Source organism: Hevea brasiliensis, chromosome 8, assembly GCF_030052815.1.
Source record: "Hevea brasiliensis isolate MT/VB/25A 57/8 chromosome 8, ASM3005281v1, whole genome shotgun sequence".
Lineage (NCBI taxonomy): Eukaryota > Viridiplantae > Streptophyta > Magnoliopsida > Malpighiales > Euphorbiaceae > Hevea > Hevea brasiliensis.
Genome location: NC_079500.1, coordinates 101,469,866 through 101,541,954, shown reverse-complemented (window position 1 = coordinate 101,541,954; position 72,089 = coordinate 101,469,866). Strand labels below are relative to the sequence as shown.

The window sequence follows — 72,089 nt, the reverse complement described above, 5'->3', positions numbered from 1 at the left end:
CCCGTTGTCCGCTCAGCATTAAATGCCCATTTCCCCCTATATATACCCCTGTCGACGGAGACATTTTCTTCATCTGACTTTCCTCTCTTCTTTTCTTACTTTCCCTGTTCTAGCTGCTCCGGTGGAAGTTCTGGCTATAACTGTGGCTTTGATCTTTTTCCGATGAACTTCTTTACTTACCGACTGAAAATTCACGATCCCGGTGATCGAATGACCTTTACTGATGATGGTGAGAGGACTGGATTTGATCGATCTGTATTGCGGACTTTGGTTGTACCGATCTCGAGTCGCTCTACTGAGTTCATTCGGCTTCTCATCGCATTGGGTGTTCCGACAGCGTCTTTCCTCCACATTGGGTGTTCCGACAGCGGGTCGGTTTCGAGTGGTAACATCGGTGACGATGTCTCTCCTCTTCATGGGAGTCATAGTCACCCCATCTGAGCTGCACATCTATCCGATGCCAACAGCCGGTCTCCTGGTCAAACACATCTTTTGATTCAGCCACAAGACTAGGCTTTGACATAGGCCTTTTAGATAGGATGTTCCACCGGTCTCTAGAGATCGCCCAAATGATGTAATCCTGAAATGTAATCAGATCTCTAGAGATTGCCCAAATGTTGTAGTTAGACCTTTATTGTAGTCCGATCCCTAGAGATCGCCCAAATGATGTATTTTATTTTCAATGCAATCCGATCTCTAGAGATCACAGAAATGATGTGATCCAATGTTAGTGTAATCCGATCCCTAGAGATCGCCCAAATGATGTAATCCGAACTTTTGAAAATAAAGACTCTATTTTGTCGGTTATCATCTTATTATTTTTGCATTGATTATTTTCCGATCTCTAATGTGGTTATCCGATCTGGTTCTTTACCTGAATGACACTTAACTTATCCTTTATTCAAAATATTTAGCTCATTATGCCGATCTCTAATTAACCGATCTCTGAACATTCAGATATTTGAGAGAAGTGTCAGAACAGCTGTCGAGTTCCACCAATCGATGCGCTGCCTAGAACCTCGCGAGCATTAAATGCTCGGACTAGTATAAATAGGGGTGGGAGGGTTAGCCAGTTGTTCTCTCATTCCATTTTCAATCCTCTGCTCACAACTTCGAAGTTCTCTCATTTTCTCAAGTTCTTCCGACGCCGATCAGACTCCGGTAAGGGCTTTGATCCTCTTTTTAATTTAAATTCTTTGTTTCTTTTGAAAATGAACGGTGCCGAGGGTCAGAGAGCGGCGAGCCCTCCTTCGATTCAGTTCTCGTGGTCATCGTCTGAAGAAGAGGCAGTCGGGCCAAGCGTTCAACAAGAACCTCCCAGGGCCTCCGCTCCAACTCGGGGGCGGGTCATACCATCGAGGCTCGCACCTTCTTCAAGGAGAGAGACCCTTCCTATAGACGAGCTTCCGTCGGTTCTTCGAGAATCCGATCTGCAATCGTTTGTTCAAGAATACAATATTTGTCCTGATTCATATGAGCTGATCAAGTGCCATGGCGATCTTCGTGTCGATCACTCTTTTGAAGAGAATGACATGGTCATGGTGTACGAGGAACAGTTAAAGGCCGGTCTGAGGTTCCCTCTAGCCGATTTCTATAAGGAGGTCCTAAAACTTCACCGAGCATCCATTGTTCAAATCCACCCCAACTCGTGGCGGATCTTGGTAGCTTTCCGAGGTCTATGCCGAGCTAAGGGAATCAGACCTACGGCTAAGGTGTTCGCCGAGCTGCACAGACTAACTCGCCGAAAGGATGACGAACACTGGTTCTTTCAGGCGAAGCCTCATTGCGGACTCTTTTCCGATCTGCCCTCATCCCTTAAGAATTGGAAGAACCAGTTCTTCATTCTGAGGAGTAAAGATCCGAGCTGCTTTGAGGACTTTCCTCGTAGCTGGTGGTACCAGGGGCCCTCGCTCAAGCACATTACCCGAGTCAAGAGGAAAGCTTAATAGTGATGGAGCCAAAAGTCGAGCCGCCACTCTAAAATATTCTGTCCAAATGCGGTGATCGCCGAATCGCACCATTGGACCATGTAATCGATCACCGCCGAGATCGCGAACTTCCGCTCGACCTCGGCATTGGTATTTTCTATATCTCGCTTCGTGACCTTAGCGATCTCACTAACCTCTTTTCTGTGCAGGTATGGCGGGTGGTGAAGGTTCTAGGAAGCGGAAGAAGGAAAGAGAGATCTCCCGGAAGGTAAAGGAGATGAAGCGTTCGGAACGTCTTCAAACACCCGGTCACGAACCTGGGGAAATACAAAGAGACCCGCCTCAACCTTCGGGTCCGCCGACCATTGAAGCTGTCAGATCTCCTCCTAGATCGGAAGAGCAGCCCCCGCCTCTCTCAGTTATTCCAAGCACGGAAATGGAGCCTTCTCAATCTTCTGGGAGGACCTCTTCTCGTGGCGCTCAGATACTGATCGACTGCTTGAAGAATAACCGGACTGTTAAGGAGAACTCCGATTTTGCCAAAGTCCTGGGATCTACCATCTTCTTTCAAGAGGATCGGGACAGGCTATCCCGGAACGGTCTCGATGATATCTTGACTCGAACCATGAGCTTGAATGTGGAGTGTCTGGTGAACCAGACCATGGTTCGGGAAAAGATTCAACGTCTGGGTAAGGAGGTCGGGAAGAAAAATCAGGAATTGGCTTCCCTCCGATCCCAACTCTCATCCGCTCGGGATTATATATCTCAAGTCGAGGGACGGGCGAAGTACCATGAAGACCAACTGGCCGAAAAGTCTCGTGACCTGGCTGAAAGAGAGCGGGCTCGGAGAAGTCCAGCACTTCGTGCCAACGGCCGCTGTGTCGCTCAACTTATAGAGGAGCTTAACGCGAAGGATAAGGAGCTTACAGAGAAAGACAAAGAGCTTAAGGAAAAAGATGAAGAGATGGTGTCAGGAATAGCCGGAGCCTATGTGAATGCTCATAAGGATCTCTTGGCCGAACTCCAAAAGCGCTACCCTGAAGAGGACTTCTCCTGGATGGATGACCTGGCTCCCGAGGGCGACGGCGAAGATAGTGAGGAGGAACCCGAAGGTGAGGGAGAGAGGGAGAGTGATCCAAATAGATCAGCCGGGGTGATCCCCACCAATAACTTGTACTGATTATGACATGAAATGAAATGCCTCTTTGTTCAATGAATGATTGTGATCGGAAAATTTTAAACCATTGTTTGTCCGAGTATTTGATTGTATGAGCACAAAGAAAAAAACTAAATGTGATTATTAATCTAAGTATGAGAGATCGGAAAGCACTTTAAGCATGAGATCGGTAGGGAAGAAATGCTGAACGGAACTTGATTGAAAATTTAACTCGAACACTTAAGATCGGAATCCTCATTAAATCGAACTAAAACTTTAGCTCTTAAACCTTCGGAAAGGAGGTCGGCAATAAAACTGGTAGGAAAAGATCTAGTGCCAGTTCATTTTATTTATCAACAGAGATCAGGAATATACTTGACAGGTCCGGAAGTTCGACAACGGGTTTGAGAGGTCGGTAAATGATTTGAGAGATCGGCAAGACTTTAATGAATATGAGGACTTAGCATTGATTCAATCCTTTGTGAGGAGAGATCGGAAATGTGACCGCCTATCAAAGAGGGATCGGAAACGTGATTAGCTGTTCAAAGAAGAATTTTTATTGATTCTAGGGGTCGGCCAAAATATGGTGTCGACAATACCAGGTAAAATTTCGAGACGAAATTTATTTTAAGGGGGGGAGAATTGTAACACCCCTAATTGCATAGCCTGGTATATTTCACTGTTCCGGTGACCGGTGTCGGTCCGGACAATTAAGAGAATTAAAACCACACTTAAGACAACTAGAAAAGTCATAAACACAAATAATTAGTAATGTTCAATTAGTTGAGTGTAAATAAGAAAAACAGAACATAAGAAGTTAAACGAGCCGAGAGTCACAGTGATGGGTGACCTTCTCGAGAAGGACTGCGAAGTCATTTTAAACTCAAATTTCGAACCGTAAAATGTGACACCGCGGTCCTTAGGACCCTTATGAACACAGTGGAAAAGAGAAAATCACGAAAAAGAACTGTTAAGCCACTCAAATAATTAGGTTAGGGAGACGAAAGAAATATTGGATTATTTGCAAACCAGGATGAACCGACGTGGGGCAATTTGGTCAATTGACCCTGAGAGCTGACTCCTGACCTAACTGTCAAATAAAATCAGAGAAAAGAAAATTTCAGAATCGAGAATTAAATTAAAGAACTAATAGAAAAAAAAAAGAGAATGGCAAAGTTAAAAGGTGATGACATCATGCATGACCTCATGCATGATGCCATAAACAATATAATTAATTTATTTATTTATTTGGATTTTTGGTCTTCCTAAAGAGATAAAAGACAAAAGAAAAGAAAACAAAAAAAAAAAAATTAAAAGCCTCATCTTCCTCAAAGTGGACGTCTCCATCCTTCTCCCTCCCTCACCATAGCAAATCTCATTTTAAGCTTGCTTCAAGCTTTGAAACCCTTACCAAATCCCAACTTCTTCTATAATCACTCCATAAAACCTTATTCCCTTCCCTTGAGAAAGAAATTTAACAAGAAAGAAAGAAGAAAAGAGGAGGAAAATTGAAGATTGGATATCAAAGTTGAGGTAAATACATCAATTTGAAAGTTTGAGATTATTTGTTGTGTTTTTAGCTTGAATTACTTGTAAATAAACTTAAAATAAAAAAACATATGGGTGAGGGACTAAACTGAAATTCGTCCAGTAGGGATGGGAGAGTGATTTGCATGAGTTTGATTGAGTTAAACATGTTAAGATGCTTGAATGAGTTGAAAGATTGTGTTTATATACTTTGAATTAGTTAATTGCAATGGATTAGAGTGTTTAGGGTTTGAGACCTAGGGTTTTAAGGCAAAAATTTGGAGAAATTTGTAAATGGTGTCTTTGACCTAATTTGAAGTGAAAAATGGTCATTTGTGACCAAATGAGGTGTGTTAGAAGTATTGGAATTAAAAGCCAATTCGGATTGGATAAGGTCATGTGCTGGCAGAATGACCAAAATCTCCTTTGAGGGACCAAAATGAAATTTTACAAGTCCAATGGATATGAGACCAATTGGGGATGAAAATAGGCACTAAATGACACAATTTTCATTTAGGAAGCATGCTCAAAAAGTGACTAAAACCTAGTGAACAAATTGACCAAAGTTGAGAAATCACAGTCTGCCTCTGCACAACCTGACCAAATGAACAGTATTTGTTCATTTGGTCATAACTCGAGCTAGGTAAGTCAAAATGACCTAAAATTTTACCAGTGGTTAGATGAGATATAGATCTAAAACTTTTATGAAGAACACAAACCCAAATTATGCCATTAACCAATTCAAATTACTGAGCAAAGTTGGGTCACTGAATCAGCAAACTGCAGATTTGACATTTGAACAGTAAAGTTTCAATGGCTATAAATCTCTCTAGAAAACTCCGATTTAGGTGATTCTTGAACCGATGGAAACTTAAGGCATAGTAGAACATTTCATATAAAGAAAGTTAAACCAAATTATGGACCTAACTTGATCAAATTGCTGAACAAAGTTGGAATTAATAATCTGCCAGAACAAAATTCTGCAGCATGAATAGTAAACGTAATTTGCTTATAACTTGAGCTACAAAACTCTAATTGGGGTGATTCAAAAAGGAGAATAAACTTAAGACAATAAGGAACATTTTCTATGAATAAAGTTTTGGCAAATTTCAACAGTAAACTGACCAATGAAACAGTACAATTAGGGACACCAAAACTGAAAATTTTGGCCATTTTGCCTAAAAGACCTAAGTTTTGAGAAAATGACCAAAACCAACAAGTTTTGTGACCAAAATGTGGTATGTGGGTGAAGTTGGAGTTTCCATACCTATTGAGCCTTAGAAAGTCAATAATTTGACTTGAATAGTATAGTGAATAGTAACTCGAAACACAAAATTTCGAGAACGTCGAGTTTAGCACGTTAGAGCTAGGTAAAAATAAGGATAAATTTATTTTTGTATTTATGTTAAATTATGGTACTGAAACATTGTAAAATTGTGCGTTTCAGTTGAAAAGAATACCGGGAAAGAACCCGAAGAACAGAGTCGAGGCGAAGAGGCAACTCGCTTGAGGTTTGTGCACAGCGTATACTTTTTATAATCATCTTTTGCATACTGTTTTGAATAATGTGAAATATTGGATTATGGCATTCTTATGATGTTTGATCTAAATTGTTGAAATGTTATTATGTATATTTGAAATGATAATGTTTAGCAAATTGTTAAGATAAGTTTTGAAACCACAGTGTCATGACCATATATTTGAACACCTCACTAGCACGACTAGTGTGGGTAATTAGTTTCGAATTTTAATTCCTTCTCTGAAGAAGTGTTGAGGTGTGCCAGTAGAAGAGGATGTGAATGGATATCCATATATTTGAGCTAGCTAGCCTTGTGATGTGATTTCTCTTTAGCCTCTGGCTATTGATATTCTATTTGTTTCGAATGGCATGATCTAACTGTGGGTTTTATGAAATGTGTTTTGATACTTTGAAATGAACTTGGTTTGCATTAAATTTTCTTAATTCATGTTTTGTGTTTAATGCTCATGTTTAGTCAAATTTTTGAATAAATGTGATTTAAGTTCTGCATAAAGATTATTTTAGTATGTTGTGCACCACTGAGTCTTAGTACTCAGCGATAGCTTCTATTGCTGTCACAGATACAGAGATTAGAGGAGCAGCAGACTGAGCTGCTGAGGTGTGAGGAGCTAACAGCTTGAAGTTATCGGGTATAATTTATACCCTAATTGTAAATATTTCTTTTGATGTATGTATTACATATAAATGTATGGACATATAAATGGGTCTTGAGCAGCTTGTATAAAATTTGTTTGAAGTTTGTAATAAAGTTTAATTTGAATTTCCTTTGATGTAAGTTTTGTAATGATGTATATATAAAAATTGTTTTGTCTCTAATAAAATATGAGTGGAACTATTTTATTTAATTTGAATGAAATGTATTGTTAGTATTTTGAGGATTATTGAATTTTGAACTTGAGAAATTGATTGAAATGATTGTGGAGTTGTTGAAATGGATTGAGATTGAGTATGAAATTGAAGCAGTTGTTGAGAAAAATTTTTAGAAGTGCTTTTTATAGGTATTTGAAGAAACTGTTTTCTCAAAATACAGAGGGAACTCTGTCAAAATTTTTATAAAATTTGCGTAAAAATAAAATGGGCCAAAAATATTAACTAGTTTTAATTTTAACTAAATGTTTTAAATACTTATCAGAAAATGCTCACCACTTATCAAAAATAAGAAAATTGTTTTAAAATCCCTTGTAGGGTACTTAATGAGTTATCGATAGTTGAAGTTCGGTAGTTAGGTATTCTACGGGATCATGTTATGCCTTACAAAGGGGTAAGGTGTGACAATTAGTATCCGTGAAGACTTCTGCTCAGATTGGAACTTGTTTCACCTATTGTGATAATCGTAGGTTTTTCTCGTCATTATCATAATGGTGAAATGAGGCTCTACTGTTTATAATAGGGACAATTTGGGGACCTGTGGCTTTAGAAAATTAGACCTTGAGCTAAACCGTCACATTAGTTAGAGCCTATGATAAGCCATCCTTGAAGGTAGGACCATCCAATTAAATAGTACCTACCCGGTGCCATGGTTACCCTATTTTAGGAAAAAAGGGACATACTTGCTTTCACCTTACTCTATTTATATTTTTAAACTTTTCTTAAATAACATGAAGGTAATTTTGAATCATACAACTAGGATGATCTAAACGCCTTCCTACATTGATAAGTGTATAGATATTGCCATGCAAGCAGTATAATTCAAAATTACCTGAATTTTGTAACATTCTCACTTTAGCTAGTCCATACAGTCTACTGTTCCGGTGATCAATGTCGGTCCGGGCAGCTAGAATATTTGAAATTTTAAATAGACTAGAGTGAGGAGTTATAAAGAACTAAATAATGCTCATAATAATCAAGGAAAATTTATAGGAACGAAATACACTAAGGTTAAACAAGCCGAAACATCAGGGATGAGTAACCCGAAAGGGAAGTGACGGTGAAGCCGTTAGCAACCCTAGACCCAGGAGAAAAATTATAAAATAATTATTGGGACTCCAAAGAAGGGTCATTGAGGTTCTTATGGCATTAGAATTCCAAGGAAATGCTTAGAAAAATTTTTCTATCGGTACACACAATTTTGGCTCGTTAAGCCAAATGGAGGGCATTTTGGTCATTTCGTCTTCAGAGATGATTTTTGGTCAACTCGTCCAGTTAAATAAATAATTTATATGACATTAAATATGAATAAATATTGTTAAAAATTTAATTGAAATTAAATAGACAAGAAAAGGATAAAAAATAAAAGAAATTAGAATTTTGACATTGTAATGATGTCATTAAAATTCTCCCAATCAATCCAATGTTGACACATAGCATAAGTTTATTTAAAAAGACTAAATGGGCAGAAAAATGAAGAAAAAAAAATCAGAACTCTCTCTACCTTTCTTCCTTGCCGTCACCCTTCCCTCCATGGCCACCATTAGCAAGCTTTTTAAAGCTTGATTTTCATGGCTTTTACCCAACTAAACCCTATATTCCCAATGCAAAAAAGTGTTCTTATATCTTGGTGAGTCTTTTTGGAGCAAAAAGAAAAGAAAAAGAAGAACCCTAGCAAGTTGGAAATTTCACTCCATTAGAGGTTTGTGACCTAACCTTGATTTTCACTTTAAATTCATGTTAAAGGACTATGAATGAGTGCAAATTACAAAGAAATTTATTAAATACCATTTGTATGTCATCCCATAATTTCAGCAGCCTTGGCTAGGGTAAGATTGTGATGATTTTTATAGAGTTAAAATAGTAGTATGGTTGCCCTCAATATGCATCTCTTAAGTGGAGTGATGAAATGCAAATGATAATGCATGGTTTGTGATGTTTGAGTTAGGGTTTGGGATGAAAATGAGACTTTGATCATGTGATGATGAAAGTAGGTTTTAATGGTCAATTAATGACCATTTGGTTTTGTTTGAATTAAAAATGAAGTGGGTTGTGTAGTGGGATTTGTGTTTGGTGTGGCTGCCCTTGGTGACCTGTAGGACTGGGCATGAGTCCAGCAAGTTTGGGCAGCAATAACTGGAGTTGTAGAGGTTCAATTGGTGCAAGACCAATTGTAAATGAAACTAGACACATAATGGCACAACTTTGGTGAAGAAACCATGCGCAGAAAACCAAACCAAGTTGACCAAAAGATTGCCCTAATCTGGGTGACCTGCATTCTGCTTGGGAAAAATGACCAAATGAACAGTGTTTAGTCATTTGGCCATAACTCAGTGTAAAAAGGTCCAATTATGACCATAACATATTCAAAAAGTGACCTGAAGTCACTACTCCTAATATTGTAGATTTGGTCAGTCCAGAAATTCTGAAAAAATTATAATCCGGCCAGTTGTGGTTTTTGATCCATAACTTGAGCTACAAAACTCCAAATGAAGTGATTCAAAAAAGGAAATGTAACTAGACAAAATAAGGAACAACTTTCATGTTGATCATTTTCCAAATTCTCACTGCAAAAATGACTAATGGAATAGTAAACACAAAGCTTAAAAACTGAAAATTTTGCACAATTAACATTAAGCTTAGAAATGGTATTGGCAACCAATACCAACAATTTTAAAATGCAAAATATGGAATGTTGGGAGTATTAAAAGCAATGTACCTATTGTCTAGGTAAAAGTCAACATTTTGTTGACTAATGAATTGAATAGTAATACTAAAACTTGAATTTCAAGAATTCTGAAACTTAAAAGTGTAATATGCCCTAGTATACCTAGCAAGATTAGTTTGGATAGGCTGGCATGCCAATAGGGTTCTGTTAGCAGTACTGCATATGGCTTCATGCCATTCTGTGTTTAATGGCCTCCCATGCCATCTGTGATAAAATAGCCTTTGGCTATGGTAATTGAGTTATTATACTTGAATTATATCCTTGATGATTATTACAGTTTATTAGCTGTTCTGTTGCACACCGGGAGACACAATGTGACTGATGGTGTGATGGTCTGAGGTACTTAGTACCCAGTGCCAGTTTACCCATTTATCCAGTCCAGTCGACTAGTATGGGTTACTCGGACAATGATAATGAATCTTACAAATTTTTAATCAAATTATATTGCAATAAATACTAGGAATTAAGTCTACAAAAAATAATGTAAACATACATTCTGCATATTTACTTTATTTTAGTTATTTTATTATATTTTATATTATCACTACTAAGCAGAATTGCTTAGCGCGTCGCTTTTTCCACGCGCAGGTACTGGAGACATAGCTGGGGAGCCCAGTAGACATCAGACCGGGTGAACTTTCAGAGCTGCATACTGAGTCCAGAGTCACCTCACATCTACAGTACACTTGGTAGGACATTAGGACTTTGGGTGGCATTTTGTATTTTGCATTTTGTATTAGTTTTGGATTGTAATTACAAACTCCTGAACTTATGTGATAATATAAAGATATGAAATTTCATGTTATTGAAATTTTCTGTATATTATATTGAAAAATGAAATGTTAAGAAATATTTATGAATGTGTTTCAAGTGATGATGTGAACAAAAAAAAAATTCTGAAATTAGTATTGAGATTTTGAGATTGAGTTGAGATGTGTGTATAATGGAGTTCTAGATTTGGAAATTATATTGGAAGTGTCTTTTAAATAGGTTCAGAAGAATTGTTTTTCCAATTTATAGCCAGCACTCTGCCTAATTTTCTATAAAAATTGCGAAAAAATTCAGATTTATCAAAAATTGTAAATAAATGAATTAAAAGGGATAAATTGTAATGGAAATATGAATTGGTGCTTTGGCACACTGAGTGGCATATCTTGCTCGGCTACACTATAGACCGATAAGGGGTGTCACATTTAGTGGTATCAGAGCATCGATTTAGGCGTTTCTGGGCTTAGATAGAGTGCATACCATTGCATTGCATTTGTAAGTGTTGAGGTGACACTAATGCAGATCTGTTTGTTTTCTTATTTTGATTAGGATATGGATCCTTCTTCTCAAAGAGCAGTTGATGAAGAGATGGAGAGTCGGGCTCTACCAAGGGCTGAATCTGGGGGCAGTGAGAATCTGCTCCACCAGCAGCTGAGGCACCTGCCTAACCTTAGTTTGCACTATTTCAGCAAATGACCGAATTCTACTGGAAAATGATGGGGGCAATTCCACCACTACAACCACAGCCACAACCTCCACCAGCACCACAGAAGTCCCATTTGGAGAAACTGCGAAAACATGGGGCTGTGGATTTCTTTGGAAAGAGGGAGGATGATCCCATGACAGCAGAAAACTAGTTAGATAGAACAATCAGAGTGCTGAAACAGCTAAATTGCACCCCCGAGCAGAACCTGGAGGGTGTTGTGTCCCTACTTCAGGATGATGCATATCAGTGGTGGAACACAGTAACCAGTGAGGTACAACAGGAATGGATCACTTGGGAATTCTCCCTCACAGAGTTTAGGAAGAAATATGTTAGCAAAGTGTATTTAGAAGAGTGAAGAAGAGAATTTATCAGTCTGAGATAGAGGCAATTATCAGTGGTAGAATATGAGCGTGAGTTTGTCAGACTAAGCCAGTATGGGAGGGAGATGGTCCCTACAGAGGCAGAGAGGTGCAGAAGGTTTGAAGAAGGACTCAATGACAATATCAAAGTTATGATAACAGCATTGGAGATCATAGATTTTGCGAAATTAGTAGATGCTGCATCAAAAGTAGAAAGAGTCCAAATAAATGAGCAAACTAGAAGGGAAAGACAGTAGAAGAGGGGTCCAGGTCAGTCCAGTACATTTTCTACTCCTAGTAAGAAGAGTAAAGGTCCTCCTGCTCAGGGTTCAGGACAACCACAGGGTCAGGGTCAGTCTCAGGGGCCCAGATCACAGTTCACACCTAAGAGAGGCCAGTCCACACCATCAGTGGGCAACTCTCCAGGGATGGTGTTTAGGGGACCAGCCTCAGTATCTTCTGCCTGTCAGTACTGCCAAAAGTGGCATAAGGGAGACTGTTGGCGAGTGACCGTTGCATGCTTACGGTGTGGATCTACAGAACATCAGATCAAGAATTGTCCGAAGAGGACTACTACAGTTGCTCCAACACAAGCTGACAGACCTGCTCCTGCACCACAAAGGGGTAGAAAACCTGGTAAATCTGAGGCAGCTGGTCCATCACTGAGGCCTGCATCCGAGTCAGCTAAGAGGCCAGAGACTAGAGTACCTGCCAGGCCTTGTGCCATCAGAGATCAGGAGGAGCAAGATGCCCCGGATGTTATCAGGGGTATGTTTTCCCTCTACAATACTTTTGTGCATGCATTAGTGGATCCAGGATCCACTCATTCCTACATTTGCATCAAACTATCCATAGAGAGGGGAATTCCAATAGAAGAGAGTGATCAAGACATTTTGGTCACAAATCCACTAGGTCACAATGTGGTAGTGAATAAGGTATATAAAGGTTGCCCATTGAGGATTCAAGGGTATGAATTCTCGACAGACCTAACTGAATTGCCCTTTCACGAGTTTGACGTGATTTTGGAAATGGACTAGTTATCACATCATCAGGCAATAGTTGATTGTAAATTGAAGAGGATTTCTCTTAAAACTTCTGAGGGTAATGAGATTATTGTTGTGGGTGAAAGGACAGATTTCCTGTCCAATGTTATTTCAGCCACAGTTGCAAGAAGATTGATGAGAAAAGGCTGTGAAGCTTACCTAGCACACATGGTTGATACTAGGCAGGCTAAGCCAAACCTGTGTGATATACCCACAGTAAGAGACTTCCTAGAAGTATTTCCTGAAGAGTTGCCTGGTTTACCACCAAAAAGGGAAGTCGAGTTTACTATTGAGGTAATGCCAGGTACAATACCAATTTCTATTGCCCCTTATAGGATGGCACCCACTGAATTGAAGGAGTTGAAAATTCAGTTGCAGGAGTTACTCAATAAGGGGTTCATACGCCCCAGTGTGTCACCATGGGGAGCTCCGATGCTATTTGTGAAGAAGAAGGATGAAACTTTGAGATTGTGTATTGATTACCGGCAGTTGAACAAAGTAACTGTGAAGAATAAATATCTATTGCCCAGAATTGACGATCTGTTTGATCAGTTGAAGGGAGCCTGTGTATTTTCAAAAATTGATCTCAAATCAGGGTATCATCAGTTGAGGGTAAAGGATGCAGATGTGTTAAAAACTGCATTTAGAACCCGGTATGGGTATTATGAATTTTTAGTGATGCCATTTGGGTTAACAAACGCACCAACAACATTTATGGACCTTATGAACCGTATCTTTCATCCGTATTTAGATCGGCTTGTATTGATCTTTATTGATGATATTCTGGTGTATTCCAAGACCAGGGAAGAACATGATGAACATTTGATGATTGTTCTGCAAATCCTGCGAGAAAAGAAGCTGTATGCTAAATTGTCCAAGTGTGACTTCTGGATGAGTGAAATCTCTTTCCTTAGACACATAGTATCAGTTGAGGGGATTAGAGTGGATCCCAAAAAGATAGAAGCAATGATGGAATGGAAGCCTCCTAGAAATACAACTGAGGTCAGAAGTTTCTTGGGGTTAGCTGGGTATTACAGAAGATTTGTGAAGGGGTTCTCTCTTATAGCTGCTCCAATGACCAAGTTGTTGCACAGAATGTAAAATTTGGCTGGAACGACAAGTGCCAAGCCAGTTTTGAGAGGCTAAAGGCTATGTTGACAGAAGCACCAGTGTTAACACAGCCAGTGTTAGGGAAAGACTTTGTGATCTACAGTGATGCCTCGCATAATTGGCTAGGGTGTGTATTAATACAAGAGGGGAAAGTGGTCGCCTATGCTTCCAGGCAGTTAAGGCCACATGAACAGAACTACCCTACTCATGACCTGGAGTTCGCAGCAATTATCTTCGCACTGAAGATATGGAGGCATTATTTATATGGTGAAAAATGTTACATCTATATAGACTACAAGAGTCTAAAATATTTGCCAACTCGGAAGAAGCTTAATCTTAGACAGAGGCGATGGATTGAGTTCCTAAAGGACTATGATTGTGTGATAGATTATCATCCTGAGAAGGCAAATGTAGTTGCTGATGCTTTGAGCAGAAAATCCATCATAGCTTTAAGATCGCTAAATACCTGTCTGTCCTTAGCTCAAGATGGAGCTATTTTGGCTGAGTTACAAGTGAGGCCAAACCTGCTACAACAGATACAAGATGGGCAGAAGGCAGATGAAAAATTAATGGCCATTGTAGGTAAAATTCCAGAGAGAAAGGAAACTGATTATGAGGTGAAAGTAGATGGGTGTCTGTATTACAGAGGAAGAGTGTGTGTACCAGATGATGGGGAACTGAAGGCTAGTATTCTGAAAGAAGCACACACTAGTTTTTATGCTATGCACCCGAGAAGCACAAAAATGTATAATGATTTGAAGCCTCATTATTGGTGGCCTAGTATGAAAAATGATATAGCTGACTATGTGACTAAGTGTTTGACATGTCAGTAAGTTAAAGTAGAATATCAAGTTCCATCAGGATTGCTACAGCCTATAAGCATACCTGAATGGAAATGGGACCAGGTCACTATGGATTTTGTTAGTGGTCTACCTCTCACCCAGAAGAAGCATGATGTAGTATAGGTGATAGTGGATAGATTGACGAAGTCAGCACATTTTCTGCTAGTTAGGACTGACTACTCACTGGAGAAGTTAACAGAATTGTGTATCAGTGAGATAGTTAGACTGCATGGAATCCCACTTTCCATCATATCTGATCGAGACCCAAGATTTACATCGAGATTCTGGAAAAAGTTGTAAGAAGCCTTGGGCACACAACTCCGTTTTAGCACGGCTTTTCATCCTCAGACGGATGGACAGTCAGAACGAGTAATCCAGGTAAACCTAAGAACTAATTGAATTTTCATAGTTAATAAATTGAAATGATAGTAACAATGTGAATTATGCGATAGATCCTGCAGGATATGCTAAGGAGTTGTTTCATTGAGTTTGAGGGGAGTTGGGATAGATTCCTCCCACTGGCAGAATTCACATATAACAATAGCTACCAAGCTAGCATTCAAATGGCTCTGTATGAAGCACTGTATGGGAGGAAATGTAGAACCCCAATGTGTTGGATTGAATTGGGGGAAGATAAGCTGGTAGGACCAGACCTGGTGAAACAGACTGAGGAGAAAGTGAAGATAATCAAAGCTAACCTGAAAGTTGCCTCAGATAGACAGAAATCTTATGCCGACTTAAAGAGAAAAGAAATAGAGTATGCAGTTGGCGATAAAGTGTTTCTCAAAGTCACACCGTGGAAGAAATTATTGAGGTTTGGAAGAAAGAGTAAGTTAAGCCCTAAGTTCATTGGCTCATACGAAGTCATTGAACGTGTGGGACTAGTGGCTTATCGGCTAGCTTTACCACCAAAACTGGATAAAATCCATAATGTATTCCATGTTTCTATGCTGAGAAGATATCGCTCAGACCCTTCACATGTCATTTCCATGGAAGAGATTGAAATCCAACTGGACTTGACATATACAGAAGAACCTATACAGATCCTAGCTCGGGAAGTGAAGGAACTAAGAAATAAACAAATTCTACTGGTGAAAGTGCTTTGGAGGCACCACAACACTGAAGAGGCAACTTGGGAAAGTGAAGAGATAATGAGGCAACATTTTCCTCAACTGTTTGCATTAGGTAAATTTCGAGGACGAAATTTTTTTTAGAGGGGAAGAGTTGTAACATCCTCACTTTAGCTAGTCCGTACAATCTACTGTTCCGGTGACCAATGTCGGTCCAGGCAGCTAGAATGTTTGAAATTTTAAATAGACTAGAGTGAGGAGTTATAAAGAAACTAAATAATACTCATAACAATCAAGGAAAATTTATAGGAACGAAATACACTAAGGTTAAACGAGCCGAAACATCAGGGATGAGTAACCCGAAAGGGAAGTGACGGTGAAGGCTGTTAGCAACCCTAGACCCAGGGGAAAAATTATAAAATAATTATTGGGACTCCAAAGAAGGGTCATTGAGGTTCTTATGGCATTAGAATGCCAAGGAAATGCTTAGAAAAATTTTTCTATCGGTACACACAATTTTGGCTCGTTAAGCCAAACGGAGGGCATTTTGATCATTTCGTCTTCAGAGATGATTTTTGGCTAACTCGTCCAGTTAAATAAATAATTTATATGACATTAAATATGAATAAATATTGTTAAAAATTTAATTGAAATTAAATAGACAAGAAAAGGATAAAAAATGAAAGAAATTGGAATTTCGACATCATAATGATATCATTAAAATTCTCCCAACCAATTCAATGTTGACACATGGCATAAGTTTATTTAAAAAGACTAAATGGGCAGAAAAAAGAAGAAAAAAAATCAGAACTCTCTCTACCCTTCTTCCTTGCCGTCACCCTTCCCTCTATGGCCACCATTAGCAAGCTTTTTAAAGCTTGATTTTCATGGCTTTTACCCAACTAAACCCTATATTCCCAATACAAAAAAGTATTCTTACATCTTGGTGAGTCTTTTGGGAGCAAAAAGAAAATAAAAAGAAGAACCCTAGCAAGTTAGAAATTTCACTCCATTAGAGGTTTGTGACCTAACCTTAATTTTCACTTTAAATTCATGTTAAAGGACTAGGAATGAGTGCAAATTACAAAGAAATTTATTAAATACCATTTGTATGCCATCCCATAATTTTGGCATCCTTGGTTGGGGTAAGATTGTGATGATTTTTATGGAGTTAAAATGGTAGTATGGCTGCCCTCAATATGCACCTCTTAAGTGGAGTGATGAAATACAAATGATAATGCATGGTTTGTGATGTTTGAGTTAGGGTTTGGGATGAAAAAGAGACTTTGATCATGTGATGATGAAAGTAGGTTTTAATGGTCAATTAGGACCATTTGGTTTTGTTTGAATCAAAGATGAAGTGGGTTGTGCAGTGGGATTTGAGTTTGGTGTGGCTGCCCTTGGTGACCTACAGGACTGGGCATGAGTCCAGCAGGTTTAGGTAGCAATAACTGGAGTTGTAGAGGTTCAATTAGTGCAAAGCCAATTGGACATGAAACAAGACACATAATGGCACAACTTTGGTGAAGAAACCATGCCCAGAAAACCAAACCAAGTTGACCAAAAGATTGCCCTAATCCGGGTGACCTGCATTCTACTTGGGACAAATGACCAAATGAATAGTGTTTAGTCATTTGGCCATAACTCAATGTAGAAAGGTCCAATTGACCTGACATTTTACCAACAACAAGCTGAGATATATACCTACAACTTTCATGAAGAAACCTAACCCAAATTATGACACTGCTCCTAATACTATAGATTTGGTCAGTCTAGAAATTCTGAAAAAATTATAATCCAGCCAGTTGTGGTTTTTGGGCCATAACTTGAGTTACAAAACTCCAAATGGAGTGATTTAAAAACAGAAATGTAACTAGACAAAATAAGAAACAACTTTTATGTTGATCATTTTTCCAAATTCACACTACAAAAATGACTAATGGAACAGTAAACACAAAGCTTGAAAACTGAAAATTTTGTACAATTAACATTAAGCTTAGAAATGGTATTGGCAACCAAATCTATTGGCATTTCTTCAATTCATCAAAACTCTGTTGGCATTTATCCATCCATTGAAATTTTACATCTTTTCGAAGTAACTTAATCATTGGAGATGCCAACAAGGAGAATCCCTTCACAAATCGATGGTAGTATCCAGCTAAACCCAGAAAACTGCGAATATCTATGATATTTCTGGGTGGCCTCCAATTAAGGACAGCTTGTCACACCTTACCCCTCTGTAAGGCATAACATGATCTCGTAGAATACCTAATGAACTACCGAACTTCATCTACCGATAACTCATTAAGTACTCTACAAGGAATTTTAAATAATTTTTTTACTTTTGACAAGTAGTGAGCATTTTTTAATAGGTATTTAAAACATATGATTAAAAGTAAATCTAGTTAATATTTTTGGTCCATTTTATTTTTCCGCAAATTTTATAAAAATTTTGATAGATTTCTGTCTGTATTTTGAGAAACCAGTTCTTCAAATACCTGTAAAAAAATACTTCTAAAAATTTTTCTCAACAACTACTTCAATTTCACAATCAAACTTAATCCATTTCAACAACTCCATAATCATTTCAATCAATTTCTCAAGTTCAAAATTCAATAATCCTCAAAATACTAACAATACATTTCATTCAAATTAAATAAAATAGTTTCACTCATATTTCATTAGAGACAAAATAATTTATATACATCCTTATAAAATTTACATCAATAGAAATATAAACTAAACTTTATTACAAACTTCATACAAATTTTGTACAAGCTGCTCAAGACCCATTACATGTCCATACATTTATATGCAATACATACATCAAAAAAAATATTTACAATTAGGGTATAAATTATACCCGATAACTTCAAGCTGAATGATCTTTAATCCTTAGCAGCTCAGTTTGTTGCTCTTCTAGTCTCTGTATCTGCGACAGCAATAGAAGCTATCGCTGAGTACTAGGACTCAGTGGTGCATAACATATTAAAATAGTCTTTATGCAAAATATAAATCACATTTATACAAAAATTTGACTAAACATGAGCATTAAACACAAAACCTAAATTATGAGATTTTAATGCAAACCAAGTTCATTTCAAAGTATCAAAACACATTTCATAAAACTCACAATTAGATCATGCCATTCGAAACAAATAGAATCTCAATAGCCAGAGGCTAAAGAGAAATCACATCACAAAGCTAGCTAGCTCAAATATATGGATATCCATTCACATCCTCTTCTACTAGCACACCTCAACACTTCTCCAGAGAAGGAATCAAAATTCGAAACTAATTATCCCCACTAGTCGTGCTAGTGAGGTGTTCAAATATATGGTTATGACACTGTGGTTTCAAAACTTATCTTAACAATTTGCTAAACATTGTCATTTCAAATATACAGAATAACTTTCACAATTTAAATCAAACATCATAAGAATTCTATAATTCAATATTTCACATTATTCAAAATAGTATGCAGAAGATAATTATAAAAAGTATACGTTGTGCACAAACCTCAAGCGAGTCGCCTCTTGGCCTTGAATCGGTTCCTCGGGTTCTTTCCCGGTATTCTTTTCAAATGAAACACACAATTTCACAGTATTTCAGTACTATAACTTAGCATAAATCCAAAAATAAATTTAACTTCACTTTTACTTAGCTCTAACGTGCTAAATTCGACGTTCTTGAAATTTTATGTTTTGGGTTACTATTCACTGCACTATTCAAGTCCAATTATTGACTTTCTAAGACTTAATAGGTATGGGAATTCCAACTTTACCCACATACCACATTTTGATCACCAAACTTGTTGGTTTTGGTCATTTTCTCAAAACTTAGGTCTTTTAGGCAAAATTGCCAAATTTTCAGTTTTGGTGTCCCTAATTGTACTATTTCATTGGTCAGTTTACTGTTAGAATTTGGGAAAACTTTCTTCATAGAAAATGTACCCTATTGTCTTAAGTTTATTCTCCTTTTTGAATCACCCCAATTGGAGTTTTGTAGCTCAAGTTATAAGCAAATTACATTTACTGTTCATGCTGCAGAATTTTGGTTCTGCAGATTTGTTGATCCAACTTCGTTCAGCAATTTGATCAAGTTAAGTCCATAATTTGGTCTAATTTTCTTCATATGAAATGTTCTACTATGTCTTAGTTTCCATCGGTTCAAGAATCTCCTAAATCGGAGTTTTCTAGAGAGAGTTATAGCCATTGAAACATTACTGTTCAAATGGCAAATCTGCAGTCTGCAGATTCAGTGACCCAACTTGGCTCAGTAATTTGATTGGGTTAATGGCATAATTTGGGTTGGTGTTCTTCATGAAAGTTTTAGGTCTATATCTCATCTAACCACTAGTAAAATTTCAGGTCATTTTGACCTGCCTAGCTCGAGTTGTGCAGGGCAGCCTGCAATTTCTCAACTTCGGTCACTTTGTTCACTAGGTTTTAGTCACTTTTTGGGTAGGCTTCCTAAATGAAAATTGTGTCATTTAGTGCCTATTTTCATCCCCAATTGGTTCCATATCCATTGGAATTGTAAAATTTCATTTTTGGTCCCTCAAAGGAAATTTTGGTCATGTTGCCAGCATATGACCTTATCCAAACCGAATTGGCTTTTAATTCCAACACTTCTAACACACCTCATTTGGTCACAAATGACCATTTTTCACTTCACATTAGGTCAAATATATCATTTACCAATTTCTCACAATTTTGCCTCCCAAACCCTAGGTCCAAACCCTAACTTTCATATCTTACTCACTTGTTGAATTCTAAATGCATTTTTAGTACTCATACCCTCACTTACACTTAACAACTTCATTATTTGTATCAAAATTACCCATTTCAACATTAGTTTGCTGCTGGCCAAAATTCCTAGGGTTCTAGATAGGCATGATTTTGCATGTTTTCATGTATTTCTAACCACTTTCATCTTACTTCTATACTTATAATTCAATCAAAATTAAGGAAGAGAGCTTACCTCAAATTGAGCTTTCCAACTTCTTGATTTTTCAAGCTTCTTTCAATTTTTCTCTTTCCAATCTTCTTAACAAGACTCAACTACAAGTTTTAATTAAGAAACTTATAAATTTTATGGCTCAAATCTTGGGTTTAAGAAGCTTTTTAGTGAGCTTCAATGGAGGAGGTTAAGAAAATGAGAGAGATGAGAGAGGAGATGAGAGTTGACGGAAATGAAAAAAAAGAAACCAATTTTTTTTCTTTTTATTTTGTCTTTTAATTATTAAGATTTATCTCCAAATTTTTAATTATTTAAATATTAGGTTTATTGCATCATGCATGATGTCATGCATGATGTAATAACCTTTTTCCAACCCTATTTTTTTCTTTCTTCTTTTTTTTTTATTTTTTTCCTATTAGTTCTTTAATTTAATTCTCGATTCCGAAATTTTCTTTTCTCCGATTTTATTTGACAGTTAGGTCAGGAGTCAGCTCTCGAGGTCAATTGACCAAATTGTCCTTCGCCGGTTCAACCCGGTTTGCAAATAATTCCATATTTCTTCTGGCTCCCTGACCTAATTATTTGACTGGCTTAACAGTTCTTTTTCGTGATTTTCTCTTTTCCACTATGTTTATAAGGGTCCTAAGGACCGCAACGTCACATTTTATGGTTCGAAATTTGAGTTTAAAATGGCTTCGCAATCGTTCCCGAGACGATCACCCATCGCTGTGACTCTCGGCTCATTTAACTTCTTATGTTCTGTTTTTCTTATTTATACTTAACTAATTGGCAATTACTAATTATTTGTGTTTAAGGCTTATCTAGTTGTCTTAAGTATGGTTCTAATCCCCTTAATTTCCTGGACCGACACCGGTCACCGGAATAGTGAAATATACCAGGTTATGCAAACGGGGGTGTTACACAGCTTCTATCTTACTTGGATCTACCTTGATGCCCTCTACTGATACTACATGCCCCAAGAAAGATATTTTCTTTAGCCGAAATTCACACTTCGATAATTTGGCGTATAGCTATTTCTCCCTCAAAGTCTGTAGTACAATCCGCAGATGTCTATCATGCTCTTCTACACTCCTCGAATAGACCAATATCATCTATGAATACCACAACAAACTGGTCGAGGTATGGTCTGAATATAGTGTTCATCAGATACATAAAAGCAGTCGGAGCATTAGTTAACCCGAATGGCATGACCAAGAACTCATAGTGGCCATAACGGGTTCTGAAGGCAGTTTTAGGAATACTCTGCTCATGTATTTCTAGCTGATAATAACCTGATCTCAGGTCAATTTTGGAGAACACAGCTGCACCCCTCAACTGATCAAACAAGTTATCAATGCGGGGCAATAGATATCTATTCTTTATTGTCACCTTATTCAACTGCCGATAGTCAATACATAAGCAGAGAGTGCCATCCTTCTTCTTAACAAACAACACTGGCGCTCCCCAAGGTGATACACTAGGGTGGATAAAGCCCTTGTCAAGCAACTCTTGCAACTGCACTTTCAACTCCTTCAATTCTACAAGTGCCATTCTGTATGGTGTTATGGAGATTGGGTCCACACCAGGCATAATATCAATCTCAAACTGCACCTCTCTTTCTGGAGGTAATCCTGGCAATTCATCAGGAAATACATCCGAAAAGTCACATACTGTAGGGATGTCCCTGAGTGCTGGGCTCCCCACTTGGGTGTCTATCACATGTGCCAAGTATACTTCACACCCTTTTCTAATTATTCTTCTAGCTAATGCAGTCGAAATGATGTTTGATGGCAGCATGTATTACCACATCACCATACAGAGGGAGACCAAAAGTGACTATCTTCAGTCTACAGTCAATCATGGCGTGATGCCTGGCTAACCAATCCATGCCCAAGATAATATCATAATCTCTGAAGGGCATTTCAATCAAATCTGATAGAAAAATATGTCCTTGGATCACCAAAGGACAGTCTCTATAGATTATGTTGACCTGAACCTCTTGTCCTAATGGACTAGTTACTAGCACTTCAAAACCCATTTTAACACACGAAACAGCAAGTGAACTGACTATTCTAGCACTAACATACGAGTGGGTTGAACCTGGATTAAACAATACAAATACTTCTTGATCAGAGATAGAAAATGCACCAGCTACAACATCAGAAGTCTCAGCCTCTTCTCACTGTCTCAACGTATAGACTCTGGCTGAAGCACTTCCTTGTGCTGATTGACCAACAGTACCTTGACTGCCAGAAGCAGTGCCTCTACCTCTGCCTCTTCCTCTACCAATCGGTTGTGAACCTCTAGGAGCAGGACTCTGAATAGATCCTTCTGTAGTGGTAGGAGCAGGACCGAATCTAGGAGCACTAGTGCAATCTTTTGCAATATGACCCTTGCCTCCACAGTTAAAACAGGCTCTTGTTTCCCAATAACATTCTCCCCCATGAATCTTGCCACAAGTCTCACAGGGGCGGGGAGGTTATGAACCCCTGCTTGACTGCTGACCAGACCTAGGGGGTCTCTATCCAGAGAATTTGCCCTTTCCAAACCTTCCACCTCGACCTCTGCTAGGTCCACCAAATTTCTTCCTCTTCCCAGAAGTACTACTAGGACTTGGCTCTACTGACTTTTCACCTTATCTTTCTTTGTTTTCTTAGTCTTCTCTGATTTTTCTTTTACAGGTGTTGCTTCTGATTCAATCCTTTTTAGCTCAAGTGCTTGAGAGATGAGCTCAGAGAAGTTGCTGTGTCTGAATCCCACTACTTGCATCCTCAAACTAGGCTTCAAACCAGTCTCAAATCTCTTACACCTTTCCTTGCTGGTAGAAAGGAGACTCCCAGCATAGTGGCTTAAGCGGGAGAACTCCCTCTCATATTCTGCCACTGTTCTGTTACCTTGTTTCAAACTCAAAAATTCTTGCAGTTTCTGATCCACATATGCATCTGAGACGTATTTCTGTCTGAACTCTCTAATGAAGTCATCCCAGGTCAGTACTAGTGGTTCAGCCAAACTGTGTGGGATGGTCTTCCACCAATCATACGCATCCCCTTGCAGTAGTGACACAGAGTATTCAAATTTCAACTCATCTGGGCAGTGCAGCTTCTTGAACACTCTGTCTATTCTTTCCAGCCATTGCTCTGCCTCTAAAGGGTCTACTATACCCTTGAATTCCGTGGCCCCATACTTCAACAGCTTGTCATACTGTCTGGCTGGAGGCTATGGTTGTATCATAGGTGTCTGGGGTAGAGCTTGAATAGGCATACCCCCAGCCATTTGTTGGAACATTACAGCCATCTGCTGTGCGAACTGTGTAGGAAATTGCGGCATTTGTGGAGCTGGTGCCACTGACCCACTGACATTCTGTAGAGCTGGGGCTTCCCCTTGTGCCTCAGCTTCAACATATTGCTCAACTAAGTGATCCCCTTCTTCCATTTCAGTCTGAAGTTAGGGTATCTCTAAACAAATAACACAAGGAGATTTTCCTCCGTTAGTTCATATTTATGATGTAATGCACTATATGTAACAAATAAGGACATTGAGCAGTTGTACTTAGCAAAGAAAAGACACAAATTCATAAGTTAAAACATACTTCAAAAATTTGCTCTGATACCACTAAAACATGTCACACCTTACCCCTCTGTAATGCATAACATGATCCCATAGAATACCTAATGAACTACCGAACTTCACCTACCGATAACTCATTAAGTACCTTAGAAGGGATTTTAAAATAATTTTCTTACTTTTATAAGTGGTGAGCATTTTCTAATAGGTATTAAAATCATTTATTTGAAGATTTAAAACTAGTAAATATTTTTGTCTCATTTTATTTTTTCACAAATTTTATAAAAATTTCGACAGAGTGCCTTCTATATTTTGAGAAAACAGTTCTTCAAATACCTGTAAAAAGCACTTCCAATTATTTATCAATTCCACAACAATCCTCCCAACCAATTTCTACATCATTTCTCAATTTCCAAAAATTCAAATCCACAATTTCCAATTCAAATATCATCCAAAATATTACTAATTACTTTCATTCAAATTAAAATAAAATACTTCCATTCATATATAATTAAATGTAAAACAATTTATATACATTATACTAAAAATTTACGTTAGAAAAATCCAAACTAAAATTTATTACAAACTTTATACAAACTGCTCAAGACCAGTTTTATATGTCCATACCTTTACATACATTACATACATCAAAATAAATTTTTACAGTCAGGGTATAAAATATAGCCGATAACTTCAAAGCAGGCAGCTCCTCTAGTCTCTAAATCTGCAATAGCAATAACAGCCATCGTTGAGTACTAGGACTCAGTGGTGCAAAATATACTAAAATAAACTTTATGCGGAATTTAAATCACATTTATTCAAAATTTAATTTGAACATGAGCAATACATTCAAAACATGACTTATGAAATTTTAATCCAAACAATTTCATTTCAAAAGTCTCAAAACACATTTCATAAAAACACACAGTTATATCATGCTATTCGAAACAAATATAATCTCAATAGCCAGAGGCTAAGCAGAAGTCACATCACAAGGCTAGCTAGCTCAAATATATGGATATCCATTCAATTTCTTCTTCTACTGGCACACACCTCAACATTTAAGCCAGAGAAGGAATCAAAATTCGAAACTGATTACCCTCACTAGTCATGCTAGTGAGGTGTTCAAATATATGGTCATGACACTGTGATTTCAAAACTTATCTTAACAATTTACTAAAAATTTATGCCATCTCAAATATACACAAATAACTTTCAATAATTTAAATCAAAAGTATAATAAATATTTCATCACAATGATGTCACAATTCAATATTTCAAATTATTCAAAACAATATGCAGAAGAAAATTTATAGAAATTCTACGTTGTGCACAAACCTTAAGCGAGTCGTCTCTTGGCCTTGACTCGATTCCTCGGGTTCTTTCCCGGTGTTCTTTTCAACTGAAACACACAGTTTCACAGTGTTTCAGTATCATAACTTATCAGAAATCCAAAATAAATTCAAATTCACTTATACCTAGCTTTAATATGCTAAAATTAACGTTCTTTAAAATTTGTGTTTCGGGGTTACTATTCATGATACTATTCAAGTCAATTTATTGACTTTCTAAGGCTTAATAGGTATGAAAATTCCAACTTCACCCACATATCACATTTTGGTTACTAAATTTGTTGGTTTTGGTTGTTTACTCAAATTCTAAGTCTTTTAGGCAAATTTGCAAATTTTCAATTTTTGTATCTTAAGTTGCACTGTTTCATTGGTCATTTTTCTGTTAGAATTTGATAAAACTTTCTTCATATAAAATGTTCCCTATTATCTTAAATTTATTTTCCTTTTTGAATCACTCCATTTGGATTTTTGTAGCTCAAGTTATAGCCATTTGAATCATGGCTGACGAATTGGACTTAACCCAGATTTTCTGGGCAAATTCTGATTCTGGCAGTTTTAGGTCACCAACTTTGGGTGGCTAAATGACTTGGTTAAGGGCATAATTTGGGTTTATATTCTTCATGAAAGTTTTAGGTCTATATCTCAGCTTTCCACTGGTAAAATTTTAGGTCATTTAGACTTGCCCAGCCCAAGTTATGGCCAAATGAACAAACACTGTTCATTTGGTCATTTTTGTATAGGGCAGAACACTCACATCCAGATTTGGCCAATTTGTTCACTATGCTATGGTCACTTTTTGGGCATGATTCCTAAATGAAAAATGTGTCATTTTGTGTCTATTTTCATTCCCAATTAACCTCACACCAATTGGGCTTGTAAATTTTCAGTTTTGGTCTCCGAAAGGGACCTTAGTCATGCTGCCTGTAGCATGACCCTAATCACTCCGAATTTAAACTTAATTATAACAATTCCAACATACCTCAATTGGTCACAAATGACCATCTCTCAACTCCAACAAGGTCAAATACATCATTTAACAAATTCTCACATTTTTTGCTTCCAAAACCCTAGGTGTCAAAACCCTAATTTATAAAATTCAAACCTAATGCATTCTAAACACCTATCCATAGTTTACATACCTAATTCAACCTAAGCAACCATTCAAATATATCAAATTCACCCATTTCAAACCCTAACTAAGGCTGGCTGAAATTTTTGTTTGGTCCTTCAACCATGTTTTCTTTTGATTTTAAAGTTGAAATCTAAGTTAATTTAACTCATAACATGTATTTTAAACTAAAAATGTCAATTTAATTCCTTACCTCAACTTTGGAGTTCAATTTTCAATTTTTCTCCCTTTTTCCTTTTCTAGTTGAGATTGTAAGGTTTATAGGGGAAATTTTTGAGAATTAGGGTTAATTGATGGGAGTAAAAAGCTTGCTCTAGCTTTAATGGAGGAGTAAAAATAAAAATGGAGGTGAGTGAGAGAGAAAGAGTTGGCCGAAAATGGTGAGGGAAAAAGAGTGAACTTCTTTTAAATTTTTTTTTGTATTTTATGTGTTTAATAATTATATTTGACTTGGTCAATTATTGGGGGAAAATTAAAATGAATTTTGACATCATCCATGATGTTATATGTGTGATGTAATAATTCAACTTTTAATTCTTTTTCTTTTTCCTTTATTTTTCCTTTAGTTCTTTAATTTAATTTCTGATTCTAAAATTTTCTTTTATCGAATTTTATTTGACAATTAGGTCAGGAGTCAGCTCTAGGGGTCAATTAACCAAATTGCCCCTCGCCGGTTCGACCCGGTTTGTAAATAATTCAATATTTCTTTCGAACCCCTGACCTCATTATTTAATTGGCTTAACAATTCTTTTTCGTGATTTTCTCTTTTTCACTGTGTTCATAATAGTCCTAAGAACCGCGGCGTCAAATTTTACAGTTTGAAATTCGAGTTTAAATCGACCTCACAATCCTTCCCGAGGAGGTCACCCATCGCTATGACTCTCGACTCGTTTAACTTCTTATGTTTTATTTTTCTCATTTATACTTAACTGACTGACAATTACTAATTATTTATGTTCAGGGCTTATCTAGTTATCTTAAGTGTGGTTCTAATCCCCTTAATTATCCGAACCGACACCGGTCACCGAAACAGTAAAATTTACCAGGCTATGCAAATAGGGGTGTTACATTCCGGATAAGACGCCTACTCAGGGATCAGATATTTGACAAACCTCTCGAAATAAGGAAAAGTGTCCCTAAAATCTCAGACGTTTTCACTAGACCAATCATTGAGAACTTAGAAGAAGAGGATAGAGAATCTCCCTCAGAGTCATCCATCAATGTCTTGCACCTGGATTCCATGTCCGGGATACTGATCTCACCAACCACTGAGGAACAAGATCTTGACAATTGGGAAGCTGAAGATATCCCTATGCTTTATTTCAAGTAAAGAAGGGAAAGAATCACCAAGCAACTGGTGCATCTAAGAGGCGAAAACCTACAAGGGCGCTTCCTGCAAATCGAAAAAAAAAAAAAAAAAAAAAGGTAGAAGAGAAAACCCGAAATGGCGCTCCTAGCAAAATGAGAAAAAGAAGGTGAAAACCCGAAAGGGCACTTTCTGCAAAATGAGTAAGGGGTAAAAATTAGAAAGGACGCCCCGGAAAAGAGAGTAAAAAAAAAAGACTAGTAGTGAAAACCCAAAAGGGAACTTCTAGTCAGAAATGGTGAGGAAAGAGCCAAAAGGGTGTTGAAGAAAATCATGGGCCAAGCCTCGAAACTCGTTTTGGCCTTTTCCATCAGTCGTTTATCTTCAGGATCTTATTAAGTAAACTTTGTTTGGAATAACACCCTGCATCAGATTTGCTTTGCGAACATTTGAGGTATATACACAAAACTTATCTACGATAGTTAGCTAAGTCAGCTCCAAGTTAATTTTTATTTCTTGTTATCAACCTTTGGATTCAAGATCCAAGTTGATTTTAATTTCCTGTTATCAACCTCTGGATTCAAGATCCAAGTTGACTTTAAATTTTCAACACTTTAATTTCCTGTTATCAACCTCTGGATTCAAGATCCAAGTTGACTTTAATTTTTAGCACTTTAATTTCTTATTATCAACCTCTAGGTCTAAGATCCAAGTTAATTTTAATTTTAAGCATTTACTTCTTGTTATCAACCTCTGGATTCAAGATCCAAGTTGATTTTAATTTTTAGCATTTACTTCTTGTTATCAACCTATGGGTTCAAGATCCAAGTTGATTTTAATTTTCAGCATTTTAATTTCCTGTTATCAACCTTTGGGTTTAAGATCCAAGTTGATTTTAATTCTCAGCATTTACTTCTTGTTATCAACCTCTAGGTTCAAGATCCAAGTTGATTTTAATTTTCAGCACTTTAATTTCCTGTTATCAACTTCTGGGTTCAAGATCCAAGTTGATTTTAATTTTTAGTATTTACTTCTTGTTATCAACCTCTGGATCCAAGATCCAAGTTGATATTAATTTTCAGCACTTTAATTTCTTGTTATCAATCTCTGGGTCCAAGATCCAAGTTGATTTTAATTTTCAGCACTTTAACTTCTTGTTATCAACCTCTGGGTTCTAGATCTAAGTTGATTTTCATTTCCTATTATCAATCTCTGGATTCAAGATCCAAGTTAACTTTAATTTTCAGCACTTTAATTTCTTGTTATCAACCTCTGGATTCAAGACCCAAGTTTATTTTAATTTTCAAAATTAATTCTTGTTATCAACCTCTAGATTTAAGATCCAAGTTGATTTTAATTTTCAGCATTTATTTCTTGTTATCAACATCTGGATTCAAGATCCAAGTTGATTTTAATTTCCTGTTATCAACTTCTCGGCTCAAGATCCAAGTTAATTTTAATTTCCTATTATCGACATCTAGATTCAAGATCTAAGAGTTTTTTTTTTAATTTTCAGCATTAATTTCTCTATTATCAACCTCTAAATCCAAGACTCAAATTGATTTGAATTCCCAACGCTATAATTTGTAGCATTTTATTTCAAAAATTTAATCCGCCCAAAATATGGTTCTAAATCTTTAAATGATTCCTATACAAGAGAATTTCATTCTCTTCAATAGAAATTTTGTAAAAAAGGGTAGCTGTAGACACTATATTTTGGTTGACCCTTAAATGCAATGTTCTTTTAAAATTGAAATTTCATTATGTTATCCGTTCTCAACTGATGACTCGATCACAGGTTACTATTCTGAACTCACCAATGGCTTGCATTCTGAATAACATGATCTCACAATCAAGTTAGATTGCTTTCCGATCTCTTCGCCTTTATCCGATGTGTTCAGATTGATATTGGATCTCCAGACCATTCAATCTTACATGCTATTGTTTTTCGATCTCTATGTTCAAATACCTCAAAATTCCAAATCTACGTATAGTGTTGTGATCAGGTATCTCGCTCGAATTATTCAAACATTCCTTCAAACAAAGCTAAGGTTTTATCCAATCTCTAAATAATGATTCTGACCCTAATAAGCTCAAGTCATTTTCAAATCTTTACAATTCTACCAAATCACTCTTCAAATGTTTCAAGGTTTCAGTCGATATTCGGTCACAGTACCATCCGATCTCATGTTCATGTGTAATGGTTTTCCGATCTCTTGAAGTGGCTTAATGTTTTATGATTAATAACCGATCTCAGGTTTAATGTTCAACTGTATTTAATTGATTAAGTACTCAGACAATTTGATTTGGATGTTTTCTAATCTCATCAAGAAAATTGAGCATGAAAAAGACTTAGATTCATTTCAAAATATAAAAAATATACAAGTTATTTGGCAGGAGGGTCTCCCCTAACCTGCTCTTCAGGTACATTTTCAGTTTCGTCATTCTCTCTCTCTCTCTCAGGCTCCTCCTCGCTGTTTTCTTTAGCTCTTAGGACGAGATCCACCATCCAGGAGAAGTTTTCCTCATAATGGCACTTCGCAAGCTCGGCCAGAAGATCACCATGTGCATTCACATAAGCACCAACCTCTCTCGCCAGAGCCTCTTCTTCTTTTGCCTTGATCTCTTCGGTAAGTCAAGCAACATCGGCAGATCGACAGGCCCAAGCATCTTCAAGTTCCCGCTCCAGCCAGCTATCCTTTCCTCATAAGATTTTGCCCAACCTTCTATCTCGGCAATGTAGTCCTGGGCAGTGGAGAGTTGGGCCTTGGCGGAAGATGCATCCTGGACCGCCTTCAGAACCTCCTGTCTCAAGAGATGAGCCTTTTCTCTAATCAAATGTTGGTTCGCAACAGCCTCCAAACTTAGGCTCATCGTCTGAGCTAGGAGTTCGTCGATGCTATCCTGGGCCAATCTATTCCGATCTTCTTGAACACAGATGGTAGCGCCCAGGACCTTGGCTAGGTCAGGATTACCCCGAACAAAATAGTTCCTTTCCAGAGAATGGATAATGACCTGAGCACCTTGAGAAAGAGTCCTTACTGCCGGTCAGGAAGGCCCCCCTTCTGTACTTGAAAAGACCCGCGGAGGTGGAGGTTTGGCCTGCTGAGGTGGAGAAAGAACCACGTTTACCTTTGAGACTGGCTGCTCTGGAGGTCAGAACGAAGAGCTCGGTACTTCTGTTAAGTCCCGCCTCGGTGTCTGAGTGGCAGCAGCAACAGTAACCTTCATCTCCCGCACTTTCTGGGTGAGCTCCCTCTTTTGCTTGTGGCTCTCCTTTGCACTTTCGCCTCCCGCTATACCTACACAGAGAACAAGTTAGTGAGATCACCAAAGTAAGGAGATCGAAGATTTAGATTATACCGATCCCGGGGTTGAGGTCAGAGAGTTGCGGCTCATAGTTCTCATGGGCGATCACTTGCATCAACCATCATTTCAGTTCGGCCAAAACCGCATCTAGACATGAGTACTTGTGAGTGGCCGCCTGATCCTTCAACTCCTTCACCATGGCATCCTTATCTTTATTTAGGGCGATCTTCTTTGGAATTGAAGGGACCAAATACTGCCAACTACGTGGAATGCCCTCAAAGCCATTCAAGTCCTTGCTCCTTAGTATGAAAAAATGATTCTTCTAGTTCTTTAACGAGGAAGGGAGATCAGTGAAAAGCCCGCAGTTCAGCTTAGCTTGGAAAAACCATAACTCATCGTCTTTTCACTGAGCGAGCCTATGCAACTCGACAAAAACCTTCGCCGTAGGCTCGAGCTTTTTAGCTCGGCATAAACCTCTAAAAGCCATCAGAGTCTGCCAGGAGGTCGGATGCAACTGGGCTACATAGACATGATGAAACTTCAGAATGACTCTATAGAATTTTTCAGGGAGAACCAAAGCCCAGGTTTTAATTATTCTTCATATACCATAATCAAGTCTGTTTCTTCAAAGAAATGATCGTCTAGAAGATCGCCATGACATCTGATAAGTTTAAAGGAGTCAGTCAGAAGGTTGTACTCTTAGCTAATGGACTGGAGATCAATCTCCTTGGGAACCAATGGCAACTCATCCATGGGTAAGTTCTCTTTCCTTAAAGACGATGCTTGTTTTAACTTGGTTGATCGACCATAGATCAGGACAGTGATTGTAGAAGGTTCAGATTGCTAACTCGGTCTGGTCACTTCACCTTCGTTTGATGTCCACGAGATGTGAATAGAAGGAGGACTAGCAGCTCTCTGATCGTTGGTACCACTCATTTTTAGAGAATAAAAATGAAATTGATAGGAAAAAGATTAAAGCTCTTGCCAGAGTATAAATCAGAGCCGAAAAACTCTAGAAAACAAGGGATAATGTCAAAGTCATTAAAAGAATGGCTATTTATACCCGCCTGAGCATTAAATGCTCACATAGCCCCAAGGGACGCATCGGTTAGCAGGATCGGGCCGTTTTAATGACACATCAAAAGAAGATTCTAGAAATATAGTAAAAGGTTGGACAAATAAGATTGGTTAACAAAGATCATCAGATAGAACAGGGTTCCAAACCAACAGATCGGGCAGAATGGCGATTCATTTAGGGATCAGATCGGGGACATTTATCAGAGATTGGAATAATAACCAATGCAATAATAAAAACAGAATAAGTAGATCCGAGTTTCAATAATAGATTTCATTTCATTTCTAAAAGGTTAGATTACATCATTTGGGCGATCTCTCAAGATCAGCAATTACAAATGTCCTTACACTACATTCTACCTAACTTGGACTACTCCCGAACCCAAAGTGTCGCACAGTAGGCCTATGTCAAAGCCTTGTCTTATGGCTGAATGAAAAGATGTGTTTGATCAGAAAGCTAGCAATAAATACTGGATAGATGTACAACTCAGATGGGGTAACTATGACTCTCATGATATTGAGCGTTGTCATTGTCGATATCATCGACTAGAACAGAGCTGCAATTGGGACCCCCGAGATGGTGAGGAGCCAAATGTACTTCAAGAGGCGGTCACCGGTATTAAGATTGAAATTAGCGGTCCTCTTGTCAAAGATCGGTCTGCAAGCCATACCGATGAGCCGATCCGAGATCGGCGCAGTAGTCAGTTTTGACCTTGATCGGTCAATTAGTCCTGTTATATCACTGTCATTAGACGATGACCTCATAAACCTTTGATCACCGGAATTGCTCATTTTCAGGAGATGAACAAAGAAAACATGCGGAAAAGATTAAAGTGGTTGTCGTGAGAAGGATTCTTGTCGGAAAAGCCAAGAACGGGAAAATAAAACATTGAAGATTCACCAGAGAAGGAAGGTTGTGAGTATGCAAAGGACAAAATTCGTCAGCATATATATAGGGCCTTGGCATTTATTGCATGCAGAACTCTAAGCGGCTCATCTGCAATCGAAAAATTTATTGCTTTCACCAACATAGAGAAAGGATGAGAAGGAGGTCGGAGAACAGGAAGAGATCATGAAGTAAAAAGGGCCAGATGCAAAAGAAAATAGAGATCCAAATAATAATCCTAAGATCGGTCAGTCACAATGAGAAGATTAGAAAAGGGAAGGATGACCTATAGAGATCGAAGAACTCAGGGAGTTGAATAGCTTCTAATCATGACCTTTAATTTATAAAAACTAGCTCCTTCCACCATTAGATCCGAGTCCGTTAAAGCATTGCAGGCATGATCCAATCTTCACTACACATCTCATTTGTAAGGACGCACTCCTAGCCGTCGAATTCCAAACGGTTAAAGCAGCCCAGTACATCTCGATTTATATCGTTGATTATAATTGTAAGGATGGATTTGGAGCCTTCGGATCAAAAATAAATGACAGATTCAGTGCTTTTTGTTCCCAGCCCTTGGATCCATTTTGTAAGGCAAGGCCCTTGACCGTTGGATCAGGGGGCAAAAGGACAGAAATTTCAAATGGAATCCCAACCCTCAATTTTGATTCTCTTTAAATTCCAAGACGTCGGATTATGTCCTTTTGAATCTCGGCCTTCTGTCTCCTCCTGCTAGAATCCTAGCCCTCTGTTTTCAGTACCCATCTCCTCTAAATACCTGCATGCAACGCTATGGAAAAGGGGGGGGGGGGGGGGGAGGGTGATTATTAAGGAAAAACCCTAGAATTTTGCTGTAACTTTATTTTTAATAAAAAACTCTCAAAGTTCCTAGAGACTTTAGAAACAAGTTTTCTGAAGGATCTTACCACGAATATTATAGAGCTTGCAATCCATACCTTGGATAACCTCGCAGAGCCTTGGGAACTCAATCACTGTTTCTCAAGAAGATCTCACTTTAATCATTTACAACTCCTCAAAACCACCTTACTGTCTCAGTGTTAGTGGCGTCGGATAGACGAAGACATCGGTACCAGCTTATTCGTTGTTTCAACCTTTTCTACAGGTAAGTGATCGACTTATCATTCTCAAATGTTCATGGCATAGTTTGTCGCAACAAATCTTCAGAATAAGTTTACGTTGAAACTGGACTTATTCCACCTTTTGTGACGTCCACGAGCTCTACCTTTTATTTTTACGTTGTCTTTAATTTCGTTATATTATTTCATGTAAAAAAGAGGATAATTCATGATACTGACATTCTGAAAGTACCGTAAGGAGTATGGATGGGAGAAAACAATATGGAGATTCCCGATTAAGGTAAAAATGATTAGGAATAGTATGGATGAATTGGGAGGTTAGTAACTCAGTTTAGCTCTAAAAAAAAACAGAAATGAGATCAGGATTCGGGATTAAGTTCGGATGGGGAACCTCCGAAATGAGATGTCTAGAAGACTCAAAATGAGGAGTCGTAATAAGTTGAGGAAAGTTCAGAAAATAAATCATGAGAGCGGAAATAATAGTCTGGGATAATATGAAAAGTGGGAGGCGATGTGAGCAATGTTCTCATATCTAATAGGATCAAACGAGTTCGGTCTCACGACCGTGACATTTCAAAACTCATTTTTAACAAATTAGAAGAGATCAGGAGAGAGTCTTTACCCAAGTCCTCTTAAAGAAAATTCTAATATACACATTTTAAGAGATCGGGAGAGAGTCCTTACCCCAATCCTCTTAACAAAAATTCTAATATACACATTTTAAGAGATCGGGAGAGAGTCCTTACCCGAATTCTCTTATCTAAAATTCTAATAAAAACGTTTTAAGAGATCGGGAGAGAGTCCTTATCCGAATTCTCTTAGCCAAAATTCTAATAAGAATATTTTAAGAAATTGGGAGAGAGTGCTTTCCCGAAATCTTTTCAATCAAAATTTTAATACTTAAATACCGAGATACCTAATATGTGAGCCGAGAACCTTTCTCATTCATTACGGATCTTTAGGGACTCAAATAGCATCTTTTTCAAATTAGAATCCCAAATTCAAAGCTGAAAAATTAGGTAAGATATATAACAAATCAAATAAACAAGACACCAATTCACCATGGGGTCATCTTATATACCCGTGTTCTTAGAAAACCCAAAATGGTGAGATATTGAACGCTCCTTTTGTCAACAAAAAGGACCGACATTATGACTCCAAAACCTCCAAATTATTAATCGTAAGTAATTAAGAGCACATCGTTGAATTTGCTGACCCTCATTAAAAGACGAGGTGGGGTGCCTGACACCTTCTCCACCCATGAATGGACTCTGAACCTAGAATCTCTGTTTCAGAAGTGGTTTTTATTTTCAGCAATGGTTTTCTTTAATTTTCCTTAAAATTAAAGTGGTGACTCCTCACTTTTTCCACTTCAATGAGAATCGTCCGGCAACCGCAAAGTCCTTGCGATAGTCGCCTTTTAGAATAGGTACCCTTTTATCAATTTTTTGTAGGATTTTGGCCATTTTAGTGCCTATTTGATCGATTTATTGTCAAAAATTTAGCATGTGAACATTTTAGGGTGGAAAAATTACTTCTATAATTTTATTTGATGAATGTCCTAGAGCCTGGCATCGCCTCTTAGAAGTGGTACCCCTTTATCGAATTTTTGCAGGATTTTTGCCATTTGTGTGCTTATTTGAATGCATTATTTAAGAAAAATTGGCATGTGACCATTTTGCAATGGAAGAATTACTTTTACGCTTTTCTTTGATGAATGTTTCTCGGGACTCCAATGTTGTCTTTCTAGAGTGGTACCCCTTTATCAAATTTTTATGAGATTTTGGCCATTTGCATGCCTGTTTGATTGTATTATTGGCAAAAATTTTCCATATGACAATCTTGGGATGGAAAAATTGCTTTTATGCATTTAGTTGATGAACGTTTCCTGGGACCCCAATGTTGCCTCTTAGAAGTTGTACCCCTTTATCAAAATTTTGTAGGATTTTGGTCATTTACGTGCTTGTTTGATTGTATTAATGGAGAAAAATTGGCATGCGACCATTTTAGGGTCTAAGAATTACTTCTATGATGTCAGATGATGAATGTTTCTCATGGCCCCGACACTACCTTTTAGAAGTGCCCTTTATTAAATTTTTGTAGGATTTTGGCAATTTACCCACCTATTTGATCATATTATTGACAAAAAATTAGTGTGTAATCATTTTGGGATGAAAGAATTATTTCTATAGATTCAGTTGAAGAACTTTTCCCGAGACCCTATCGTCGCCTTTTAAAAGTGGTACCTTTTTATCAAATTTTTGTAGGATTTGGCCATTTTGGTACCCATTTGATCGATTTATTAGCAAAAATTTGGCATGTGACCATTTTGAGGTGCAAGAATTACTTTTATGCTTTTCAATTGATGAATATTTCTCAGGACCCGACATTGCCTCTCAGAAGTGGTACGCCTTTATCGAATTTTTGTAGGATTTTGGCCATTTATGTGCCTATTTAACTGTATTATTAGAGAAAAATTGGCATGCGGCCATTTTACGATGGAAGAATTATTTTTACGTTTTCATTTGACAAATGTTTCCCGGGGCCTCAATGTTGTCTTTCTAAAATGACACCCCTTTTATCGAATTTTTGTAAGATTTTGGCCATTTGCGTGTCTATATAACTATATTATTAGCAAAAATTTGGTTTATGACCATCTTGGGGTGGAAGAACTGCTTTTATGCATTTAGTTGATGAACATTTCTTAGGGCCTTAGCATCCCCTCTTAAAAGTGGTACCCTTTATCAAATTTTTGTAGGATTTTGGCTATTTGCATGCCTGTTTGACCATATTGATGGCAAAAAATTAGCGTGTAACCATTTTGGGGTCAAAGAATTACTTTTATGATGTCTGGTGACAAACGTTTCTCATGGCCCTGGTGTTGCCTTTTAGAAATACCCTTTATCGAATTTTTTTAGGATTTTAGCAATTTGCTTGCTTGTTTGATCTTATTATTGGTAAAAAATTAGTGTGTGACCATTTTCGGATGAAAGAATTACTTCTATGCTTTTAGTTGACAAATTTTTCCTAAAGCCCTGACATCGCCTTTTAGAAACCCCTTTATTGAATTTTTACGGGATTTTACTATTTGCTTATCTGTTTGACTGTATTATTGGCAAAAAATTGGTGTGTGAAAATTTTAGGATGGTAGTATTACTTCTATGCATTCAATTGACGAATGTTTCTTGGGACCCTAGCATCCCTTTTTAGAAGTGGTACCTTTTAACAAATTTTTGCAAGATTTTGGCCATTTGCATGCTTGTTTGATTATATTATTGGTGGAATATTGGCGTCTAACCTTTTCGGGGTAGAAGAATTACTTCTACAGCTTTAATTGACAAACGTTTCCTGAGGCCCCAGCATTGCCTTTCAGATGTGGTACCCTTTTATCCAATTTTTATAGGATTTTGGCCATTTATGTGCCTTTTTTACTATATTATTAGAGAGAAATTGGCATTTGACGATTTTGGGATGGAAGAATTACTTCTATGCTTTCATTTGATGAGTGTTTCCAGGGTCCCAACATTGCCTTTCTTAAGTGGTACCCTTTATCAAATTTTTGCAGGATTTTGGCCATTTGCGTGCCTGTTTAACCATATTATTGGCAAAAAATTACCTTGTGACCATTTTGCAGTGCTAGAATTACTTTTATGCTTTTAGTTGACAAATATTTATAGGGGCCCTGACATTGCCTTTTAGAAGTGTGTCACGACCCAAAATTCTGTATCGCGACCGGCGCATAATTTAAGTATTCTTAAATCATGCAAGCCTTATCAGAGTATCTTGAATAAATATATTATCACTTACTAATAAAAAAATAAATAAAATCTAAATAACAAAATACTGAATGAACATCATAAATATCCCATAAGTAAACTACGGAGTCTCAACAGATTTCCAATAAAAACTTAAACTGTTCAATAAACTAAACTAATTATCAGCCCGAGGAAATATAAATTCGGGCATACCATGAGAACAAATTAAAGATTGTCCCTCTCCAAAAACTAGACTGAATATTTGGATCAGCTGCAGAATTCTACTGATCTGAAACAGATAACAGACAGAGAAAATGTGGTTTGAGCTAATGCTCAGTGAATGATAATTATAGCACACAACAGAACAGGAACAACCAGACGCTTGATTAATTTCGCAATAAATTTTCTATCCAATAAAATCATACTCATGCTATCAAAATCATTAATAAAATAATTTTATAAAATATATAAATAAAAGAAATTCATTCAATAAAATTTTATGGTACAGTACACCAGGGTGATGATACCCCACATCACCAAAGGCCAGATGGTAAGTGTGCTACCAGATATTAGATACCTTCCTCCTCCTTCACAGATATCAATGCATATAGTACTAATGCAAACCAAAAATTGCAATGATGCATGACTCAACAATACAACCTAATACTATGATAATCCACACAATGGGGCCAGATAACAGATACAGATATTGGGCACAGGTATCAATTCAAAAAAAGAAAATCTATTTGTACAAATCAATTAAAATCAACAAAAAAAAATTTCAGATAGCAAATAATAACTGATAGTGCAATTTCAAAAGTTTATTTCAATAATTTCAGAGAGTCAATAAGATCAAATCAATTTTAAATAAATTCAGTGTAACACGTCGACAAATTTATAGTCAGATATCAATCATATAAAGACATTAAAGGCCTGTTCCCACATCGGCAAAACACGGGAGAGATGCTGGGTTTATAAGTTGGTGGTTCGTAATCCATAGTGACGCGTTTTAAAACCGTGAGGGCTTCGGCTCAGAGTGGATAATATCACTAGTGGGCCGGGCCGTTACATTTGTGGTATCAGAGCCGCTCCGCGTGCAACCTTGAGCGATGGTGGGGCAAACCTCAGCAAGGACACTGAGTCCCATAAGGGGGGTGGATTGTAACACCCTAGGCAAATCCCACATCGGCAAAACATGGGAGAGATGCTGGGTTTATAAGTTGGTGGTTCGTAATCCATAGTGACGCGTTTTAAAACCGTGAGGGCTTCGGCTCAGAGCGGACAATATCACTAATGGCTCGGCCCACTAGTGATATTGTCCGCTCTGAGCCGAAGCCCTCACGGTTTTAAAACTCGTCACTATGGATTACGAACCACCAACTTATAAACCCAGCATCTCTCCCGTGTTTTGCCGATGTGGGATTTGCCTAGGGTGTTACATCCCAAAATCATCAATCATATAAAGACATTAAAGGCCTGTTCCCGGAATCCTAGTGGCTTTAATGCAGTGATAATTGATAAAATCAATTATTTAATCAAAATCGAAATAAAATTCAATAATAAAATAAAACTCTAGAAAGTCACATATAAAATAATTGTTAAAATATTGATTTAAAATTTCATTTAATAACAAGTTTAATGCTAAGAAATTTTAAAAGGAACTAAAACAATGTCATGTACTATAACTACCACTCACCTGAAACCTCCAAGACAATAGTTATATTCAATGAAAGAGAGATAATTTCAGCTGACAGATTGAATATTCGAATCTCCTTGAAAATAGAATTCAAGATGATGAATAGAGAAGTAAGAATTTATAGATTCTCTTCGCACATCAGATTATAAATCGTAAATTTATATATATATATATATATATATATACACACACACATATAACAATAATGAAAGATAATGAAAATACCTGTTGAGAATATTTGATAGAAAAAGGAGATGATAAACAGGCTTTGAGAGCAAAGTTTAGCAGAAAGAGTTGATTATGGTATATATATTTCAAGAGTTCTATTAGATATAGAATGGGATAAGAGTTATTATTGAACTGGATTGTTCATATTACAGATATATCTTTAATTTCAAAAATAATATATATATAAAAATAAATAAGCAGACCATCCAATAAAATATTCTTTTTTTTAGATAAATTTATTAAATTATTGTTAGCTAATTAAAATAAATAAATAATAAATAGATAAAATATTGGGTTTCCACAAAGTGGTACCCCTTTATCGAATTTTTATAGTATTTTGGCTATTTGCGTACCTATTTGACTGTATTATTGCTGAAATTTTAGTGACCATTTTGGAGTGGAAGAATTACTTCTACGCTTTCAGTTGACAAACATTTCCTAGGGTCTCGGTGTTGCCTTTTTGAAGTGGTACCTTTTATCGAATTTTTGTAGAATTTTGGCCATTTTCATGTCTATTTAACTGTATTATTGGCAAAAAATTAACGTGTGACTATTTTGGGATGATAAAATTACTTCTGCATTTTCAATTGATCGTTTTTAGGGGTCCTAGCATCACCTTTTAGAAGTAGTATCCCTTTATCGAATTTTTGCAGGGTTTTGGCCATTTGCGTGCTTGATTGATTATATTGTTGGTTAAAAATTGACATAGGACTATTTTGGGTAGAAGAATTACTTCTATACTTTCAGTTAATAAATGTTTCTTGAGGTTGCGGCATCACCTTTTTATAAGTGGCACCTCATTATCGAATTTTTGTAAGATTTTGGCCATTTGCGTGCCTATTTAATTGTATTATTAGCAAAAAATTAGCGTGTGAATATTTTGGAGTGGAATAATTACTTCTACACTTTCAACTAACGAACATTTTCAGGGTCCTAGCGTCGCCTTTTGGAAATGAACCGCTTTTATTGAATTTTTATAAGAGTATGGCCATTTATGTGCTTTTTTTTACCGCATTATTAGCGAAAAATTGGTGTGTGACAATTTTAGGGTGGAAGAATTACTTCATCTTCAGTTGATGAACATTACCCGGAGCCCTGGTGTCGCATTTTAGAAGTGGCACTCGTTTATCAAATTTTTATAGAATTTTAACCATTTGCGCGCCTGTTTGATCATATTGTTGACAAAAAAAATTAGTATGTGACCATTTTGGAGTGGTAGAATTACTTATAAGCTTTCAATTGACGAACATTTTCAGGGGCCCTAGTGACGTCTTTTAGAAATGGTACCCTTTTATCAAATTTTTGTAAGATATTTGCCATTTGCGTACTTGTTTGATCGTATTATTAGTGAAAAATTGGCGTGTCACCATTTTGGGGTAGAAAAATTATTTATACTTAACAAACGTTTCTCAAGGACCCAGCATCGACTTTTAGGAGTGGTATCCTTTTATCAAATTTTCACAAGATTTTAGCCATTTGAGTACCTGTTTAATCATATTATTGACAAAAAAAATTGCAATGTGAATATTTTAGAGTGAAAGAATTGCTTATCTCGATGGGCATGAAATTTGAATTTTTCTATTTGCTTGGTGTAAAGGGGCTCACTAATCTTCTTTAGTTTTCTTACCCCTACTTCAATAATTTTCCTCATACTTTTCATGATTTCTTGTCATACACAGATTCTTGCCCATCTGTAATGCACTTTTGTAGGAGAGAGAGGTGGTGGCATCATGTTATCCCATAATTGTGCTTAGGTGCAAGAATTTGCTCTCCATAAAAGTAAAGTAGCCTTATGGATAACGCCAAATAGTTTTAACTTTCCATTCCAACTTTGTCAAGAAAATCCTTACACAGGACAGGTTCCCTAACCATCTCCTAATTTTCAGCTGTTTAGTATGGGCAAAATTTGGGTTGAAGTTTGCTTCATATCTGCTCGTGGGCTCCGACATACTTCCTCCCTCTGGAAACTTCAGTGGTTTGCCGTTGGTTGGATTGATCCTAACAACAAATATTGCACCAAGATCGATGCCTCTGGGAACGCAAATCCCATATGGAAAACCAAGTTTGCTACCTTGGTTGATGATGCAAACTTTCAAGATATGGCACTACATGTTGAGGTATACAGCAGAGAGCCCATTTTCCTCAGAGAAAGACTTCAAGGCACTGCAACTGTCCTCCTGAAAGAATTCTTGGCCAAGTATAGCAAAAGCTCAGAGGCCTCAAGGCCAGGAAAAGAAGAAGTGGGGAGCTACCAACTGCGCAAAAGAAATTCCGGCAAACCACAAGGGTTTATAGATATTTCTATTCGTGTCTCAGAGGACAGGGGAGAGCCAAGTTCATACGCAGGTATTTATGGGACGGATCTTTAACTTGCCCAACTGAATTTTCATCAGCATATTTTATTGAATATTTTCCGTGTAGTTAAGTTTCCTTCCCCTTTTTTTAATTTGACATTATTATAGACAACCAATATGGACCATGGATCACCTTCTATTAGTCGACTTAAAATTTAATATTTTTGCTTTTATAGGCAATGAAGGAGGGATTGTGCTGATGGATAATGGTGGCAACATTGCACTGTCTTCTGAAGAAAATCAATCATCAAATTTTTCATATGCTCATCCATCGCCTTATCGTGCAAATTATTCCAATCCATCCATGGGTGGACCAAGTTACCCCCCAGCAGCTGGACCCAGCTATCATCCACCACGCACGCCTCCTCCACCACCACCACCGCCTTCTAACGTTGGCTATGTACCCACTTTTCTTCCAAATTCAGACTACATTAATATGCCATCATCTGCAGCAGCACCTGGACTGGGTGCCAGACCTGGTTTAGCAATGGGAGTTGGTGCTGGGGCTCTGGCTGCAGGTGCTGTGATTTTTGGCGATGACTTCATGTCAGGATTTGATATTCCGGCAAGCTTACCAGATCCTAGTCTTACAATATCAACAGACCCTCCTTTTTGATACAAGTGAGGTACAATTACATTTAGTATGTTGAAATGCTCAAGACATTTGATTTGATTATCCCATAATTTCCACCATCACGGATGAGAATCAAGCCAAGCAAATAAAATACTAGGATTGAACACCATGTTTAATGCGCACATATAATTGATCAATTTCAGTGCTCTAAAAGGAAAGAAAAGAAATCTGAAAAATACTGTATATAAGCCAAGTCTTAGCTAGTATGTGGTGAAAAACATTGTGTTCATTTTCAATATATTTTGTATTAGATGTGGGTTCTTTAACAAAATCTGAGTTTTCGCCGTCGCTTTTATGTCGTTTCTTCTTCCTATGGTGAAATTCATTCTTGCTCTTTCTGGGATGGCTTTACAAGATCCAAGCAAGGAAGTTAGAAGATGCTTCAGCTCACTAACTACTCTTTTAGAGGCTTTTAGGGTTGGAGATTTGGAATCATGGAAGAGATCTTTTCCTCCTCTCAATTTCTTGATTTGTTGGAGCAACCGCTCTGTTCATGATCTGGGAGTATAAAAATGATGTTTGTGAGCAATGCTGGACTCTTATTGTAGACTTATCTTCAGTATACTAGATAGGGTTAACGCATGAATTTTTTTTAGAGAATATGAATTTTTCTTATTGTTTTATTGCTAAGAAATGCAGCTTATTGCCGTTTTCACATAAATAAAATAAACATACAATCACTATAAAGCAACAATAATCAAAGCATTCGGCTGTTATATGTACAAGCATTACTCTTCAATGAATGGGCTTTTAAATCACGGCTTGCAAAGATGGTTCCTCAAAATCACCAAAAGCTCTTTTCAGAAACATCTCAACAACTGAAACAAACTCTTCCACCTTCTCTTCATGAGGCAGATGGCCACAATGCTTAATTACTTGGAGGCAAGATCCAGGTATAGCTTGTGCAAGTCTCTTAGCATTCCAAGAGGGAACAATTCGATCACTATCACCAGTGACAATCAGAACTGGGATGAGATCAAGAAATGACAAGGATCACCATTACATTCTTCTAGCAGTTAAAACTCAATATAAGGACAGACGTCCGATACTAGGATTCAGGAATTAAATACTGATGCCAGAAAACTGAACTGATTAGCAATCAATTAGGAAAGTTGAACTTAGAAATTTCTCCAGGTTGAGAAATTCCTATTCAAAGGCATTCTCTTATGGTCCTATTAATGTACTTCCCACCCCATCTCCAGTCATCCAGGCAGCCTTTAAAGTTTACACAATCCTGATTAGAGGCCAGGCTACCTTATCCATTGGAACCTTAAATAGTGCCAATCCATCTAAAAAACCTTTAACTCACCGACTGCATTTTTGGCTCTGACTTAGCAATAGAAGACTTCAAAAGTAGGCAATTATCCAAATGTTAATTTTAAGTGGGCACAAAATAGTATTACCAGGACATGAGATTTCGTGAAGTCTTTTTGACAGTTGCGGCTTTGAACCAGACTCTGAGTATGCAAGTGTTGCTGCAGTGAATTCTGCAAGAGCCTTGTCCCATCCCTTAGCCCTCAATGGCTGCATTTATATAGGTAATGTCCAAGTAAACAATATGCAGGTAAACGACAAATGATTTCCATTTACGCTGTCACATGATTCAGTATTTCGTTCTACATTTTGAAAGACAATAAGAACAAGGAAAGCCAAACTAGAGTACCTTTGTATAACCATCTAGAACATGTTCACTGACTTGCTTTGAGTCGTACCAAGCAAACCTTACTGCCGCTGTACCAAATTTATCAATTAACATCCTTATCTGATAATCACATAGGCAAGTCATCATTAAATAGATATTGAAGATAATCAAAGCATGTCCTATATACAAGGACAAATATAGTTTAAAATTGGCATTATTAGCTATATTCTGTTCCAATAAAACATATATATTGAGCAGTGGTCGCATATAAAAGGAGGACGCTAACAGCAATCACATTTGTCCTTATAGATGGCCTCACCCCTACAAATAAATTTATGTTAATGAACATAACTCGTGAACTTGGCGTGAGAAATCCCCATTTTGAAGATAACAGCTTAGAGAAGATGAACAACAATGGTTAAGGATGCCTAACCACAAACGCTGAATTAAAATTTTCAAGGATAATCAATATTTTGATATTTCAACTTCATAAGCCTAAAGGATGAACTGAATCAGCCAAGTTTAGAAATAATGTAAATCAAATAGCAAGAGATCTTTGGCAAAGAAATTCAGTACCAGCATTACGCCGAAATCAGAGCGCAAAATGGCTGACAACACTTTCTTATACAAAGAATTAAGCATATCCGCCATTCCCTTAAGCATTTGCGTTATTGCCTGAATAATGCATGTTGTTAACTTCAATAAAATCACAGAAAGCTTGATAAATTGTTTTTTGAAACCATTTGAATTTGATCCATCCCCTTCAGTCTGGGTATCTCTTCCTCCCTCATTTCCTTCAGCAACCCTATAAAAAGGTCGAGGGGCAAATATTGCAGGGGCAACAAGGATTAGAGCTGCAATTCGTTCTGGAGCCTCAAAATATGATTCAACAGCTACAAGAGAACCAGCCGAATGCCTAGCATGTCAAGTTTTTAATATATTCAGAGAGAGAAGTTTCCACAAAGTAACTATAGAGTAGAGCTCAATTATCAATAAACAAGTAAAACTAATAAATTGAAAATGATATAGCAGGACTAATTTCAATTATTAAATCAAAAAACTGAAAGAAAAAAGCAATTAGACTGTCCCTAGGCAGGACAGCAATAGGCTTTATTTCTCAAGTGAAGAAGTGTTGGAGAAAGAGCAAAAATTTACAAGAGAGAGGGAGAGATAACTTAGCAATTATACAAGAAAATGGAGAGCAAATTCATCTGTTACTTATTTGAAGAATATTTATACATGGATATTACTTAAATTTATTAACCAAACTCCCATAAATTAAGGAAGTTTGTCATCCAAACTAAAGCCCCAAAATAAGCTTCTCCATTCCTTTACAACCACTCCACCTAATAAAAGATTTGTTGAATAACAAAATGCAACAAAATATCTAAACATCATCTAGCAATATATTTTCAGACAGCAACATCATTTGCATCAGTAAAACTAGTCAAAAAGAAATCCAGCAACAAAACTTGCATCAACTTTAATAAAACAGAGACAGCAGCAGCTTCAACACTCCTCCTTGATACAAGTGTTGGAGTACACACCAAGCCGAAGCCTAAGGAATTCAAACCTCAACTTCTACAATGCTTTGGTGAAAATATCAGTTGTTTGATCTTCAGAATTGCAGTGGATAATCAGTACTTCATTTTCTTTCTCTGCCTCACGAATTGCATGATATTTGATCTTGATATGTTTGGTTTTGCCATGGAAGACTGGATTCTTTACCATGGCAACCGCTGATTTGCTGTCACAAAGTATCTCAGTTGGACTATTTTGATGAAAATTCAGATCAGCTAAAATCTTCCTCAACCAAATTGCTTGGTTAACAACAGCAGATGCTGTAACATACTCTGTCTCGGCAGTTAATTGAGCAACTGAAGCTTGCTTTCTCATTCCCCAGCAGATGACAGCAGAACCAATTGAGAAACAAAAACCAGTTGTACTCTTCACATCTTCTAGTGAACCAGCCCAATCACTATCAAAGAAACCCAATAACTTTACATTGGTGGACCTCCTGTAAAACAAACCAAAGCCAACAGTCCCTTGCACATATCTTATGACTCGTTTGGCTACTACAAGATGGTTCTCAGTTAGTGAATTCATGAACCTCGACAATAAACTGGTGGCAAACATAATATCTAGCTTGGTGACCAATATACACTTCCTCCGTCAAAGAACCATTCAAGAAAGCAGATTTCACATCTAATTGAAAGACATCCCAACCTTCACTTGCTGCTAAAACAAGAATCAATCCGATAGTGTCAAAACATGCAACTGGTGCAAAAGTTTCAGTGAAATCGATCCCTTGCTGCTGAGCATAGCCTTTGACAACATACTTGCTTTGTGCTTATTGATGGAGCCATCAGAATTCAATTTCAATTTGAAGACCCACTCAGTTCCTATTACATGTTTGCTTGCTGGTCTAGGAACTAAAATCCAATTGTCATTTTTCATAATCATCCTCAACTCCTCCTCCATGGCAGCTCTCCACTCAGGAATTTTCAAGGCTTCATCCACCTGAGTTGGTTCAAGTGAGACAACATTATATTTGTTGTAAATTTTCTCTAGTGATCTAGTTCCTTGAACTGTATGATCATCTTCATCAGATTCATCATCATATGTAGCTGGAAGATCATACTCTTGCTAAAATTGATCTTGATTAAAGACTAGTTGAGAATTTTCTGGCTTCATTTTACTCCAATCCCACTTACCATTCTCATGAAATTTGATACTCCTGCTGACATATACTTGCTTAGTGACAGGATTCAAAATTTTATAGGCTTTGGATTCATTGCTATAACTGAGTAAAATTCCTTTCTCAGCTCGTTCATCCAGCTTGCCCCTTTTTGCTTTAGGAATGAAGGAATAACATATGCTACCAAAAACCTTGAGGTGGGCAACTGAAGGTTTGACTCCAAACCAAGTTTGAAAGGAGTTTTCTCATCAATACCTTTGGTTGGAAGCCTATTTTGTAGATATATAGCAGTATTCACCGCTTCTGCCCAAAGAATTTTTGGCAATTTTTTCTCAAATAAAAGACATCTAGCCATATATATCACTGATCAATTCTTGCTTTCGCTCACACCATTTTGTTGAGGTGTGTAGGCTACCGTCAACTAATGATGAATGCCAACTTCTTGTAGATATTGTTTGAATTGATTGGAAGCAAATACGGTCCCATTATCAGATCTTAGAGTCTTGGTCAGGGAACCAGATTGGTTCTCTACCATTGACTTGAATTTCAAAAACATATTAAACACTTCAAATTTAAATTGAAGGAAATAAACCTAGCAAAATCTGGTATAGTCATCGATGAACAACAGAAAATACTTATTGCCATTGTAAGAGGAGACACTCATAGAACCACACACATCAATGTGGATTAATTCAAGTTTTGTAGAAGCTCTCCATGCTTGATCAACAGGGATGGTGTCTGGCTGAGTTTGCCTAACTAACAGGCTTCACACATGCTTGTATTTTCAACTACAGATGGCAAACCAACAACCAAGCTCTTGGATTGAAGCAATCTCAATGATTTGAGATTGGTGTGGCCCAATCGCTTATGCCATAAATCAGAATCCTCTCTAAGACTCAAGCATGACTCTACTTTAGTTTTCTTAAAGTTTAGTGGAAAGCTTCTTTGATGCATTTCAACAGTGAATAACTTTATACCAGAAGGATCAATAATTTTACAAGTTCAATCCTTAAATACCAACGTATAGTTCTTATCTAACAACTGACCAACAGAAAGCAGGCTTTGATTTAATTCAGGACCATAAAGGACTTCAGAAATAACCTTTGTACTTGAAGGAGTTTGCACAATCACATCTCCCTTGCCTTTAACATCAACACGCCTTCCATCCCCAAGTCTGACATTTGAGGAGTAATTTGAATCCAAGCATATTGAAACTTTTCAAGTTTGCTGTCATGTGTTGTGTGCAACCACTGTCAACAAGCCACACTTCCTTTCCTTCAATTGAGACACCAAATTCTTTAATCTCTGCAACAGCAAACATCTTCTCTTCTTGAATTTCAGAATTTTCAATGGCTTGTGCAGAGTGAGCCTGTGTTTGTTGATTCTAGCTTGTTGAACAAACCTTCTCAATGTGACCAAATTGCCTGCAGATATTACACTGAGCTCCAGGTCTGAACCAGCAATAATTCTCAGTATGGTTGGTCTTTTTACAATGTGGACAAGGTGGAAATCTATCCTTCCTCCCCTATTTCTTGAAATTTCTCTTATTCTTCCCCTTTTTATCGGTTTGCTGGCTTTTTGAACCTCCTTCTTGCATTTTTACTTTCTGAGTTGCTATAAGAGCCTTCTCCCCAACACTTTCTTCTTTTCTAAATGCTCTTCTCTGCTCAACAGCTTGCAGAGCATTTGAAAGCTCAATTAAAGAGATCTGAGACATGTCCCAACTGTCTTCAAGAGAAGAAAGTTTTACTTCATATTTTTTAGGGAGAGTCAGCGTAACCTTCTCCACAATCCTCTTCTCTTCTAACTCTTCTCCTGACAACCTAAATTGGTTTACTATCTTCATAACTCTGTCGATATAATTCTTCACCTTCTCAGTGTCCTTCATCGTCAATAGCTCAAACTCTTTTCTCAAATTAAACACTTGCATCTGCCTTTTTTTGTCAAATCCTTGAAACTCTATCTTCAACTTCTCCCATGCTTCATGTGCTGTCTCACGTGCCATGATCCTGGTGAAGATAGGATCTATAACATCAGCATGAATATAGGACATGGCCTTTGGAGCTTTAGCAACTTCTTCTTCATGTTGCCTTATTTGATTCAAAGTTGAATTCTGTCGTAGTGGAGGAGGTGCTCTATTTTCCTCTAAATACTGCCATAGTCCAAGACGAAAGTAGGCTCTCATTTTCACAGCCCATACATGGTAATTTTCACCATTGCAGTGAGGTGGTGATAGAGAAGTACTGCCAGAAGCCATTGAAAGTGAAGCACTCAAACACGAACTAAGTGTTTTGTGGTTAGTTTGGTGGTTTTCTCACTGGTTTTCTCCCAAACACATAGTCCCTCAAGATCAAGACTGCTCTGATACCATTTGTTGGAGAAAAGGCAAAAATTTACAAGAGAGAGGGAGAGATAACTTAGCAATTATACAAGAAAATAGAGAGGAAATTCATCTGTTACTGATTTTGAAAAATATTTATTCATGGATATTACTAAAGTTTGTTAACCAAACTCCCATAAGTTAAGAAGTTTGTCATCCAAACTAAGCCCCAAAATAAGCTTCTCCATTCCTTTACAACCACTCTACCTAATACAAGATTTGGTGAATAACAAAATGCAACAAAATATCTAAACATCATCTGGCGATATATTTTCAGACAGCAACATCATTTGCATCAATAAAACTAGTCAAAAAGAAATCCAGCAACAACACTTGCATCAACTTTAATAAAACAGAGACAGCAGCAGCTTCAACAAGAAGGCAAAAACTGAAGTAACAGTCTAAAATGGAAAAGAAGAACTTACCCCACCAGAATTGCTTTCTCAGCTTCCAATAAATCAATGAATTGCAAGGTAGCAAGCACAGAAAATGCCATGGAGTATAGATTCAATGGTTTTGTGTCCTCGGTACCAAGGGATGAATGCATGAAAGAATCAACCCTAGACGTCAATCCAAAGGCAGGTCTGTCAAAGGCAAGAACTTTGGAAGCGGTGACCTCTGCCAAGCGCTTCATAACTCGGCTCCACGAGAAAACAGAGGCTCCAAAGCCATGTAATAAGATGATAGGAAGGCCAATCTTGTGAGAAGTAGAGTAAGGAAGTTGAGAAAGAGCGTTCATTTGTGATTCTGCAGTGTACACCTTGTGGTGTATGTGTACCCCTTCAAACTCACAAAAACAACTGTCTGGATCGGCTAAAAGTTTAGGGTCCAATAATTCATCTTGATCAACACCAGCTATTTTCTTCTTTCTCTGCTGTGTTTTTGGTTCCAACCATGGATCTGGAGATTACACAGGAGAAACTAAGTACTCTTACAAGTAGCAGTGAGTAAGAGAGAGTAGTAGAGATTAGAAAAGATTAGAATTGATACCACAGCCGCTGCCTGGTGCAGCAGAAGAAGAAGCAGCAGCGGCGGCACGAGAATGAGGAAGAAATCTGTTAGACGAAACTTTTGGATAACGTAAGGAAAATCCACCCAGCCAATCAGGAAAGCTGAGGGTGTTGCCATTGTTTCTCGATATCTTACCATCACTGACATTGTAGTAGTGGGATAGGAAGGCAGGCTGCTGAAACACTATCCCTTTCATGGTGTAGGTATTTTGATTAATTTTAAGAAAAGATTAGCAGATCAAAGTAACCATACCAGAACCAGAAAAAGGGGTGTTGTTTGAAGCCAACCGATAAAAGAACCAGAGAGAGAGACTGTGTCTCCGTGAGAGACTAGAGAAATATTGCGGACAAAATGAAGAAGAACAGGCATTTGTGTTCCTAAAATAAGGCTACAGTAAACAGCACGGTATGTCGTATAAGTGATCCTCTTTGTACGAACATATATAAAACCCATTTCTTGCTGGAGTTGGCGTCATCTATCGGATGTATCATCTCCATCTAGACACCAGGAGAGAGTGAAAAATGGAGGCTTTGGTGTGTCAGAAATTGGGGGATCCAGTTGGAAAGATGGAGGAGAATTCCCCGATAGTACTAAGCAAAAGGCACCCAATCCCACAATTGGACTCCACAACCGCAGTCAGAGTGAGAGTGAAAGCCACGAGCTTGAACTATGCCAATTGCCTACAGATTTTGGGCAAATACCAAGAGAAGCCTCCCCTGCCTTTCATCCCTGGCTCCGATTACTCTGGTGTAGTCGATGCGGTAGGTACTAATGTCTCCAATTTCAAGGGCGACCACGTCTGTTCCTTCGCTTCCCCTTGTTTTCTTCGCTCAATTCATCTCATCGATCAATCCCAACTGTAAATTTATTCCTTTCTTTTGTTTGCTTGTTTTTTCACTTTGCTGCTGTTGACCCATTTCGATTTTCTTCTTTTTGATCCAAGAAAGTTTCGAGTGCCAGAGGGGTGTGATCTGGTCGCTGCTGCTGCACTGCCTGTCGCTTTTGGAACCTCCCATGTCGCTCTTGTTCGCAGAGCTCACTTGACCTCTTTTCAGGTACCTCATCATCAATATCATTAATCATTTCTCAGAAGGGAATGGAGGAAAACTTGTCTTTTTTATAAAAATTACTTGTAGCCTACATCATTTCTCCTGCTTATATTTCTCTACTATTCCAATAATCTATTCAAACATAAATTAGATGTCTTTTCTTTTCTCTTCATTTCCCTTGCTCAAATTATCTTAATTTCCCTGCACAATTCCAAACAAAGGGAGACGGTTAACCTTGGCATGTCAATGCTATGAATTCTTCTAGGTGCTGCTGGTTCTTGGCGCGGCTGGAGGTGTTGGCTTTTCTGCTGTGCAAATTGGCAAGGTGTATTATTCTCTGTATTATTCTCAGTTCTTCCTCCTTCAAAATAAAAGGGGAAGATGCTTTACCACTAAACTTCTTAATTGCATTTTAACTAGGATCAGGGGATATGAAAGGTAGAGTTTTTGAAGTCATTGGGAGTTGATCATGTGGTGGACTCCAGCAAAGAAGACGTCACTGTGAGTGTCAAAGGTGTCGATGTTTTATATGATAGTGGGGAAATACCTGCCATCCCTGCAAATACCTGCCTCTTTTTAAGGTACTTAGATTCTACTGGTCCATTTACCCACTCATTGGACTCCCAATAATAAATATTTCCTGCAAACCATATGTAACAGCACATTAGATAAATGATTTAATTTACTAAATTCTGAATTTAATATAAAAGAAAAACACAAGTAATAGAGTTGTATAACAATAGTATAACTAGAAGTTGGTAGCATCACCAGATATAACAATGAAGATAAAGCCCCTACGCACTTGCTAACAAGCATGGGGCTTCAATTCCATATAGTTCAGGCGAAATTGCCTTGACCACAAGTCACAAGCTTCGCTACTTATTCTCTTACTGTAGAACCTTTTGAATCAGGAGATGTCAATATAGATTCAAGTGAAGGAAATTGGTGATGATGGCATAAGGATGGAGCACAAATCCCAGGTTCTAGACTGAACCCTTCACGAATCTGTATCTGTATCTATATAACAATTAATCTCAAAAGTAGTTTTCAAGTGCCATTCTTTTCATTCGTCATTTGGTCATTTATCCCCATTTATTCATTTTACCTGTGATCAATCTCTATCTCATTTATTCTTGGTGTTTTTCCTTCCTATTTAGTAATGCACTACTTTAACACTTTATGCCTTTTGGAGTCAATTGATGGTTACAATGTATATATATATTTTTTTTTGTTGGAATGATGGTTAAAATATATTATCTCTATATTATAAACTAAAATTAAATAACATATAAAACTCAACTCAATTCAACTAAGCCTTTATCCAAAAAATTTAGGGTCGACTATATGGATTCGCTTTCTCCACTCTGAACGATTTTGGGTTAAATCCTAAGAAATGTGTAATGTTTTTAGGTCATGTTGTACTACTCTCTTCCAAGTCAATTTAGGTTTACCCCTTTTTTTCTTTTTATCCTCTAACCTCTAACCTAATGTGCTCTACTTATCTAACTAGAGCCTCCGTATGTCTACGTTTCACATGACCAAATCACCTCAATCTCCCTTCTCTCAACTTATCTTCAATTGGCATCACTCCTCCCTTTTTTCTAATACTCTCATTACGGACTTTATCTAGTCTAGTATGGCCACTCATCCAGTGCCCAACACTCTCTACCATATAACATTAACATATAACATAGCCGATGGTATGGCTATACGGTAAAATTTTCCTTTCAATTTATTGAGAATCTTACGATCACATAAAACTCCCGTGGCACGTCTCCACTTCAACGATCCGGCTTTAATCCTATGACTAACATCCTCCTCACATCCCCCATCTACTTGAAGGACTGAACCTAGATATTTAAAGTGATTACTTTGGGAAAATTAAATAACATATATTATATCAAAATAATTACTTTCAAAATACAACCCACAAGCCAACTTTTAATTATCCACTATAATATAAAATCATAAAATCATAAAATTATGTATTTAATTCCTTATAACAAAAATATTACTACGATTGTTGCAGTTGTGTGAGCTAATTGACAGTGAAGGGAGATGTTGGGATTTAGAAAAATTGCAGCAGTTGTTTGCTGAAGAGGATGTTAATCGCATTCTACAAATTCCCCTAAGTAGCAGAAGTATAGCTGATGGGTTAGAGTGGCATTTTGAGAAAAAGGATTGTTACATAGTGAAATCGGGATGTAGAGTTCATATGGAGGATACTTCTACAAGATTTGATTCTAAGATGAATAGAAATTGGGACACGTTGTGGAAGTTACAAATTCCACCTAAAGTAAGGGATTTTATGTGGCGTGTTGCAAAAAATGATATTCCTACGAGGGAGAGGTTTCAACAGAAAGGGTTGAATGTGGAAGGTGATTGCTTATTTTGTGCTGCTCATGAGTATTCTGTTCATATTATGCTGCATTGTCCCTTGGCAAGCTCTTGTTGGGATGTAATTAGCATCTCTAATGCGCTTTTCCATGTATATACCCCTGCCTAATTTGTTGCTTTTGTTATTCTTGTGTTGGAGGAAAATTTAAGAAATCAATCTTGTGTTCTAGCATGGAGTATTGGGTCTGCTCGCAACAATCTTCTGTGGCATGGTAAACATCCCTTCCCTTATGATGTTGTCAGAGATGCAAAACAGGTGCTGATGGATTGGGAGGGTGCTCGACAAGTTGCACCTGCTCTGGCGACTATGGGAGCTATTCACGGAGTGCAAAGTAGATGGTTCAAGCCTCAGGAAGGTGTCTTGAAGTGTAATATTGATGTAAATGTGAATATTGCAAAAAGTAGTGTTGGATTTGGGATGGTATTGCGGGATTCAAATGGTGGATTTGTGACAGCCCTGACTGGTATTGCTCAAGGCTTGCGATCTGCAAGGGAGGCGGAAGTTATTACTATTAGGGAGGCTTTGGCATGGTTTAAACGAAGTCAGCTCTCAAGGGTGTTGGTGGAAACTGATTCACAGGAGGTTGCTTTTGCATTTCAAAGTGCAGAGGAAGAAAGAATTGAATTTGGGGCTATTGTTTAAGATTGTAATTTCTTCTGCAACAGCTTAATGAGGTCTCTATGAGTTAGATTCGCAGAACTTGTAATCAAGTAGCTGATTGTTTAGTTAAATTTGCTTCTGTTCATGACAATCATTATGTTTGGGTTGACTTATCAAACTCTTGTAAAGTCTTAATGGCTACTGATCTTCATGATTAATGCATTTTCAATTTGTTTGATTAATTAAAAGTCTATTATAATTATTAAATTATGTATTTAATTATTTATAATAAAAAAAATTATGTAATAGTTATAATTTAATTAATATTAAAAATCATATAAATTAATATTATATATCAAAATAAACTACCCACCTTCTATTTAACTAAAATTTTCTCTTGCACTTATCAAATAAAATTTTAATAATCAAAGTATTAGGAAAAAAAACACACAAATATCACTAAATTAATCTTTAATTTTATAAAAAATTTATTTATATATATTTTATTGATATTTTATTATTTATTTTTTTAATTTACATTCATTTTTTTTAATTATTTTCTTTATATTTTCACATTTCTTTTCACAAATATTTTTAAATAAAAACATAAATATAAATATGATAATTGTTATATAAACATAAATATAAATATGAAAATTGTTATATAGCCATATTTTTTAATTCAATGATATCAATAATAATTATCCTGCATAATGCGCCGTAACAACCAAATGACTGACAATTACAAAATATTTACCATCCAAAACTCACCAGCATATCCTCTCCGACTAAAGGCCGATACAATTTCAACAAAACTTTACTGTTGTGTTCCGACTGTGGGCTTGAAAATTTTACCCTCAACACTAAATTTCTGTTTAGTGGTCTTAAACCCGCAACTGGAACCAACTTAGATTGATACATCAGATTCTGGTATCCAAATTTCATCATCCCAAAGCAAGAATTGAGGCAGGTTTCAAAATGGGGTGAGCTGAGAAACTAGCACCAACAAACACATGATATGTTGACCTCTGAGACGCAGGGAAAATAAGAGAGAGTGGGGAAAAGTATTCAAGGTCAAGTCACTCCATGAGAAAAACATGAAAGAAACTGCAGGCAAGTTACCAACTCCTATTCAAGCAGTACTGGCAGAATACATGTCAACTTAAGACTAAAATCCAAGCAACAGATTGCCATAATCTAAATTTTATGCAGCTACAAACTTTTATTTTCTGCAGGCACTCAGTAAGAAAAAAGAAAATGAAGCATATTGATCTAGCCTCTCCAGTTGTCCTTCAACTGCCTTATCTTGCGAAGAGTTTCTACAGGAGACTTGCCACCCACCCTTGCCTGTGAATGAAGCAAACCTTCGTGTAAGAAAGGCAGTGATGCACAAGAAATACTCTAAAAAGCATACTATAGCACATAGGAGCTGATGAAAAGAGCATGAAAGTAATAAATATAACAAACCAAAAATGGTTAGAATTCCAGTTCTATAGTCAGTGAGTGTGCAATGTCAATTTTCCCTAAAAGATTCACATGGTAAATTATTTTATTTAACACAATTATAATGCAAATCTCGTCAAAAGAAAGCAAACCTGAAGATCTGGAAGATCCACCCGCATGAATGGATTCGTCTCCCACTCTTCCTCAATAGTTGAGGGAATGGTGGGGAGCCCTGCTTGCCGCTGTTGCTGAGCCCATGATAGTTTCTGCTGTGTCTTTACATTGTCCGGTTCAACTGTCAGAGCAAACTGCAAGTTCTTGACAGTGTACTGCAGAAACATTGTACAAGTTGTAAAATTGACATAAAAATAAAGGGAAGATGCTTAACATGCTCAATCTAAATCCAAAACAAAATAAAATAAGCATGCTAGCACTTTTCCAATTAAGATCAGAAATTTAGTTCTCTGAAGCACAGATCTTCCAAAAGACAAACATGAAATGATTAACTATGATGTTCCATGGAAAACTGGCTTAAACCAACAATTAGAACAGTCTCATGCCCAGATAGTACACTGTATCACTTCGATGATTTTTCTCATTGTTTCTGGTAAATAGAATATAACAGCTGTTGCCATTATACTACATATTGACAGTAGGGCAGGCCACTGTCTGCTTCCAGGGTTGGGGGGGACTGGTATTGGACTGAAGGGTCACCCTGATTCCAGTCCTGATTTCGATTCTGATTTGGTATAATTTTGATTAAATCCAAAGGTCTTTTTTCATTTCTTAGAAGGAAAATATTCAGTTTTGGCCTGTATTTGGACCATCCAATTCAAGTCCAGTTTTGATCAATCTAGGTTAGACACATTTCAGTCCAGTTTCAGTTTCGAGTTGGACCAGTCCAGTTCTGAACTGTACCATGGCCACCTCTAATTCACAGATTGCATAAACTCTCACCCCTCAGTATCAGTAGCTAATGCCACAAATCATAAAACTTCCATGGCCCTAAGAAATGGTCAATTGAAGTTCTACATATTTCCCAAATACATTCATTGCCTTTTCATCCACAAGAGAAAGGAAAACAACACGAATTTTCAATATTACCTTTACTAACAAACAAAATTCAGAAAACAATTACCTCGTGACCACAATAGACTTGAGTAGGCTTTGGCAATGAACCCAATGTTTGACAAAGCGATTGATACATCTGTTCTGCTGTGCCTTCAAAAAATTTCCCACAACCAGCAATAAACTGCACATCAACTGAGTTAGAAAAGATAATTGCTTAAAACTGTATTATTTACTCGAAATATTTTGTTACGTATTGTAGAAGAAAGAAGAGAAATAATATTGTTAGGCAGAATAAGGGTCAGGTAGAGAATGTTTTGGAGGGAAATGCTGTTAAGGAAGTTAGAAGGAAGAACTGACTTTGTTAATTGATTACAGTTAGTTGTGTAACTGCTGCTTTATAAAAGGAAAGATCCTCATCTGTACTCATTCATTCCATTAATGAATCAATAACAGAACTTTTCTCTCTCTGGTTCTACTCTCTCTTCTCTTCTCATCTAAGTCTAATTCTCTTCTCATCTACTCTCTATTCTCTAGATCTGCTTCAATCTTTGCATCCAGGGGTTGAATTAGGGCTGATGCCTAACAATTTGGTATCAGAGCTAGGTTACGAAGGGATCAGATCTGCAATTGTGATTCTGGCAGTCGCATGATGACCAGATCTGGAGTAGTTACTCAGGATTCAACTAATTCAGCTAAAATAGCTGAATTGGAGGAACAGATTAGGGTTATGCAGGAGGTGTCGAAGAAGGATAAGGAAGAATTGAGGGGAGAAATTAAGCAAAGTGCAGACAAGATCTTGGAGGAGATGCGATCCTTGTTTGCAGTTGTTATGATGGAAAAAAGGAAGGGAAATAATTCTGGAGAAAATGACTGCAGTTCTTGGAGGGAAGGGAATTCTGCCCAAACCTAATGAGAATGGGTATCAGCTGCAGAAAGAAGATAATAGTGTTGGATCTGCAGCAGAGAATGAAGGTATGTCAAAGATCTTGCCTAAAGTCAACTTAGTTACATTTGATGGGAAGGAACCTAGGGCTTGGATTAGGAAATGTATCAAATTCTTTAAGGTGTATAGAGTACCTAAAGATCAAATGGTAGGAATTGCTAGCCTGTTTTTAATAGATAGGGCTGATGCTTGGTATCATAATTGGATGAAGGGGGATGGATCTCATGCTTGGGAAGATTTTGAAAGGGAATGTGTGGAAGATTTGGAGAGGATGGGCTAGAGGATATTGTGGAAGAATTTATGAAGATGAGACAAGAGGGATCTATTAAAGAATATTTGGATAAGTTTGAGGATATTAGAATAAGGTTGGAAAGGGTGATGCCTAGTTTGGGAGAAGCCTATTTCCTTTCTGGTTTCATTGGAGGATTAAGAGATGACATTAGGCCCACGGTGAGAATGATGAGACCTACTACCCTTGCCCATGCTTTTGAAACTGCCAAGTTTCCAGAACAGTTACTTAATTGCAGCAAGAAACCTAATTCTTTCACCAGAACCTACCAGAACAGTATCAGAACTTCCTTTGCTCCATCATCATCTTTTTCTTACAAATCTGCTCCAACTCATCAAAATTTTCCTTATGCACCCAAACCACCCAATTCTGATCAAAATAATAACCAGAAACAGCTCATTTCCACCCAAAAACCAGTGCCTGCAACCAATCAAGCTTCTGTCAACCAAACTGCTACCAAACCAAATCCTAATACTGCACCTGATTCCAACAATATTAGACAACCAAGGCCCTGCTTTAGATGTGGAGATAAGTACTTCCCTGGTCATCAATGTAAGCAACAGAAATCTGTGATGGCTATTCAATCTTGTGGAAATAAGGAATCTGCATTCCAAATGTAAGGGCAGGAAGTGGAAGATGGGGGGAAGAAGTGTGGCATGATGTTGTGGAAGGGGATGGAAGTGGAGTTGCAGATAAGATAACCCTTTCTGTACACCCTAAGAACAGGGAGTTATTGATTTTAATCGACTCTAGCAGCACTCATAGCTTCTTAGATGTCAAAGTAGCAAGGGATTTGAAGGCGCCTGTGGTAGATGGGACTGCTTTTGCAGTAACAGTAGCTGATGGAAGAAGAATTTCCAGCCCTTGTATCAACTTGAAAATTCATCATTATTCTTTCTGCTTTGACTTCAGGTTGCTGGATATGGGAAGCTTTGATATGATACTTGGAGTTGATTGGATGAAAACTTTTAATCCAATTTTATTTGACTTTGAGAGTTCCTCAGTTAGTTTCCACAGGGCTGGTACAATGATTACATTGCAAGGAATCACAGATGCTACTCCACAGCAAACACTTTTCAATTGTATGAGCTGTGGTAAGCTAGTTCACAAGAAGGGAGGAGACTTTCAAACTCCATTATTCTGTCTACAGATTTCTCCACCGCAGGGGCCTGTTATTGAGGGTGCTGCCACGGCAACTACTTCATCCTCTACTACTTATCCCATGGATTTGCAACTATTACTGGACAAATTCCACTGTGTATTTGAGGATCCTAAAGTGTTGCCACCCTTTAGAAGCCATAATCACTCAATTCCTTTATTGCCATCTGCTCAACCTGTTAATATCAGGCCATATAGGTATCCACACTTCCAAAAGACCGAAATAGAAAAATTGGTGAAGGAAATGTTGGGGAGTGGAGTCATACAGCCAAGTACTAGCCCTTATGCTTCTCCAATGTTGCTTGTCGAGAAAAAAGATGACTCGTGGAGGTTTTGTATTAATTACAAAAGATTGAATGATCTTACTATTAAGGATAACTTTCCAATTCCTATTATAGATGATCTTGTAGATGAGCTTCATGGTACTTCAATCTTTTCTAAGCTGATTTGAAAGCTGGATACCATCAAATCAGAATGAATCCCTCATATGTTCATAAGACAGCCTTTAGAACACATCATGGGCACTACGAGTTTACTGTAATGCCTTTTGGGTTGACAAATGCTCCAACTACATTTCAAGCTCTTATTTTCGGAGGAAGTTTGTTTTGGTATTCTTTCATGATATTCTGATATATAGTTCTTCATGGAAGGAGCATTTGCAACACCTAGAAGAAGTGTTTAAAGTCCTACAACAATAGAAGCTATATGCTAAGCTTAGCAAGTGTTCTTTTGGGAAGCATGAGATTGATTATTTCTGGCAAAGGGGTAGCAACTGATCCTACTAAGATACAAGCCATGGTATCCTGGCCAACCCCCAAATAAATAAAAGAACTTAGGAGTTTCTTGGGATTAACTAGATACTATAGGAAATTTGTTCCTTATTGTGGAATAATTAGCAAGCCCCTTACTGATTTGCTCAAAAAAGATGCATTTCAGTGGGATGAGAAGGCACAACAAGCCTTTGAGCAACTTAGGGCTGCTATGTCCCAAGCTCCTGTGTTAGCCTTGCCAAATTTTACAAAACCTTTCATAGTGGAGACTGATGCTAGTTGTATGGGTATGGGAGCTATGTTGCAGCAGGATGGGCATCCACTTGCCTTTATTTCTAAGGCATTTGGTCCTAGGACAAAGTCTTTATCAGTTTATGAAAGAGAATTATTGGCTATAACATTTATTGCGTCCAAGTGGAGACATTACTTAGAACAAGGACCCTTTTTCATAAAAACTGATCATGAGAGTATCAAACACTTATTAAAGCAAAGGCTGCATACTAACTTGCAACTCAGAGGGGTTTCTAAATTGCTACGTCTGCAATACATAATCTTATACAAAAGAGGGGTGGATAATAAGGTGGCAGATGCCCTGTCTAAGAAACCTGCACCCTTGGAAGCTACTTTACTGGCCTTGCATTCTTCTTCCCTACAGCCTACTTAGATGTCACAATTAATTCATAGCTATGCTACTAATAAGCAAGCTACTAACTTAATTTCTCACCTCTCTATTGATGCAAATGCACATCCTGGGTACTCTTTGAAAGATGGACTATTGTTTTAGAAAGACAGACTTTATGCGGGTAGAATAGGGAATTTGAGGGAGCATTTATTGGCTTTCTATCACAACTCACAATTAGGAGGATACATAAGAATTAATGTCACTTCAGTGAGACTTAACAGGCATTTCTTTTGGCCTGGTATGCTTAAGGCAGTAGTAGATTGGGTCAGAAGTTGTGATGTTTCTGCCAGATATAAGGTTGAGACTTGTGCCACCCCTGGGCTGTTACCCTTACCTATTCCTCATCAAGCTTGGCAGCATATCACTATGGACTTTGTAGAGCAATTGCCAAAGTCCAAAGGCAAAGACACCATTCTTGTGGTCATTTGCAAATTTATTAAGTATGCTCACTTTGTGCCACTTCAGCATCCTTTTTCTGCTTCTGATGTTGCCAAATTGTTTTTGGATTTTGTCTTCAAATTACATGGCTGCCCTATTACTATCATCTCTGATAAAGATAAGATTTTTACTAATTCTTTTTGAAAATAACTATTCAGGTTGTTGGGGACCAAATTGACTTATACTTCAGCATACCATCCCCAATCAGATGGTCAATCTGAAAGGCTAAACCAAAGCCTGGAAGGATACTTAAGGTGTCTTTGTTATCAACAACCACATTCTTTGGCCAAGTAGTTACCATTGGCCGAGTGGTGGTATAATACTAGCCATCATTCTTCCTAGAAAATGACTCCATTTGAGGCTCTCTATGGTTACAAACCACCTCCCTTAACATTCCTGGCTTTGGATAATACTATTGTAGGTGCTGTTGTTGATTTTGTGAAGGATAGGCAGCGCATGTCTTAGCTAATTAGGCAGAATCTGCTAATGGCTCATAATAGGATGAAACAGTATGCTGATAAAAAGAGGTCTAACAGGACTTTTGAACTGGGGGACCAGGTTTACCTTAAGCTGCAGCCCTACAGACAGACATCAGTAGCTCTAAGAAAGAATTTTAAACTAGCAACCACATTCTATGGTCCATTTCAGGTGGAGGCTAAAGTGGGTTCTTTTGCTTATAAATTGAAGTTACCTCCCACAACATCCATTCATCCTATCTTTCATGTGTCACTCTTAAAGAGAAAAATAGGTGAAGGTACTCTTGTAGTCCAAAATCTTCTCACTTTTCAGGATGACATGATTGTGGTAGCTCCTGAGAGGGTGTTGAAGACAAGAACTGTAACCAGGCAACAGCAGCAAGTCCTTCAAGGCCTCATTAAATGGCTTCATTTGCCTGAGGAGGAAACTACATGAGAGGATCAGTCTTTTATCCAGAGTCAGTTTCCTAATTTTAAATCTTCTTGGGGACAAGAAGATTGTCTTCTTTTTTTTTTTTTTTTTTTTTTTTTGGGGCGAGAGGGGGTGGGAAGGGTGGTGGTTATTATTACATATTGTAGAAGAAAGAAGAGAAATAATATTGTTAGGCAGAATAAGGGTCAGGTAGAGAACGTTTTGGAGGGAAATGCTATTGAGGAAGTTAGAAGGAAGAACTGAATTTCTTAATTGGTTACAGTTAATTGCGTAACTGCTGTATAAAAGGAAAGATCCTCATCTATATTCATTCATTCCATTAATGAATCAATAACAGAACTTTTCTCTCTCTAGTTCCACTCTCTCTTCTCTTCTCATCTAAGTCTAATTCTCTTCTCATCTACTCTCTATTCTCTAGATCTACTTCAATCTTTGCATCCAAGGGTTGAATTAGGGCTGATAACTAACATATTTCTCTTTAAAGGGGATGATTTAGGCAAATTAAACAAAGGGCTTGCAAACACACATGGAGAGCGGTTACACATTGCAAGTTTATATCCTACATATCTTGCCTACTTAATCTTCCCTAAATATGATAAATTCTGAATACCTAACAATTTATTATAGATGCTTGCACAAAGCTGATTAGCATTTGTTGGCTATATGACGATATCATATGACAAAGGAGAAGAACTGTTCCTTGCAAAAGCATTGCATATTGCTAACCAAAATATGCAACATAATTTGTATTATCTGACAAAAAGAACTTGTTTCAAAGTAAACAACATAAGATCTTCCTCTGAACTTACTAGAGTGTCACCAGTGAAAACTGCTGGATCCTCTCCGTCCTTGCCTGTCACATAATAACTGATGTGGCCTTTGGTGTGACTACCAATAGAAAGTTGGATAAATGGAAGAACAATAAAAATTAATAAATAATCAAATTACAATCAAATTGTTAATATCATGGGCGACAAAGATATTATGAAACAAGTTAGAAATTGTAATCAAATAAACAAGAATTTTTTTTCAGAAGCCTTCACAGTTTGACATATATTCACGTGCAAGAGGAGTACTCAGCCCATGTTTGATGTCCACTGATCAAATACAAGTTCAAATTCATAAAATGGATCCCTAGATTTCAGTAACCATTTTCGTGCGTATTATGCAAGTGAAAAACTCCAACTACCGGTTTTTGTTCCTCAAGCTATATCACTACTAAAGGTAATTTTTAGAAAAGGCCCTCATTTTAAGTAAGGATGTAGAAGAGAAATTACGGCAAACGCATAAAAATTAGATCTTGGAATACAACTAATCGGCAGAGGAGTGTTAAAGTGAAAAAGATAACAAGATAATAATCAAGGAAAGGCAAAGCTTGCACGAGTAAGATTATAAAAAGCATACCAAGGAGTGTGAAGAGCCAAAATATTAACATAAGACCCCAGTTGCAACTTATCACCGTTGTCTAATTGATGGGTACAACCCTTTACGTTGTCAACGGAACCACCATAGACCTGAAGCCCAGGCACCAGCTGCTTCATCTTCTCATTTCCCCCTGCATGATCCCTACCATACATAAAAATCGGAAAGATTACTTTCTGGGTAAAGAAAAAATTAGAAAGTAATTAGTTGGGGCAGTACCAGTGATGATGAGTGGTGAGAACAAACTTGAGATTGAGGTGGTGCTGATTGGCAGCTTGAAGAATCTTATTGGGCTCGACGGGATCCACCACCGCTGCTTCTTGAGTGCTCTCATCGATGATCCTGTGATAAAAATTACTATAATTGGAAAATCGAAATCAAAAAATTATGATCTATCAAATAAAATCCACTTACAGATAGGCAAAGTTATCTTCCAAGCAAGGGACATGGAAAATCTTCATCTTTTTTAACACGCGGACTTCCCACCTCCACAGCGAGTGCTTAAGAGTAGAAATGGGATAGTTTGCCTCGAAAATGCGGCAAAGCGGTCCTATGACGACAGCGTTTTCAAGAGTTTTTTTTTTGTTTTTTGTGTGTGTTCAAAGCGTTTTCAAGAGTCTACTACCGTCTCTACTTGAAGCGATTGTACAGTAGCCCGTCATTCCATGTGAATACAGAAATAAGGATAAATTATTTTTCTCAATTTTTTTTCGTTAATTAAAAATATTTCTTTTCAATTTAGAATGAATTATATATTATTTATATTGTTATTAAAAAATATTATTTATATTAAAATTATTTATGTATTCTTAATATTATATAATAATAAAATTATAATTTAAGGCAATTAAATAATTTTATTAAGAGAAAAGATTCTATTTCTCTTCTATTAAAATTACACATAAATAAATTTAATTTTTATTTAAAAAAAAAGAATTATATGATAGCTACAATAATGTATGACTTACCCACTATTAACTGTTTATATACCATTAACTTGCCATTCTACGAAAACTATTTTATCTTTCATTCGTTGCTTTCTAGGTATGTTTAGGTGGAAATTAATAAGAGGCAAATAAAAAAAGAAATAGTAATGCTATAAAAAAAAAGTGAGTTAATTGAAGGTAAACATTACTCTTCTTTACTCTTTGTTTGTGTTAAGGAAAATAGAGAGAAAATAAATGAATAATGTCACAACCTAAATTATAGGCAGGACTAATACTAAGACTTGGATAGATATAAGACCTCAAAAACCCATAGTAAGCCTAATTATTTTCTAATCCAACCATAAAACTCATATTTAAGCCCAATTTCAAGAAATCAATCGGATAGAATTCGACCATAATCTGGACCATCAAATAGGGAGTTTTCAACTATTTTCTAATTCAACCATAAAGCCCATATTTGAGCTCAATTTTAAGAAATTAACTTGACAGAGTTCGGCTATAATTTGACCATCCAACGGGGAGTTCTCAACTCATCCAATCTGTAATCACAAAATATACAAAATTTAGATAGCTCAATTCACCCTTACAATTCTCATTCAATCAATGAAGTCTAATGGGAGCTCAGCTCCCTCATCCATCATAAATATCCATTCCATTCAACATACATATATGATATTAAGTTTACAATTTCAAATAACAATCTTTTACTATTCCCAAACCAAATAAGATAATCCTAGCACATGCAGAATTCTAGAGTTCAAATTAATAACATAAAATATGGATGTAGTAGCTAATGGACCTGCGAGGAAGGAAGCAGGTTAAACTAAAGAAAAGAAAGCCCTCATGTAACCTAGAAAAATGAGGTGAACAGGAGTGAGGGTTCGACTCATGTAGTAAGATATTTATTTTACATATAATTTCTATAACTATCCAAGTCTAGTGCATTCCTAAGAATAAAATACAACATCTTCACACAATTCAAACAAGTCAAGTCATAATTAGACTAAAGACAATCTGAAGCACTCACACATCCGTGTGTCAAATCCATACTCACACACATATATATGGAAGCTGATCCTCTATGCAGCTCTCTTAGTTCCAACCTCTGCCAGCGAAATTAACTCAAAGCCGGACTTTCTCTTAATATTCATGTAACATCCCGTCTGAAAAGGGAAGGTCTCGGCTGTAGTGGTCCTTTGGGAGGGCAAGGCTCACTGGTGCCCTTGTCCAAATGGGGGGCAGGAATGAATCGAGTCCCACATCAAAAAAGGAGGAGAAAGTGAAGGGTCATATAAGTCACAAGCCTTCTAACCTAGATAGCTCACTTTTGGGCCTCAAAGAAGGAGTCCAAGGGACAAAGCCGTGAGGTCCAGTGAGCTAAAGCGGATAATACTATCCAGTGGGCCGGAAGGGGCGTTACATAATGGTATCAGAGCTTAGGCTCCAAATTCACGGGAAGTTAATGTCTAGGAGGTCACATGTGGAGTAAAGGATCCCATTTCGTCTTCTTCTATAATTCTTTGGTTTTAGATTCTGCGTTATTCCTTGAGTAGTATAAGAGTGCTTTAATTTAGCACCTCAGTTTTGTGAAGTACATGGTGACATGAAATAAATTAAGCAGACGTGTTGAGGTCTGCCATGGAAATATGTAATCAAAGAAATGCTATGTTTTTGTCAGTATGGGTTTAAGTGGTATTCCTATCTGGTATAAGGCACGAGTACATAAAGGTGAGTTTTGATGGTACAGTTGCCCTAGATAAGGGTGAGGATACCACTACTAACAGTCATCAGTAGATTCAAGAGAGATAAGAGACTGGGAGAACTAGTTTGTTGGGACGTATCGTAATAACTATACAATGTTCTTGATGTCCGCTTTGTAAGCTGCAAATTACAGTACTGACATGGGATTATTGTATAGAGCTGCGTGCCTCCCCGTGGTGCTCTATGATGAGGATGTTTGCAGATAGCCTCTGTTTTGATATAGTTATGTCATAACAGAGTTCTATATTTGCAAAGGAGTTGAGAACTCCTAGTTAGGGGTTTAAAACCCTTGAGTTAGAATATCAAAGGCCACAGTTGGGTGGTAGCTAAAGTCAGTGACTCGATTACCCTAGTATGAGCTAGTGTTATATCAGGAGTTACCATAAGATTAGAGGTTTCAATATAGTCACAAGTAAAGGTAGCACCTGCAGAGTGAGATCATATGTTCTCCAATATAGGGTCTTAGACAGTTTTAGCATTACAATGGACATTTTGCCTAAAATTTAGTGAAAATAGTATCTTTTTTGTATGATAGCAAGGCATAAAGTATGACTTTGCTCCCCTAAAAAGGAGATCGGATGCTATGAATGGTGTTCATAGCTTGTGAAATGACGCTTTATGGAGTTTGTAGTATGATAAAAGAGCAAATAGCTTGACATGGTTGTGGCAAGGTGACAGAAGCAGTACTTCTTTTGCAGTCAGTTGTGATGTAGGGTATGGTTTTATCTTTTTAAGAGAGACAAAAGGTTACTACTATTGATGGTGACATACAGAATAATGTCCCAAATGGGTATGTAGAGTGTGGTAGAGAGTTGTTGGCTCATGTATCCTAAAAAGGGTACAAGTTCCATTGTAGGAGCCATAAGTGATCAGATCATGATGGATGTAAAGCCTTTGATTTGAATAACGGGCTTGGGTACCCAGTATCTTAAGTTTTAGCTAAGTGAGTGGATATAGAAAAATAGAATCCCTGTAGATCCCCTCCTGGAGATAGTAGAGGGCAGTATGTAGTCTAAAGAACAAAAACAGAGATCACATAGTGAATGCATGACTACTATTCCCTGAGTTCTTCCTCAGCTTCTTATTGCTCAAAACAAGAGTTTACTCTAAGTAAAAGAAAAAATAAGGACAGAAACTAGCGTAGATAAATCATAAAATATGTATATATATAGAAGAAGTGCAAAAGGATAAGATAAAATAGTTGGTTCAGATGTAGTAGGAGAAATAACACGAGTGCCAGTGAAAGTGTTAGCTAGAGTGGTCTAAAGCCAATTATAAATAACACCAAAGTGTAGATGATTGATAGAGACAGTGAAAAGGCATAAGTTTTTGGCATGGCAATCAGGTCAAGAAAGAGAATAGAGTGTTAGTAGTATGCCCTAGAGCATATCATTTAGTATGTATCTTGTACATATTTTTTAATAAAAGGCATTTCCACTTTTCCGTTTACATAATATATTTATGTGTAATAGAAAAGGTCCATTGATATTTTATTAGAAATATTATTCTTAAGTTGTTAAGAATATGAGTGACAATATTTCTAGCACAAAGTATCATAAATAGGTTCACATTCGAGGATACTTCATAATAACGACATGATTTATCCAGAAAGATTGTATTCATGTTTGTTCCCAAGTTATTTATATGAGATATAAATAAGATGGAATGGTGAGTCTCATGCCATATAACAAACATGATAGGCACTTATAAATGATAAGTAGGCCGAACCAGTGACACTTATGACAAGCACATGGAGTTTACTCTTGTCAATGTTTTGTCATAAATCATATCAGTGCATATAATCTTTAGACCTGAGATAGCACAGTTATCTTGTATATAGGTAGTTTGAGTTTGATACTGCTTTCATACTTGTACTATGTATGGGTATATGGGCATGTGTTGGCTCCTGCTAGTTATATATGGAGGTAGGTGTTGATCAAGATAGAATCTGTTCCTCTAAGTAAATAGAGATAAAATCCTATGTTCATTTAATTGTTCTTGATGTTTCAAGTTCCTGGCCAGGACAGATAGATTTATTCAGAAAAGAGTTTCTGATGAGAAAATCTTTTAATCAAGAACTGGAATTAAAAGAGAACATAATATTCATAGCAAATGGAGTTTGACATAAACCATGACTCGGCTTGAGTTGGGATTTTGTAATGAGAGATTCTAGTGCATGGTAACATATGATTATAGGTTCATTTAAGGTAAATCTTATTACTAATTGGGTGGCCATGGCATGCTATGCTAGGTGTTAACCATGGTCTATGAGGTTCATAAAATGATTTAGAGAAATCATTTATGGTAAGAAAGAGTTCTGATGATATTAAGAGTTGATATCATGTCTCATTGCTAATTAGTGATGAGCCTAGTAAGTCACACACATACACAAGTTATCACCTATTTAAATATGATTTAATTAATTAATTAAAGAGTTTAATTGATTAATTAAATAGATTTGGTTTGCAATTAAATTGCAAAGTCCCTAGCATGACTTGAAACCAAATCTAGATTATTGGATGTGTAGTATAAATTAAATTTATATTTAAAGTGTTTAAATATCAATTTAATTGATGAGAAATTAATTAATAGAGATTAATTAATTAATTTATATTTGATATAAATTAATTAGAAGAAGAAAATAATTATTTTGGGTTAAGAACTCAAAATTAAGACACAGGGGCATTTTGGTCATTTTGCAGTGTGACACGTGGCACCATGAGATGGTGACACATGGCATAACACATAAGCTTGCCAAATTTTTTTTTTTTTAATCATGTAAGATGATTAAAATCAAGATTAAATATAGGTTTGACACTTGGCACAATGTGATTGGGTCACTTAAACCTAGAGCTAATCAAAAGGTGACATGTGGCTAGGGTTTAATGTGTTAACCTAGCTATTTAAGTGTGGTTATGAAAAGAAAACATAACCAGCAGCCTCTCCTCTCAATTGTCACGCCACTTTGAGCCTCTCTAGCTATTTCTCTTCATCTCTCATCAATTCAAAGAGATTAGCCATCAATCTCTTGAATTAAGAACACTAGAAATTGTTTCTAGTGTCCTGTTTACATCTCTAATCTCTTAAAAGGCAAAACTTGAATTTCTAATTAATAAAAAAGGCTTTAGAAGCTGTTCAAGGGCTGCCATAGGTGTTCTTGGTGTGGACAAGGTAGAGGGACAACATCTGGTGTCCTAAAGATGAATCTCAAAGGCGCAGATACGCTGCAGCACATCAAGAGGTTAGTGTAATCGTTCTTGATTTAATCTAGGGTTCTAAAATTAATCTGATTAATTTTAAAATCTTAAATGGCAAATACAGATCCAAAAACATATTAAAAGAGTTTTAATATGTTGTTTATCATTGAAATCAAATAGATAAAAATAAATCTTGCATGGTGCATGTGACCCTAGGTGAAAATTTTTGAATTCAATGGTATAAACTTGTGTTTTTCACGCTTCCGTTCCTTCAATTGGTATCAGAGCCACTATATTTGCCAATTAGATTGTTGATTATATGATTTAATTGTGTGATTTGATCATAAGATGATTGATTCATTGCTGGTTGGATTAAGAGGTGTGGCGTCACACATGGTGAAGCCACTATTGGTGGCGGCAACAATGGTTCTATGGGTGGTTCAAGGTTTGGCTTTTAATTCTGCAATTGTTGTATGATCTAAGGCCTATTCTTTGACTAATTAAAGTGTTTAATTAGTTGTTTTAATCACACAATTAAATTATGATTCAAATCAGAATTTTAAAAAAATGTTTGAATGTGATTCAAATCTGAATTTTAAAAGTTGTTTGAATGTGATTCAAATCTGAATTTTTAAAATTGTTTGAATCATATTTAAATCTGATTTTTTAAAATTGATTCAATAAAATTCAGATCTGATTTTTTAAAAAATATTTGAATGTGATTCAAATCTGATTTTTTAAAAAATATTTGAATGTGATTCAAATCTGAATTTTTGAAGTTGTTTGAATCTGATTCAAATCTGAATTTTTAAATTTGTTTGAATGAGATTCAAATCTGAATTTTTAAATTTATTTGAATCATATTCAAATCTGGATTTTTAAGTTGAATATGAGATATTCAATTTAATATAAGTATGTATGTTTTATTTAATTGTTAAATAGTGATATGCAGGATGGATGATCATGGACTATAAAAGACCAATGTGATTGGATTTATTTCTTTTATGTTTCTTTGGGATTGTAAATTAATTTATTTTAATTTATTTTGGGCATGTATTATTAAGTTTGTAATATTTTTGGGTTGTAATTTCATTTATTTAAGTTCTTGTAAATTCGCCTTGGTATGCCAAGGATTACTATGTAATATTGGATTGCAAGAAGTTCAAGGAGGTCAAGAGCATTGGTGGGACCAGTGGGATGAATTCAATATCAAGTGTTGATTATGTACTCCTTCAGCAACTCTTGTAAAATGAATGAATGAAATGCACCTAGGAATGCCCTGATTCAATTCTTGGTGGCTCAGAATTGAATCCCTTAGAAAGTCCATGATCATACCATATTTACTGCTTATCCATGAATGCATGAGATGTATGGGAATGTATGCAATTATATGATATATGCATGCTAAATGGATAATGTGCAAAGTGAGACCTTAATAGTAATTAGGATGGCTATAAAATCTTCCAAACAAATGATTAAGTTGGAAATGCTATAATTAAAGTAATTATAACATAAGCCCTCCATTGGGGCAATTATTTTAAGAAATTTTAAATAGTTGCATGAGATGCAATTAATTTAAGAGATTTTCTTAAGAATAATTGTTAAGCATGAGATGTTGTAAATATGTAAATGGTTTGGTGGCCAATATTGGATGTACCTGAGGACATTAAAATTATTTGCATAATTACTGGCTCAATGGGATCAACTTAACTAATGCAAGATAAATCAATATTGGATGTACCTGAGATTTTGAGCATTAGGGGCTAGCAAAAGGATTGAACCTCACATGAGATGTGATGGGCAAGTAGTTGCTCACTTATAGTTTATTGTAATTCCAATAATGGATGTACCTGAGGATGATCAATAGAATTATAAGAATTCAATCACCCACTAGAAATCCATCCAACTAGGATTTCCGTTTTCTACTTTGGAAGTGTAGGATTCGCTAAGTTAGTGGGAGGACCAATTTGATTAAAAGACCATAATCGTTTTGGTTAATTACATGATACATTTACTAATTAATCTGGTTATTTTCTGCAGTTAATTTTCTGATAAAAATGAGCACAAAACAACCACCACCATCCAATATCCTTGCAAGCATACTTGATCACAACAGTTGACAGACCTAATCTGCGATTGGCTAAGAAATTTGAAACTTGTCCTAAACCTTGAACATATAGGATATATTCTAAACTCAAATGTTCCTGGTCTCTTACCTCCAAAGGCCACACAAGAGGAGCATGGAACTTTGGACAAGTGGAAGGAGCATGATATGAGAGCTAAGTTTTACA

At 36.9% G+C, this 72,089-nt stretch overlaps 3 protein-coding genes and 1 pseudogene across 6 annotated transcripts; 2 read left to right on the top strand and 2 right to left on the bottom strand.

The window, feature by feature from the left end:
* The first annotated feature begins 41,730 nt into the window (after positions 1–41,730).
* Positions 41,731–43,261, top strand: LOC110657636 (uncharacterized). Its single transcript, XM_021814930.2, has 2 exons — positions 41,731–42,348; positions 42,533–43,261. The coding sequence occupies exons 1-2, from the start codon at positions 41,898–41,900 to the stop codon at positions 42,970–42,972; spliced, it is 891 nt and encodes a 296-aa protein (XP_021670622.2). The 5' UTR covers positions 41,731–41,897; the 3' UTR covers positions 42,973–43,261.
* Positions 43,262–43,624: 363 nt separating this feature from the next.
* On the bottom strand, positions 43,625–50,917 carry LOC110657634 (uncharacterized). Of its 3 annotated transcripts, none has more exons than XM_058151941.1 (6): positions 50,701–50,917; positions 50,136–50,610; positions 45,209–45,548; positions 44,654–44,752; positions 44,394–44,514; positions 43,625–43,955 (listed from the first exon to the last, which is right to left on the bottom strand). In XM_058151941.1, exons 1-6 carry the CDS (start codon positions 50,915–50,917, stop codon positions 43,741–43,743), a joined length of 1,467 nt encoding a protein of 488 aa, XP_058007924.1. In that variant the 3' UTR covers positions 43,625–43,740. The 3 variants fall into 3 exon arrangements, with proteins under 3 accessions (XP_058007924.1, XP_058007926.1, XP_058007925.1); XM_058151943.1 differs by having other exon boundaries at positions 43,625–43,933; XM_058151942.1 differs by having other exon boundaries at positions 45,209–45,437.
* A 325-nt stretch (positions 50,918–51,242) lies between these two features.
* On the top strand, positions 51,243–55,016 carry LOC110657635 (uncharacterized; annotated as a pseudogene).
* An 850-nt stretch (positions 55,017–55,866) lies between these two features.
* On the bottom strand, positions 55,867–64,529 carry LOC110657637 (hydroxyacylglutathione hydrolase cytoplasmic). 2 transcript variants are annotated; one of them, XM_021814931.2, is made up of 7 exons: positions 64,308–64,529; positions 64,113–64,235; positions 63,876–64,037; positions 63,281–63,359; positions 57,350–57,463; positions 56,364–56,540; positions 55,867–56,115 (listed from the first exon to the last, which is right to left on the bottom strand). In XM_021814931.2, the coding sequence occupies exons 1-7, from the start codon at positions 64,352–64,354 to the stop codon at positions 56,041–56,043; spliced, it is 777 nt and encodes a 258-aa protein (XP_021670623.1). In that variant the 5' UTR covers positions 64,355–64,529; the 3' UTR covers positions 55,867–56,040. The 2 variants fall into 2 exon arrangements, with proteins under 2 accessions (XP_021670623.1, XP_021670624.1); XM_021814932.2 differs by having other exon boundaries at positions 64,140–64,235; positions 64,308–64,486.
* Between the last annotated feature and the right edge of the window lie 7,560 nt (positions 64,530–72,089).

Bases quoted from the DNA above. Each gene is read 5' to 3' on its own strand.
- LOC110657636 (XM_021814930.2), top strand. From the start codon at position 41,898: ATGGGCAAAATTTGGGTTGAAGTTTGCTTCATATCTGCTCGTGGGCTC. The intron at 42,349-42,532 runs GTATTTATGGGA...TTGCTTTTATAG, and splicing joins AGAGCCAAGTTCATACGCAG to GCAATGAAGGAGGGATTGTG.
- LOC110657634 (XM_058151941.1), bottom strand. From the start codon at position 50,917: ATGAAAGGGATAGTGTTTCAGCAGCCTGCCTTCCTATCCCACTACTAC. The intron at 45,549-50,135 runs GTAAGTTCTTCT...TTGACATGCTAG, and splicing joins GAGAAAGCAATTCTGGTGGG to GCATTCGGCTGGTTCTCTTG. The intron at 44,753-45,208 runs GTACTGAATTTC...TGTGATTATCAG, and splicing joins CTGATTTCGGCGTAATGCTG to ATAAGGATGTTAATTGATAA.
- LOC110657637 (XM_021814931.2), bottom strand. From the start codon at position 64,354: ATGAAGATTTTCCATGTCCCTTGCTTGGAAGATAACTTTGCCTATCT. The intron at 64,236-64,307 runs GTAAGTGGATTT...TTTTTATCACAG, and splicing joins GAAGATAACTTTGCCTATCT to GATCATCGATGAGAGCACTC. The intron at 64,038-64,112 runs GTACTGCCCCAA...TATGTATGGTAG, and splicing joins CTCACCACTCATCATCACTG to GGATCATGCAGGGGGAAATG.